Source organism: Cajanus cajan, chromosome 7, assembly GCF_000230855.2.
Source record: "Cajanus cajan strain Asha chromosome 7, NIPB_CcT2T_4, whole genome shotgun sequence".
Lineage (NCBI taxonomy): Eukaryota > Viridiplantae > Streptophyta > Magnoliopsida > Fabales > Fabaceae > Cajanus > Cajanus cajan.
Window position 1 is genome coordinate 7,302,550 of NC_138523.1, and position 61,160 is coordinate 7,363,709.

The 61,160-nt window shown below is 33.4% G+C and overlaps 3 protein-coding genes and 1 pseudogene across 7 annotated transcripts; 3 read left to right on the forward strand and 1 right to left on the reverse strand.

Annotated features, from left to right (window-relative positions):
- Positions 1–7,207: 7,207 nt before the first annotated feature.
- LOC109809561 (transcription factor bHLH106) lies at positions 7,208–9,610 on the reverse strand. 4 transcript variants are annotated; one of them, XM_029273283.2, is made up of 3 exons: positions 9,089–9,610; positions 8,286–8,704; positions 7,208–7,420 (listed from the first exon to the last, which is right to left on the reverse strand). In XM_029273283.2, the coding sequence occupies exons 1-3, from the start codon at positions 9,338–9,340 to the stop codon at positions 7,396–7,398; spliced, it is 696 nt and encodes a 231-aa protein (XP_029129116.1). In that variant the 5' UTR covers positions 9,341–9,610; the 3' UTR covers positions 7,208–7,395. The 4 variants fall into 4 exon arrangements, with proteins under 4 accessions (XP_029129116.1, XP_020228487.1, XP_029129118.1 ...); XM_020372898.3 differs by having other exon boundaries at positions 7,208–7,494; positions 9,089–9,609; XM_029273285.2 differs by having other exon boundaries at positions 7,208–7,509; positions 9,089–9,608.
- Positions 9,611–21,868: 12,258 nt separating this feature from the next.
- On the forward strand, positions 21,869–27,539 carry LOC145950125 (DExH-box ATP-dependent RNA helicase DExH10-like; annotated as a pseudogene). Its single transcript, XR_014428224.1, has 8 exons — positions 21,869–22,090; positions 22,205–22,363; positions 22,919–23,012; positions 23,148–23,381; positions 23,479–23,627; positions 23,711–23,806; positions 24,497–24,589; positions 25,228–27,539. The product of XR_014428224.1 is annotated as a DExH-box ATP-dependent RNA helicase DExH10-like (transcript).
- LOC145949786 (uncharacterized) lies at positions 26,707–27,159 on the forward strand. Its single transcript, XM_083060668.1, has one exon. It carries the CDS (start codon positions 26,707–26,709, stop codon positions 27,157–27,159), a length of 453 nt encoding a protein of 150 aa, XP_082916794.1.
- A 27,196-nt stretch (positions 27,540–54,735) lies between the features above and the next one.
- LOC114915683 (uncharacterized) lies at positions 54,736–59,014 on the forward strand. Its single transcript, XM_083060616.1, has 10 exons — positions 54,736–55,072; positions 56,387–56,462; positions 56,547–56,813; positions 56,903–57,640; positions 57,721–57,848; positions 57,933–58,100; positions 58,182–58,286; positions 58,376–58,451; positions 58,555–58,650; positions 58,727–59,014. The coding sequence occupies exons 2-10, from the start codon at positions 56,427–56,429 to the stop codon at positions 58,826–58,828; spliced, it is 1,716 nt and encodes a 571-aa protein (XP_082916742.1). The 5' UTR covers positions 54,736–55,072; positions 56,387–56,426; the 3' UTR covers positions 58,829–59,014.
- The last annotated feature ends 2,146 nt before the right edge of the window (positions 59,015–61,160 follow it).

A 61,160-nucleotide genomic window follows, 5' to 3' on the forward strand; every position in this document is an offset into this window, starting at 1 on the left:
AATTTATATTATATATTGACGAATAAAATAATATTCATATATAATTTATTTTATAGTTTTTATTTTATTTATTATTTTAATAAATTAATTTAAATTTAATTATATATTTTACAATTTTTTAATGAAGTGAATGAATGACAATGAATTAAAAATATTTTAAAATATATTTTAATTAAAAGTATATTTTTTGATGAATAACTAAATTAATATTTTTGTAAATAATTAAATTAAAATTATTTTTTAAAATCATTTTATGATTATCTTTAGAGATATTAAATTAATATAATAGAAGAGTGATAGTATAATACATGTATCTCTAATAGATAAAAATGTAATTTATTTGATATTTTAATATATAAAAAGTAGATCGTGTAATGCTTACATATTTTAGAAGAAGAAATTATAATTTATATAGTAACATTAACTTGAATAAACTAAATTATATATCTTAACATAAGAATAAAGGATGATATAATACTTTTATCTTTTATAGGAAGATAACATAATTTACTCTTCAAATATAATATGTTGGTGTAAATGTAATCACCCTAATTCTACCACTTATATATATAATTAATACGGAGAGATTAAATTAGTAATTCTTGATAAAGTTATGAATTTTCTACAAATGTTCTCTGCCTTGGTCATTGGTCATTGTAGTATTGTTTATTGGGTTTTCGTAGGATGTCGTTGATTAATCTAGTTCTTCACCATAAGGGTAGGTTTGCAAAGAATGATAGAGGGTTATCTGATTGTGTGGACACGGAAACCTGTGTATGGGAAAGTATGCACAGAGATTATATGAATGTATTTGTTGTCAATGATTATGCAAAGAAAGTGGACATTATCTCGAATTTCATAAAGTTTTGTTCTTGGTACTTGAAAGTGGGTTGGAACATGGTTTGCATTTTTCAGAAACTGATGACAATATCCTATCTATATATGGTTAGTGTTGCTCTTGAAAAACTAGACAAAGACATACACATCTACTTCGGCCATGTGGTGACTGAAGAGGTAAAGATGGTTGAATATGGAGAAAGCAAAGATAATGGGTTGTATACAATTGAAGAGGAAGTGTGTGAAGAGAAAAGGGGCAATGGTGGGGATGAGGCAAACAATACGGATAATAGTGATCAAGTTGGTGAGAATGAGGGGGTTAATATGAATAATACAAATCAAGTTGGTGGAGATAAAGGGGTTAATATGAATTTATACAAATCAAGTTGGTGGGGATGAGGGAACAAATTCAGTGGTTAGGATGAACACATTACAGAGGAAGTTGTTAGGGGTCACGTTGACAAGCTGAATGAATTTAACATTGAGTCACATGAAGATTATGTGAAAGCCACATATTACTAGGAAAATGGGTGTGGAGGAGCAAGCTTTTTCCGGAAATGATGTGGGCTAAAGTTCTTCATAGTAGGTATGAATGCATTGAGTCCTTTTCTAATTGCTTTAATGTGGATAGTAGGGTTTCTTGGTGGTGGAAGGATATAATGTGTGTGCTATAACAAGGAAATTTTTGGTTAGATGAAAAAATTGATCTTTGTATTGGTGATGGCACTATGACCCGGTTTTGGGAGGATAAGTGGTTAGGTGATTTGCGCTTGTTGGATGTCTTCCCTCATTTGTACTCTTTTGCCATTGATCCTTTGTTAGTGGGGGCACATAATAGAACTTGGGAGGGATCTAGGTGGGTGTGGCAGGTTAAGTGGAGAAGAGAACCTTTTGTTCATGAAGTTAGTAGTGTGAATACCTTGTTGGATATGCTTCAAGGTTTGTAGATTTTTCCTTCTAAGCAAGATTATTGGAGATGAATTTGTGATAAGGACGGAGTATTCTCGGTGAAAAGTGCGTATCTTTGGCTCCAATGCTTGTTGGGTGGAGAACCTACATATTTTTTAGATTTTCAAAAAATTATAAAAAGTCTTGGAAAAAGTAAGACTCTGATCAAGTGCTTGGTATTTTGTTGGCAAGTGTTTTTGAATGCATTTCCGTGCAATCATTGTTACAAGTACATGGTGTAGTGTTGGATAACAATCTATGTTCTTTTTGCTTTTTATTTGTTGAAGATCCTCTTCATCTTTTTCTAATGTGCCCTATAACTTTTAATACTTGGTTAGTTGTGGCCAATTGGTTGGAGGTGGCGGTGGTCCTTCCTAATTCTTTAACTTCTCTTTATTTATATTGAACAAATCTTGGTATTTATAAAAAACATTCTCAGTGTTTTCTAGTGATTTGAGTTTCTGTTGTCTGGTCACTATGGCTTCATTGAAATGTGATCACATTTCAGCAAGGTGTTACGGACTGCAAGGAAGTATTGGACAGCATTAAACTGCATTCATGGAAGTGGATAACTGTCCCTGAATGTTCTTTTAGTTACATTAACTGATCATAACCCGAATTTATGTTTTTCATAGTTTTGACTTTGATTTTTTATTTATAATTATATTTTTATATTCCTTGTAATGGGTTGGAGTACCTCTTATACTCCCTTTTAATTTAAATCTCTCTTGCTTATAAAAAAAAATTAGTAACAATCACTTAGAAAATTAGATATATACTTGTTAAAATATTATTGCTAGAAATTTGCTGGCCTTAGTTATAGATTTATTTAGATTTAATATTTGTATTATCCATTACCTAGTTTTTTTAAGCTGATTTTAGAAAATCTTGATTTATGTAGCTAGAAAATCTAAATTGAATATGTAGTTATTTTATTTTTATTTTGAAGAGTTTTACCCTTATTTCAATGAAACTAGTAAATAACTTTATGTTTAATAAAATATAAATATAAAATTTTAATTATCTAATTTAAATAAGATTTTATAAATAAAAATAATTATTTTATATTGAATAAAAAGATTTTATAAATAAAAGAAATTGAATTATTTTGTTCAAACATGAAGTTTAAAAAACAAAAAGTTAGTTATTTAATCAAAATAAGAAATGAAGACATCCAATTACTTTGTCCAAACAAGAGAATTTGAAAATGGAGAATTTTAATTACTTTATCCAAACAAAAAAGTCTAAGAATGAAGAAATTTTGATTCGAAGCAATTGAAATTCCTAAAATTTAAATTTTCTGAAAATCTAAAATCTCCTATTAAAACACAATTTCATTGATTTTTCCAACTACTCTATTCCAAATTTCCAAACACCTCGGTTCTCTCTTTCTTCTCGTGTCTCTCTCATTATTGCTGAGAATATACTATAATATAGGTAGAAACAAAATGTATTTAAAAGAGTGCATATAAATAAATAATTTAAATAAAGTAATTTACTTTTATAATTTTAAATATTTTGGAATAAAATAATATTTTATTTAGATAAAGAATTTATAAAGAATTTTAAATTTAAATATTTATAAAAAAATTTAAAATAATAAAATTCTTTATATTTTTTTATCTCACTTATATCTTTTATTTTTCTATCTTATCTCTTAATTATTAAATATTTAAAAATATTTTTTCAATTATTAAATATTATCTAATATTAATTTTTAAAATTATTAAATAATTAAAATTTCGTTAATATTTTTTTTATAAAATTTAATCTTAAAATCTTTATATGTATATATATATATAGAGAACATATCAAGTGAGAGAAAATTTATTATGAGAAATTAATTTTCTCTCACTTGATTAAACGGTTCGAGTACTTGAATAAGAGGGTTGTTATTTATAATTTTATATACAAAAAATGGTTCACAGTAAGAGCCTTTATTTATATGATAATAACTCTTATACTAAAAATAAACAACTTAAATAAAAAAATTACAAATAAAATTTTATGTATAACTACTATTATAATTATCTCTATTACGGATTTCATTATTGATTAGTGCTATTTTTACTCATTCTATTTCCCACTAAGTCATTGTCTTTCTTTGTCACTGGGTCCTGTAGAAATGTAACGATTTCTTTCGGTTTCTACGTTTCATTGTTTTCTGTAACGAATGAACCCCTGACCAGGTTTTAAGTGTAACGGATTTTTGCAAAAGGCATGTCCTGACAATATGCCTTAGGCTATAGTGCCTACCTCAAATTTTACCAAAATTAAATTATATAATAATTAGAACACCTTTATTATCAATATCTTGATCCAATTTTGCTAAAATATGGAAAGTTACTTTGCTCAGAGAATAAACCACGTCTTAAAATCAAGTTATTGATGGATAAAAAAAAACTACTTTTTAAAGTTAATTGATGATCTTTTATATATAAATAAGTAAATATTTTGGGGTTATTTCATGATATTTATTTGATGAGATATTTTTATAAAATTATTACACACAACTCTATAATAAAATATTGTCCGTTTTGAGCTTAAATCTTTATAATTTTACTTTTAGTCATTATTCAAAAGATCTCTTAATTATTAGAATATACTTGTGTTTTATAAATTTTTTTTCTTATTTTATTGATGTAAAACTTGTTTGTATCCTAATAATCTTATTAAAAAAGACATTTATTAAATTAAGAACATGATTTGAAATTAGTGTAATTCTTGACATCGGGAAAAATTAAAAGAAAATTGCAATTGCAGTTACATTGGTTGTAGTGAGACAGAAATATCCTTTACATTGCTGTCGAAATTACAATTGCAATCTACAATTTGAATCCATGACTATAGATATAATTATCTCCCACTATATATGAATTGGTCATTTTAAGGGTGAAATGGTTCCATGCCAAGAGAATCGAATCCGGTACTCAATTAAAAAATTCCTTTGTCAATTTATTAAGACTTGCTATTACTTTGTCATTTCTGGCAAAAATAAAATAGAAGATGAATGTAGATAATATATAGAAGTACTTGTCTGAAATTTTAGAGAAGGGATACTGACAGGCATGGGCATGCAAGAGTTTGGTTCCTTGGTGAAATTTAGTTGTTTTCTTCCCATCATCAGTACATTCCACCTTTTAATTTTGGTTCTTGTGATGAGCTATAGCTTCTCTCTCTCTCTCTCTCACTATGCACTACACCTTTTACCCTTTTCCTTCTCTAAAAGCTAGATTTGGGAACACATTCTTCTGGTTCTGGGGCAGAAACTCACTGCCCAATTGCAACCCCTTTGTTATTTCACTGTCCCAGACAAAGCAGCAGAAACACCCACTTCCCAACAAGTATTCCCTCTCTACTTTCTTTTGAATCAGTCTATGTGTATAGAGAGAGAGAGAAAGTTAATCACCTATACACTGTTAGTGTAAAGTTTTTTTACACTGTCAACTAATTATGTCTTTTAATTGTGTCATATCACTATAAACACATTTATTTTTAACAGTGACATAACATAATTAAAAGATATAATTACTTGTTGGTATAAAAAAAATTTACATTGACAGTGTATAGGTGATTAACTTATATATATATATATATGAGTTAATCACCTATATATTGTTAGTATAAAGTTTTTTTACACTAGCAACCAATTATATATCTTAATTGTATCATGTCATTATAAACACATTTACTTTTAACAGTGACATTACATAATTAAGAGATATAATTGGTTGCCAGTGTAAAAATATTTTACACTGACAATATATATAGGTGATTAACTACATATATATATAAGTGTGACAGTTCGAGAGTAGGGATGGCAACGGGGCGGGGCGGGTACGGGTTTTATGATACCCGTCCCCGTTCCCGCGAGTCAAATCCATCCCCATCCCCGTCCCCGTACCCGTCGGGTATGTGGTTTTCATCCCCATCCCCGTCCCTGTCGGGTATCGAGTATACCCGTACCCGTCAATTTTTTTATTTTTTATTTTTTGTAAAAAAAATAATATTTTTAAATTATTTTTTTTATTATATTATAATTATAATTAAGTTATTTTTCTATCTCATATTATAATAAATAATCACACATAAAAAATATTAATTTTTTTTAATATAATTAAATTAAAAGTGAGTATTAAATTAAAAATGGAAACGGGGACGGGTACGGGTACGGGTACGGGGCGGGTAAGTACATACCCGTACCCGATTTAATATACTAGGTTTTACCCATACCCGTACCCGTACCGGTCAAACCGGGTATTGCCCGTCAAAGTCGGGACGGGTTCGGGTATTACCCGCAGGTACGGATATATTTGTCATCCCTATTCGAGAGTCACCCAAAAGTCTTGCGAAAAATAAGGATAAAAATCTTAATTTTTTTTATCAAAATATAATTATTTAGAATAAAATATTTAATCTTCAAAGATTTGTTCAACAAAAAAAGACATATATAAAAGTGATATTTTTAGTGTCCAGAAAACTGTTCGTTTTATATATATGCATTTTAATAAGTGTATGGAAATAGATAAAATAAAATATTGATAACATGTTCGTCAAAATTGTTGGATAAAGTTTTACTTGACAAATTTTACGATTTATTGTATATTTACTTCTTTTTTTTATAAATATAACATTTATTAGTATGATGTATATAACTACAAAATGATCGATCATAATTTAAATCAGTCTTATTTTAAATAAAAGTAATTAAAAATAAAAAATATTTTACCCTGCAAAAAGGTTGATTCTCATGTGTGGGAACCCATTACCTTTTACTTTCCTTTTCAAAAGTGTAACACACATTAGTATATAAACACTTGAACTTTTTAAAATACTTCGAACATTAAGTATTTTCATAACAACCACCTTACAGCTAATGGAGCAAATAAGTTTAGTTTATAATTGGATGTGTATGCGAAGTAAAACATAACACCAAAAAACAACTAGGCATGGTAACGGAGTGGGGCGGAGCGAGTTTTACGTTCCTGCCTCTACTTCCTATACTTGTTATGGGTAAAATTTAGGTATTCATTTTCGTCTTTGACAGGGTTCGGGTTTCCTGTCCCATTTTCGCTTCTGCTCTTACTTTTTTTTTTTAAAAAAATAAATATGAACAAATTTTAAAAAAATAAAAGAAAAATAAAATAATACAAATTTTTTATATATAAATATTTTTAATTTTAATTTATATATATATAAATAATTTTTTAACTATTTTATTAAGTTGGGTGGAAGCGGGAGCAAAAATAGGTATTAACATTCTCGTCCCCAGTTGAATTTTAAGAGAAAACTCAAACTTGATAAATAAGAGTTTTTCCATTTAAATCGAGGCATGTTCGATCTAGTACCCCGGGAATCAAGTTAGATTGAATTGCGTAATAACAACAAAGTACAAAATACTCATAATTGAAAGAGAAGGGCATGAAAGAGAAACGAATATGCCATTTTGTATCGCTTGGAAACTCACATAAGCTTTACTTTTACAGAAAATAACAGACTCCAATTCCTTGACGGTCCACAAGTCACAACTTGCACATCACGTAACGTAAGTACTGCAATTGCATTTCTTTCTTCATTACCCATCAGTCACATCCTTAGTCTCTGTGTTCTCTACTCACATGTGACATGCAACACCCTAACTTCACATGCAAAAGATTCCAAAACATCACATTCATGAAACCCTAGCCTCTCTACACCAGCTTCACCACTCTACATCACACGTAGCTAGAGGCCTTTAATTAAAATCAAAAACTCACAAAAACATTCTAGACAAAATATGATTGCATCCTAGATTTTAATAGCGGTTCATAACCACATTTACATCTATCATATCATACATTTTGACTTCTCTACATATAAAACTTTCAAAGCTTAAATAGAGGCCATTTTGCTGCTATTTTTCCATTGAAATCAAAGTTTTAGTTATCTCAATGATACGCGTATAAAAGATTTGCATTGAAAATCAACATAGATAAAATTTGGAAACACTATCAAATTAAAGCAGCTAATTAACCAATTGTATCCGTTTAATTACTTACTTAGTTGTTTAATTCAATTTTTCTCTTTTAATTATTAAACACCCCAACTTAATTTCTTAACTTTAAAATTAATTTCGCCTATTTAACTTAATCTCGTTAACTTTGTATTTTTTTATAACTTTATTTATATGAAACTAACAACGTTAACTTAATTAGACCAAAAAGTCAACATTGTACAATTTAAAAATTTAAAGAATCAAATCAAAACATTTAATAACAAAAAAGGCAAATAAAAAAAATTAAGAACAACTACATTTAATTTTTACCCTCTAAACAATGTAACAACTCATAATATTTTTGCTGCAATTACAACTAAAACATATATCAGATAAAAGTTCATACGAGTTTTTAAGAGTTTTTTTCACGTAAAAAAAGTACTCTTTAATTTTAATTTAAAAACTCTCAAAAACTCTTTTAATTCATATCAAATTTAGGGTTTAGGGTTCGGATTAAGGTACAAACTTTCTGTCTAAGCCACGGCGTCGTTTGGACCTGTCGTTGGAATTGGAGCGTTCGAGCATAGACTTCAAGGAGTTGTGAAGGAAGTGAATAGATTCAACGCTGTGTTCTTTATCCGCGGCCACGAGAAGCACGTTGCGCGTTCTTCCTCCGAGCGTTGCCATTTCGGCTTTCAGCGTTTTGAGGTGCAGAGACCTCAGAATTTCGACGAGGTCGGGGATGAGGTCGGAGCGGTCCTCACAGCACAGGGAGGCCCTGAACACGATTTGTCCGTCACCGCCGCCTCCGTCACCGCTGGTGGACAGAACCGAGACCTCGTCGCTCTCCGAAGGGAACGCTTCCGATTCGGTTATTTGGGATATTTGCTGCTTCAGCTCTTTCACCCTTTCCACCACCTTCGCCAGAAGCGAAGCCTTGTCCGTCTGAAAATCAGTTCAAGTCGCCAATCAAAAAGTTAATTCTCTTTTTTCCAACTCAATTATTTGTCACTTGCGATTGCGACCTTGTCTTTCTTCGAATAAAGTTAGATTGATTTTAATGAATATGAGATACGGACATAGTAGTCAATGGTTATACGTACTCTACTCAATTGGTGTAACCAATTTGGCTTTCGCTTTGTGGGTCAAAAAGTATGCAACCTTTGTGAATAAAAAGCAATAAAGATTTTCCATGTTCATAGATAATACTATTTTAATTCTAATACATGAAAGAAGATTGATAGAGTATTTATGTGGATTGAAGTATAAAATGGAAGAAATTAATAAATTAATTGTGCACATGTATATATATATATATTTTATATATACCTTGGAATTACAAGGAAGAAGGGTGCGAAGCTTATCAAGGTGGGAGTTGATTCTTTCCCTTCTTCTCTTCTCAGCCTCTTTGTGGTTCCTCAAAGCAGCAAGGGCTTTATCTTCATGAGATGGTAGTGCATCAGATGCTGCTTCCAATTCCAAAGGGTAATAAGAGAAGGTGCGTTGCATGGTGGATGATGCAGAGTTGAAGAAGGAATCATTGGTGTTTTTGAGGAGTTGGAAGAGCTCAGAGTTCTCCATCTCAATCTGATGCAAGCTAGAGATAGGTTTCTATGCTAGGTGAGGGAAACTATAGAGGGTGTGTGAAAGTGTATATCTGATAGTTTCAGTTTTTTGAGTGTGGTCTTTGATACTTATGATTGTGCTTTTTGACTGACCCCAAGAGAGCCCTTTCACAAGTGTGGAATGAAATCAAAGCCTCGGACTTCCAAACCTGCCTTTCGGTGCTCCTTTTTGTATTTTCTTTTTAATTCCACTGTTTTTTTAACCATTGTTGTTCAATGTCGGAATATTAAATAATTGGATAAAACACACTAATAAAAGAGAGTTTGGGTATTCTGTAAAATGTCTTGAATTTAAATTTTGTTGTCACTGTATATTATAAGAAAATATTTTTTAGTGTGTCGTTGATTATAGGTAAATAATCAATTAACGTGTCTGCCTTCTGCGTCCCCTATCCTTTCATCGGTTAGCTTGCGTGTCTAAGGGGCCCACTTTTATCCAGACATGATCAAAATGTTGGGAATTATTAATATTTAGGGTTTTGATAACTTTAAGAGGTATATAATTGATATAATTACTAGGTTACCTTAGTGAATTCTAGTATACACATAATTTTAACTTTTAATTAGTTACTTATATGTTATTATACGTATAGATAAAAATGATATGTTCTAATAATTGAAAATGTTATAAATTTTGTTTAAATTAGATAAGGTACGATATATTTTTTTTTTTCCTTTGTGTAGATTTTAGATAAACATGATAAGATATTGTTCCTTTTTTTTAAAATTTTTCAAAGTATGGTTGAATTTTAGTTTGGTTTAATTATTCTACTCAATCTTGTTGATTTCTTGCTTCATCTTCAAAGCCTTCAATTGAAGTTTAGAAGATGTAGTCAAAGTTCGAATATAATTCCATTGTAACTTTTGAAGGAAGATCAGATAAAGTGTTCAAATTGTCAACAACTTCTTCTTTTTCAATCTTAAAATTTGGGTTACTTAAAGCAACATCCAAAATTTCCTTGTAAACTATATAATGAAAGGAAGTAATGTTTATTTCAAGATCTCAAATTTTCAATTTAGAGACTTCTTTGATCTTTTATCTCAGATACTAAAGGACCACTTTACCAATCCCTTAAGAAGTTGAAGATATCATCCTCTTAGTTTTCTTCATCACTATTCAGGGAAAAAAGAGTCATATTGAAATCAAGTAAAACGTCTTTCTGAGGTAGATCTTCTTTATGTGGAGGAGGCATTTCTGAAGGCTTTCCACTCGAAGGGATATTGATAATTTCTACCAAAGCATGTGGCCTTTCAAGCATCGGCTCAACTACTTGTTCTTGTAAAATCTCTTCTTCCTCTTCCTTTTTTTCTTCTAGATCCTTCAAGTCTATACTGGAATATAAAAATGAGGTTTAAAGGTGTTAAGATAATTAGTTTCTTTTGTATTTCAATAAGTTCCTATTTGTTAGGAAGTCTGTTGCTTTTTCTCATTCCTTAGAATAATCCCAGATTTATAGGAGTTGTTAGCAGTGGGATGTGACGTTGCATTATTCTCTAGCTTTCAGTTATTTGACTTTGTATTTAATTAGACCTTATGTCAATGAATAATTCATTCCATTTCCTTTTACTCAATCTCCAAAAACTTAATTCTAGTTTCCTAACATTTGGTACCAGAGCCCCTACTGGGGCCTGATTTGAAAAGCAGCAGCTTTCACTCTTGTTGCAACAAGATATTCAATGGCTTCTGATAGTGGTTTTGTGCAACCTGCGATTCCACGCTTCGATGGTCACTATGATCATTGGAGTATGTTGATGGAAAATTTTTTGCGATCCAAGGAGTATTGGAGTCTCGTTGAAATCGGTATCACTAAGCCGGCTGATGGAACAATTATGACAGAAGCTCAAAGAAAGACGTTGGAGGATCAAAAATTGAAGGATTTGAAAACAAAAAATTATTTATTTCAAGCAATAGATCGTACTATTCTTGAGACCATCCTAAAGAAGGATACTGCTAAAGACATCTGGGACTCGATGAAGACGAAGTACCAAGGCACTGCACGAGTGAAACGAGCACAACTTCAAGCTCTTCGCAAAGAGTTTGAAATTCTCCACATGAAGGAAGGGGAGTCAGTTAATGACTACTTTGCACGAACACTGTCAGTTGCAAATAAGATGCGTATTCATGGTGAAAAGTTGGAAGATGTAGCAGTTGTTGAAAAAATCCTTCGCTCAATGACACGTAAATTTGACTATGTGGTGTGCTCCATTGAAGAATCGAATGACATTGATAGTCTTTCGATTGATGTATTGCAAAGCTCATTATTAGTTCATGAGCAGAGAATGACCTGCTATGTTGTGGATGAGCAAGCCTTGAAGATCACCACTCATGAAGGAACTACTTCTACAGGAAGAGGACGTGGCAATTTTCGAGGTAGAGGCAGAGGCAGAGGACGTCATGCACAATTTGACAAGACAAGGGTGGAATGCTATCACTATCACAAGCTTGGCCACTACCAGTATGAATGCCCTGACAAAGAAAAGGAAACCAAGGTAAATCTTGTTGAGTTTGAAGGGGAAATGCTCTTGATGGCTTACATCGACAAGAAGGAAAATTCATCAGGTGATACGTGGTATTTAGATTCTGGTTGCAGCAATCATATGTGTGGAAATAAATCATTATTTTATAATATGGATGAAACATTTAGAGAAACTGTGAAGCTTGGAGACAACTCTTGCATCTCTGTCATGGGGAAAGGGGATATCAAATTCCATATGAAAAACAACACTGTGCATACAATTTCTAACGTGTTTTATATCCCAGATTTGAAAAGTAATCTCATTAGTATGGGTCAACTACAAGAGAGGGGTTATATCATCATTATTCAACAAAGTCGGTGCCAAATTCATCATCCAGAGAAGGGCCTAATCGTAGATGCAAAAATGACAGCAAATCGTATGTTTCCGATGCACATTCAGTATGATATCCAAAAGTGTTTCTCAACAAGAGTGCAGGATCCAACATGGTTGTGGCATCTTCGTTATGGTCATTTAAGCTTCAAAGGCTTAAAGACCCTACATGAGAAGAACATGGTGGAAGGATTGCCCAAGATTAATTGCCCCACAGAAATATGTGAAGATTGTATTGTTGGTAAACAACATCGTGGTTCTTTCCCACATGGAAAAGCATGGAGAGCTCAACAAATCTTACAGTTGGTTCATTCAGACATTTGCGGACCAATCAATCCAACATCAAATGGAAACAAAAGGTACTTCATTATCTTCATAGATGATCATAGTAGAAAAACATGGGTTTATTTCTTGCAAGAGAAATCTGAAGCTTTTCTTATCTTTAAAAGCTTTAAATCTCGAGTTGAAAAAGAATCTGGCAAGTACATTCAAATTCTTCGTACAGATCGTGGTGGTGAATTTAACTCACATAACTTTGCAAGTTTCTGTGAATTGCATGGAATACAGAGGCAACTTACTGCTGCATACACACCACAACAAAATGGTGTGGCAGAAAGAAAGAATCAGACGATTATGAACATGGTGCGAAGTATGTTGGTGAAAAAAAATATTCCAAAGACTTTTTGGCCAGAAGCTGTCAATTGGAGTGTTCACATACTTAACCGAAGTCCTACCCTTGCTGTAAAAAATATAACACCACAGGAAGCTTGGAGTGAAGTCAAGCCATCAGTTGACCACTTTAAAATATTTGGATGTATTGCATATGCACATGTTCCTGATGAAAAGAGAACAAAACTTGATGATAAAAGTGTGAAGTGTGTCTTTGTTGGAGTTAGTGAGGAATCCAAGGTGTACAGGTTATATAATCCCACTACAAAAAAAATAATCATCAGTCGTGATGTTCTATTTGATGAGGAAAGCATGTGGGAATGGAGCAGAGCTGAACAACAACAACAGATTTCAATTGACCTTGAGGAAGCTGGCCAGGAAGTTAATCAACCACTACAGTCTTCTCTTGAAAGTCAAGGGTCTCAACCTCCCGCTCAATCCCCAAGAGAAGTCTCACCAAGCTCTTCAACAAGTGCTTTAGTTCCAAATGAAGATCAACAATCTGTCTTAGAACCACAACGACAAAGGAAAAGACCATCTTGGATGATTGATTATGTGAGTGGAGATGAATTATCTGATGAGGACACTGCTGCTCATTTCGCCTTATTTACAGGTTCTGATCCTATACTATTTGCAGAAGCAGTAAAAGAAGAAAAGTGGAAAAAAGCCATGGATGTGGAGATTCAAGCTATAGAAAAAAATGGGACATGGGAGCTAACAGATCTTCCTAAAGGGCAAAAAACCATTGGTGTGAAGTGGGTTTATAAGACAAAGCTAAATGAAAAAGGAGAAATTGACAAGTTCAAAGCAAGGCTAGTTGTGAAAGGCTACAATCAAGAACATGGAGTTGATTATCAAGAGGTTTTTGCTCCTGTTGTGAGACAAGATACAATTCGACTGGTGATTTCTTTAGCAGCACAAAACTCATGGTCTATCTTCCAACTAGATGTGAAATCTGCTTTCCTTAATGGTGAGCTACTTGAGGAAGTCTACATTGAGCAACCTCCTGGTTATGTGATAAAAGGAAGTGAACATAAGGTTTATCGATTGAAGAAGGCCTTATACGGGCTAAAACAGGCACCTCGAGCCTGGTACAGTTGCATAGAAGAACACTTTGAAAAGGCAGGTTTCAACAAATGTCCACATGAGCACACGTTGTTCATAAAGTCTGGAGAAGAAGGTAAGATCCTAATAGTATGCTTATATGTTGATGATCTTATTTTCACGAGCAATGATGAGGCTATGTTTACTGATTTTAAGAACTCTATGATGACTGATTTTGACATGACTGACTTGGGAAAGATGAAATATTTTCTTGGTATAGAAGTAGTGCAAACAGCTGCTGGATTTTTTATTGGGCAAAAAAAATATGCTCATGAGATCTTGGAGAGGTTTAATATGGAAAATTGTAATCCGGTTGGGACTCCAATTGAACCAGGATTAAAGCTCTCAAAGGACCTTGATGGAGAAAGAGTTGACAGTACTTACTTCAAACGAATTGTTGGAAGTTTAATGTATTTGACAACTACTCGTCCTGATATTATGTATGCAGTATGTTTGATTAGCAGGTATATGGAAAGGCCAACGGAGTTACATCTCAAAGCTGCTAAAAGAGTGTTTCGCTACTTGAAGGGAACAACAGATCTTGGTGTTTTCTATAAGAAAATTAATGGATCTATTTTGACTGGTTTCACTGACAGCAATTATGCTGGTGATATGGATGATAGGCGGAGTACATCAGGCCACGTGTTTATGATAGGTTCAGGTGCCATATCATGGGCATCAAAGAAGCAACAAGTTGTTACTTTGTCCACAACTGAAGCAGAGTTCATAGCTGCAGCAACTTCTGCATGTCAAGCAATATGGTTGAGAAGAATCCTTGAAGAGCTACATTTTTATCAACAGGGGCCAACTGTAATTCATTGTGATAATAGTTCAACCATCAAACTCTCAAGAAATCCAATTTTACATGGAAGAAGCAAGCATATAGATGTGAGGTATCACTTTCTACGATCTTGTAATCGAGAAAATCATTGATTTGGTTTACTGTCGAAGTGAGGACCAAGTCGCAGATATTCTGACAAAGCCTTTAAAGTTGGAAGCATTTGAGAAGTTGCGTGGATTACTTGGAATCTGCTCAAGTTCAACTTTAAACTGATTGCATAAATGACATTCAGTTTAAGGGAGGGTGTTAAGATAATTAGTTTCTTTTGTATTTCAATAAGTTCCTATTTGTTAGGAAGTCTGTTGCTTTTTCTCATTCCTTAGAATAATCCCAGATTTATAGGAGTTGTTAGCAGTGGGATGTGACGTTGCATTATTCTCTAGCTTTCAGTTATTTGACTTTGTATTTAATTAGACCTTATGTCAATGAATAATTCATTCCATTTCCTTTTACTCAATCTCCAAAAACTTAATTATAGTTTCCTAACAAAAGGTTGTTGTATTAGCAAGTCAATTCTTTAAGTAAAGAAATGTGTTTCTTTGACTTATCCTACTCTGCATTGGTTGTCTTCTCAATCGTAGAACTTTCCTTAGGATTTATTTCTTGGTTTTTAGCCTAAGAAAATCGAAACAAAAAGATATAAGAAAATTTCAATAAAGACAATATAATTAAAGTAATGAAGAAATACTTGCTACATTTATCGAAGTATCTTTCAATATAACTACCTTAGAAGTGGCCTCGTGAAAAGAGGAAATATCAAGCACTTCTTTTACATGCAATCAATACAACCAAGATTTATGTTATAAAAAAAATTATCACAAACATGTGAGGGAATGGTTCTACTTGAAGGTTTTGATATCTCGAATTTAACTTTAAACCGAGTATGATAAGTCCTTCCAAATCAAACAAGAAGGCTAAAATTATACATATTAAACAATGTTGAGAATCTGAATCAGCATCTATTATTTGAGTTTATTTCATATTAATGGAGCATTATTAGAATTCCTACGGTTATAATTTTTTAATTATAGGAATTATAGGTACTGTTACACTTTTATGAGTATTTATATTTGTCATTTAATTTTATGTTTATGAGCAGAATTTGTATTAACTTTCAATTATGTATTTAAAAGGTTACAAGTATGAATAAAATATATAAGTTTAAGCCTTCTAATTCTTCTTGAATTCCAACAAGTGGTATCAAGAGCTTGCTTCTTACGGGCTGTGAGGAAAAGATTATTGAGCGCTAAACACATTGAGGTTGAGTGCAAACACAAAATTGAGTGATTTATTGTTTAAACAATTTTTGGTGCAAGGATGTCTACTTCCACCAATTCACCTGCAATTCTAATGTTTAATGGTAAAAATTATCATATTTGGGCCGTCAAGATGAAATTTGTTTTAAGATCTCAAGGCTTATGGAATGTTGTAATTTCTGAAGCTGATCCACCACCATTGAGAGAAAATCCAACCATTGCACAAATCAAAGCTTATGAGGAGGAGAAGCTAAAGAAAGATAAAGCCATCACTTGTCTACATGCAGGACTTGCAGATCATATTTTTACTAAAATCATGGATTTGGAAACACCTAAACAGGTGTGGGACAAGATTCAAGATGAATTTGAAGGCAGTAGCAGAGTCAAATCTGTTAAACTTCTCACATTGAAGAGAGAATTTGAATTGATGAAGATGAAGGATAATGAATCTGTCAAAGATTATTCTGGCAGATTAATGGATGTTGTGAACCAAATGCGACTTCTTGGTGAAACATCATTTATAGATCAAAAGGTTGTCGAGAAAATCATGGTTTCGGTGCTTGAAAGATTTGAAGCCAAGATTTCTGCAATTGAAGAGTCTTGTGATTTGCAAACTCTCACAATTACTGAATTGACCAGCAAACTTCACGCACAAGAGCAAAGAGTCTCCACACTACTAGAAAAATTAATATTTGTGACGAATTTTGTGACGAAAAAAATAGCATCGCTAATAGTGACGCATTTTGTGAGGGAATTTTAAGTTCTGTGACGGACAAGAATTTATTGACTTTTGTGACGGATTTTGTGACGGAATATATTCCGTCTCTAAAAATCCGTCACAAATTTCGTCACTGAATCAAAAAAAAAATATTTGTGACGGATTTTGTGACGGAAAAATTTTCGTCTCTAAAAATCCGTCACAAATTTCATCACTAAATAAAAAAAAATGTTTGTGACGGATTTTGTGACGGATTTTGTGACGGAATGAACTTCGTCTCTAAAAAATCCGTCACAAATTTCGTCACTAAAATGAAAAAATTTAGTGACGGATTTTTCCCTCTCAAAATTCCGTCACAAATAGGTTAAAATATTTTGTGAAAAAATTTGTGACAAATTGTTCCCTCTCAAAATATTAAATTTTATTTATGAAACTTTTATATTTAAGAATTATGCATAATTAAAGAAAATATGTTAATTTTTTTTAAAAAAATAATAAAATTAAAAATATTTTATTTCATTAAAGGACTGAAAAAATTATGAAATTCATTTAATTAAATAAAAATTGTCAATTTTGAACATAAGAAACTAAGACATTCATTAAAAATATTTTAAAAAAAACTTGTGAAAATAAAAAAAATATATTAATTTAGTTTTGGCTTAATTACATTTTTTATCCCTCAAGTATTGTAATTGTGCAATTTTGATCCCTAAGATTTTAATTGGATAATTGTAGTCCCTAAAGAATTGTAATTGTGCAATTTTAGTCCTTTAATTTTTAATTGAACAATTTTAGTCTCTCAAAAATCATAATTGTGCAATTTGAATCTCTCCCATTATAAATTTAATAATTTTAAAATTTCAATATATATATATATATATTAATTTAAAATTATACCATTATTTGCTTATTTAAGTTAACATATACTATAATTTTTATTAATGTAACAAATGATATATATTTATTATTACTAAATAAATAAAATTTATATATTATTAATAATTTATTATTGCTAATAAATTAATATCAATAATATTTTTAGTATATTTATAGATAAATTGATAATTTGATAAATATAACTTAGTATATATTAATATACTTTTACAAAAATATAAATATAGTAGATAAGATATGTATATTTATATTTTTGTAAAATTATATTAATATATAATAAGTTATATTTATCAAATTATTAGTTTATGTATAAATATACTAATAATATTATTGATATTAATTTATGAATAATATTATAAAAATATAATATATATATATATATATATATATATATATATTTTATGTATTTATTAATAATAAATATATATCATTTGTGTGACACCCTCTACCCCACATACCATAACACAAATAAAAAAAATTGAATAACATAATCTTTTTCATAATTGAAATGCCAAACATGTTTAATTCAAATCAAAACTCATGTATTTGTGGAATTTAATAGATATTCATACATCTCACGCAACAAGGAATACAACAGAACAATCAAAAAACAAAATATAAACTTGCATAGTTTATTTGTTTCTCTCAGGGTTCTCTTAAGAACCCACAAAGTACTCTAATTCATACAATAAACATCTTACTCATATAATTGTCTCTTACAATTGCATTCCCTTATGGTGTGTTTGGATGAGCAATTTTACAAATTCAAGGAATTTGAAATTCTTGGTATTTGAATTACTTTGATTTCAATTTCTATCATTGTTAAAATATTTTGTTTGGATAAGTCAATTCAATTTTTTTAAATTTTAAATTGTTAATTTGGATATGATAATTTGATTCTATCATGATAAAATTGCTTTTAAAAATATATTTATATGTTGAGATTTTTAAATAAAATTTTATAAAAAAAAATGTTAACCAATTTTTAAATATTTAGTAATTTTAAAAATTAATTTAGATAATATTTAATAATTTATAAAGTATTTTTGAATATTCAATAATTAAAAATATGAAGATATAAGATAAAATATATGAGTGAAATAAGGGGAAAAAAATATGAGGAATTTCAAAGTGTTACATTTTTGGGAGAATTTGAAATTCTACTATTTCAAAGAATTTCACAAATGCTCTGGTAATCGCTTACAACACTTGGTAATCGATTACAAGGATTTAGTTTCAAAATGGTTGGGACGTTGTAAAGTTTAAATTCAAATTTTGAAAATTTCTTCTTCTGGTAATCGATTACATGTAATGGGTAATCGATTACCAGAGCACGTTTTTAAGAGTGACTTTGCACATATGAGATTCATCCTTTGGTAATCGATTACAATTAATGGTAATCGATTACCAGTCTCTTAATAACAATAATTGCCTTATTAAAACTTAAAATATTGAAAACCCTTATTTTCAAAACCTTATTAATATAAATCATATTTGGGTTTTCTTTGAAATTCTTTATTTTAAATGGCCAAGAACTTTATGCAATATTTCTAAAGATTTCTTTTTACATATTAAGCTAGGTTGACAAGACTTATCTAAAATAAAAAATAAAAAATAAAAAAATAAAAAATCTTTCATGAGAGTGATTATTCATCAATATTAAATTTTATTAGAGGTTTGGATAGATAAATTTATAGTAATATCATATTATTTAACATTGATTTTATCTTTATCTATAAAAAAAATGATATCTTATTAAAATAATGCATATATAATAATAAATAGTTAAGTGAGTTGTTAGTGGGTTTAGGGGATGGGTTGGTAAGTGGGTCAGGTGGGCCACCCGGCCCACCACGGGTTCAACCCGGGTGGGCCGGGTCACATTTTTTGACCCATCATAAATTTTTTCATTTTTTTGGCCCGGCCCGGCCCTTTTTCAAGGTGGGCCAGGTTGACCCACGGGCTGAAGCCCACTTTGACAGCTGTAACAAGCAGACACATACTGGTAATCGATTACATGACCATGGTAGGCCACTAGGCCAAAAGGTATAGCTGATAGTCAGAGCGCAACTCTTTTTACTTAAGGTCGTAGAAGCCCAAGTTTGAGAACGGTCCATTTTGGGCTACTTAAAAATCAAAATATTACAAAAATTAATTTTCATAAATATTCATTATTAAAATAGTAATAATTATTAAAAACCTTTAAAATATTCTATAAAAGTCATTAAAATAACTATAAGAAGATAATGTCCTCAAATATAAAATAAATAATAATTAACTAATTTAGTTATTTATTGAAAAATATCTTTCTAATTTCATAATTTTTAATTTTAAAATTTAAATTTTTAGTTAAAAATTAAAAATTTCTTATTTTTTGTTAATAAAATAATATCCGTTAATTTCTTAATTTTTATGCTTAAAAGCAAACTTATAAAATAATCTAATTTAGATTTATGAAAGAAATAAGCACAACCTAAAAAATGGAGATATTTTATTTTGCATGAAAGTTATTAATATGACAGGTATTACTCGATCTTGTGTTTTCAATTCATTTTTTAAAATTATTACTTAAATTTGAAAATAAGAATTTTTCAATTCATCTTCCAGTCATGTCAACATTATCCACACAAATCATACTTCGGGCATTGGGATGGGAATATTCTGGTTTCCATGTATCCGGAATCGTTCCCTCAAACAGAGTACCTTGATCTTTTAATTTTGATAAATCCCGGAACAGAGATTGATTTATCACTATTGGAAAATAATTAAAATATTTAATTTAGCATCATAAAAAAAATAACCATTATAAAATATAATTTAATTAATTTCATTATTTATTATAATACTTTTAGTCACTATATTCGTAAAAACATTATATTTTAAAATTTTAGTTAATTTATTATCATTTGCTCACTTTATTAAAAAGTGATAAAATATAATTAATTTTGAATTAATTTAATAAAATAAAAACTTGAAAATATATATTTAAAATCTGTAACAATTTCATAAATATAAATATTTAATTAATTTTAATATATAGTAAATTTATTATCAAAAAAATTATTATGATTTTAGTTATAATTTTTATTATCTTTTAATTTAATATTGAATATGTTTTGATTATAAAACATAGTAAATAAAATCTAATATCTGTATGAATTTCTTTGATAAAAATATTTAATTAATTTTAATATATAATAAATTTATTATCAAAATATTAATTATAATTTGAGTTATAATTTTTTATAATCGTTTGGTTTAATAATGTCTAAAATTGGCATAAATTTGGCTTAGTTTTTTTCAATTTTGGGCTCCCGCTATTTTTTGGGTTTATGAATTTGGCTCATAAACCCGCTCAGAGAGGAACCAGGGGAAACCCTAAACATGTTAAAACAACACATCTCCTCCCGAAAGACAACTCTTAAGAGCTCTTGCCCTCGCCAGCCACGACGCCTCCCTCGCCAGCCACGACGCCTCCTTCTCTGTTAGGTATTTCATCGATTCTCTATTCTGTTTGTGGCTTTCTTCACTTGTCTCAGCCATTGTCATTTCCTCCGTTCGAGTTCCCTTTCGTCTTCTTCACTTGTCTCAGCCATTGTCGTTTCCTCAGTCTTCGCGGACGCCATTGGGTTAGGTTTTGTCGCGAACGCCACCGCCATTGTCGCGCAAGTCGTCACCTCCCGTGACGCTGTAACCCAGAACCAGAAACAGAACAGAGGCAACGAGGTTTCACCCTCCTACCTTAGACGCATCGCCAGAACCCTAGTCAAATCGAAGCGTTACCACCATGCTCTTGAGTTTCCATTTTCATTTTCATTTACTAAAAGAAAAACTTATTTCATTTTTTTTTCTCTTAGAAGTGTTTATGAAAATGTTTATTTGAACATGCTTATAGTATTGTTATTTGACAAGAAAGGAGAAAAGAAAAAAGATTTAGATTTACAATTTTGGCATTGGTTTTATTCTTTTGGCTAATTACTAAGGTATGTTGTTTACTGCAGAGACTACAATTGTTATTTGAGGAGCAACAATCTCAAACAACAGAATCCATAGATTGAGGTTGGTGAAAACTAATTCAATATATTTTGTAACCTACAAATTTTTATATTTCATTTTTTTTTATTGTTTACTGTGTCTTCAGCTCTTTTTCCTTATTGTATTTTACTGAGTTAGATGGACCTTTTAACATTTCAGATCAAAGTAAAAGAAGGTGGAACTGATTGGGGCTGGGGTGTTGTAGTCGATGTTGTTAAGAAACCTTCTGGTGGTGGTTATATTGTTGATACTTTACTTCATTGTTCACCTGGTTCAAATGAAAACAGTTCACGGCCAAAACCATGTCCACCCCGCCCTGGAGAGAAAGGTGAAATGCACGTGGTAAGTTGACATTTCAAGATTTTACATGATTTTATTCATGGCTTTTTGTTGTAACTCTAACTATATCAGAAAAAACTTACGTTGCTTTCTCTTGTCTGCTTCCTTCTGTATTAGGTCCCTGTTCAATTACCATTAATCTCTGCCCTTGGTAAACTGAGGGTATCTATACCTTCTGATCTCTGACCCTTGGAAGCCAGGCAAAGTATACTGCTTGCTGTACAGGAGCTGGGCAATCGTTTTCCCCAAGGGCTTCCAAAGCTTAACCCTTTAAAGGTAATTTTTTTCCTCACACATGCCACAAGTTGCTGGTATGTTATTGTCCTCTATCATATAAACATAGAGTTAGATAAATAAAAGTTGTCAACATTTGACCTCAAAAGTAGGCTTGACTGCACTATATCCTTTAGTGATTCACCTGCTAATAGATGCATGCTTTTTACTTAAACTACATAACAACAAAAGATTTAGTTAATTGATTGTTTTCTGACATTCTATCTTCTCATTATAAGGTTTGTTCCGGTATTTACATTGCATAACCAAAACTGTGAATTGCCTTTCTATGTCATATTTTATCCTTCATTTCATTTACCTTGTAACTTCTCTGTTTCATTCTCCTGCTTTTAAATGGATAAGGTTCTTAAATCACATGATTTCTATTAAAATAAAGTACAATATTTTTTTTTTGGTAAACTCTAGTCACAGATTTTACTAGGTACACTATTTTCTGATTATTTTAGAGAACAAATTGGAAGACAATAGAGCTTGACTGATCTTTAACAAAATCAGAACAATAATTATGTTTTGTATTCTCTAAAATAATATTTCCAGGACATGGATGTACGGGACGCAGAGATAGTTGAACTAGTCAATCAAATAGAAGAACTTGAGAAAAAATTGTTTGCCCATCCTATGCATAAGGTTTGTTAAAATGAACACTATTTCCCCTATTTTTATGTTATAAATGTGATGTTGGAACTTGATGGGAGTCTAGATAATGTCTGCATTGAATTGTATGTTTTCAATCTCCATGTGACTTTGCAAATTAACGACTTAGCAGTTGATAGATTGTTAATATGGTGATTTTATTCATGACAAATTTTGAATGCATTACTATTTAATTACTTGAACTCTTTTCAGCTACAAAAATTTTGTGAAGAACTAAAGAATCGCTCACGAGTCTTAAAGAAGCTTGGTCATATTGATGTTGATGGTGTAGTTCAGTTGAAGGGACGGGCAGCCTGCTTGATTGACACGGGCGACGAACTCCTTGTTACCGAATTAATGTTTAATGGTGAATCAATATTTGTTTCCTCATTGTGCTTTCTGTATAGTTTGCAGTTCACTATATTTTGTAACCTTTTTTTTCTTCATTTCCCCTCCTCCATTAGGTACTTTTAATGACCTTGACCATCATCAAGTTGCTGCCCTTGCGAGTTGTTTCATACCAGGAGATAAATCAACTGAGCAGATACAACTGAGAACAGAGCTTGCAAGGCCTCTGCAGCAGCTTCAAGATAGTGCCAGAAGGATAGCAGAGGTAGATGTTTTATCACTTAACCTGAATTTTTTTGGGAGTTTCTGTATTTAAATATAAATGGGATCATCACCCTTTTGTCACAGATACAACATGAATGCAAATTGGATATAAATGTAAATGAGTATGTGGAATCAACAGTGAGGCCATACTTGATGGATGTGATCTACTCATGGTCGAAGGTTAGTTACGCCGTATTTTTGGTTTGAAGCCTTGTCTACTTTTAAGTCATTTACTTGACATCAAAGCCTCTATATGACCAAGTGGTCTACAGTTTTTGATCCTTGCTGCCCCATTCCTCTAATAAAAAATAGTTTAGTTTCAACACCAAGTTGGTTCAAATAAAAATTGCCCCTTGACACTATTTTTTGTTTCATGACATTTCATATTTACCTTAACATTGAAAAATAACTAGAAATTGGTCTGTGCTGAATGCTAATTGTTGAAGTCATGATGATGTTTTAGTTTTTTTCGTGTAAGGACAAAAAATGTAGAGTTTTTTAATAGGGACCAGAACAAAGCAACAATGTTTTATTTTAGGTGTCCTGACCAATGTGTGGGTTTTTATAAATTTTAACTTATTCTCTAAGCATGACCTACGTTATGGGTTAGTGACAAGCTCCATGGTCTACTAGTCTTAATTCATTACCAAGTAACATATAGTTTCTTCAGCATGGACTTGTGCGTTCATTGTGGCCCAAAAATTCATTTTATGTTGCAACCCAAGACATGTATGTAGTCATCTTAGCTGCAGTGAAACTAATGATGGGTATGCATTCTCATAAGAGTGGGAGAAAAAAGAAAAGAAAAATATGCTCTTTTTAAGTATGTATATTAATTTCTCTCGCCTTTCCTTTTAAAATTTTCTCCAGGGAGCAAATTTTGCTGATGTTATACAAATGACTGACATCTTTGAGGGAAGTATCATTCGGAGTGCTAGAAGGCTTGACGAGTTTTTGAATCAGGTATACAAATGTCCACTCTTTATAAAATAACCACTTGGTTTCATTTTTGACTATGATCTAGCTTAAAACTTGCATCTTGCAAATGGGCCCTTCTATTCAAGAATTGGAAAAGAGCAAGTAAATCTGAAGCTGGGGGTTTGACAGCACGACTCAAAAAGTGTGCTAATCTGGACCCTTGCATTGTCAGTTGTTTTATAACTTAATTACGGATGGAATATCTTATATATACTTGAAGTTTGAAGTGTTTAATTGCCAAAAGAGAAAGTGTAATTTGCTAGAGTCAAAAGTAAGTGGTTTACCTGTATTTTTGATTTAGTTGGAAAATCTTTCCAATTACGTTTTAAACATTAGCAATTCTTTAAATTCCTTCACTGTAGATAACTCGTGTTGTCATAAATTATACTGCTACTTATTGGGACAAAAGAAAGTCATTGCGCTTTGTGCCTCAACTCAGTTATTTAAATGTTGCAAAATATTCAAATTTTGCCTTTAGGGGCTTATAAAATTAGCATTCCGTATGCTTGATCATTCTCCAAGTTATCTTGACACATTTTTGGTCGATTTCAATATTTGGAAATTAAAGGAATACAGTTATATGATGAATTTCATAGAGTTCTGATTGCCTTACTTCTTTGCAGTTGCGTGCTGCTGCTAATGCAGTTGGAGAGGCTGCCTTGGAGCAGAAATTTGCAGCAGCAAGTGAAAGCCTTCGACGAGGTATTATGTTTTTGAATTCTCTGTATCTGTGACTTGTTTTCCTCCGGGCCATTCGATTGGTTATATTCATGGTTATTTCGGGTGGCAGAAAGTTTTTACTTTCCGGGTGCGCTTACTTCCTTCTCTTACAAGATTTCTGGTGTATTGATTCCGGGTGCGCTTACTTCCTTCTCTTGATGTCTGTATTGTTCTTTTATCTTCATTTTAAATGATATCATGCATTTTCATAAAAAAGACTTGATATTTTTGTTTTGATTGAAATTGTTTCAATAATAGGCTCTGGTAATCGATTACAATAAATGGGTAATCGATTACAAGAGAACCTTTTAATAAGTAAATTTCGAACATATGATTTTCATTGTCTGGTAATCGATTACATGTATAGGTAATCGATTACCAGACTCTTAAAAACAAATGGTTCCCTCAAATTTAGTCATCAACAGTTAGTGAGGGATTCATCCCAGTTAGTGACGGATAAAATCCGTCGCAAATTGTGACGGATTTAATCCCTCACAATTTGCGAGGGATTTAATCCCTCGCAGTTTGTGAGGGATTAAATCCCTCACAAATTGTGACGGATTCTACTTAATTAAAGTCATCACAGTTTGTGACGGATTTAATCCCTCACAAATTGTGAGGGATTTAATCCCTCACAAATTGCGAGGGATTTAATCCCTCACAAATTGTGACAGATTTTTATTAATTTCTAAACATTTATTATTAGAAATTAGTGACGGAAATTATATTGTTTGTGATGCCTTAATTCCGTCACTAATTGTGACGGAAAAAATAATCCGTCACTAAATATTTTGTGACGCCAAATTTTGTGACGGAATCATTTCCGTCACAAATTCCGTCACTAATTGATTTGTGACGGATTTTATCAAAATTAGTGACGGATTTGTTCCCTCTCTAATTTTAATTTTTCTAGTAGTGCCATTAGAAGTGATGAAGTTGTTGAAGGTGCCTTTCGAGCAAACCACAATGGAAGGAATTTTGGAAAGTCACGAACTTTCAATAAGAACAAAGGAAAAGATGAAGGTTCTTCTAGAAAAGGAAATTTTTTGCCTTGTTTTCATTGTCAAAGAACCAACCATTCTAAAGAAGATTGTTGGTTTAAAGATAAACCACTTTTTCACTGTAATTTTTGCAATAAAAATGGTCATAATGAAAAGTATTGTAGATTAAAGAAGAATCAACCTGAACAACAACTAGAAAAACAGGCAAATGTGGTTGAAGAAAAAAATGATGATGAAGATGAGTATTTATTTATGGCATCTCAAGAATTCAATTCACATGAATTGAATACTTGGCTCATTGACAGTGGTTTCACTAGTCACATGACTAAATATTTATCATTTTTTACCTCCATTGACAAATCAATTAAGCCAAAAGTCAAGATGGGAAATGGTGAAATTGTACAAGCCAATGGAAAAGGTACAATTTCTATTGCAACCAAGAAAGGTATGATAATTGTTAAAGATGTTCTCTACATTCCAAAATTGGATCAAAATGTTCTTAGTGTTCCACAAATGCTAAGGAATGGTTATGGAGTCTCTTTTAAAGAGAATTATTGTTTTATCATGGATGAACATGGTTTAGAGATTGCAAAGATTGAGATGACCAAAAACGGTTTTTATTTGAAATTTGATTTGATTGAAGATCATGATTTTATTGCTAAAATTGATAAGAGTAATGTTTGGCATGAAAGATTTGGTCACACTTTTAAGCAAGATGTATTTGATATGACAAATTCCAATAAATGGTATTCAAAGACAGGAAGAGTTAGATTGAATAACAAAAGATCAATTGGCAGACATCTTCACAAAGGCACTTCCAAAAGGAAAGTTTGAGAACTTGAGAGGGAAACTTCGAGTTAATAGCTACTGATTCAAGGAGGAGTGTTGAGAATCTGAATCAGCATCTATTATTTGAGTTTATTTCATATTAATGGAGCATTATTAGAATTCCTACGGTTATGATTTTTTAATTATAAGAATTATAGGTGCTGTTACACTTTTATGAGTATTTATATTTGTCATTTAATTTTATGTTTATGAGCAGAATTTGTATCAACTTTCAATTATGTATTTAAAAGGTTACAAGTATGAATAAAATATATGAGTTTAAGCCTTCTAATTCTTCTTGAATTCCAACAAAACAAAAAGAAGGTACATGATTATTACTAGAGGTTTAATCAAAGAGGAATGAGCTTCAGGAGTTTTATTTCCTTACTCGATTCTTCACTCTTTGATTCTTGAATCTCAGAGTTTTGTTTTTCTTTTTCCTAAACATAAAAGAAAAGAATGAAGTTGATTTTAACAAAGTGTTGAAAAGAAGAACTATTCAGTAAAATTGAATAGTTACCTTAACCTCAAATTTCATTATATCTTGCATGAATTTTGGTTGGTCACCATTCTTCTTGCGTTTCTTCTCTAGGGAAGTCACATTTTGTTTTCCCTTTTGTTTTTCTTTTATCTTAGAAGTTGTCTCAAAAACCTGAAAATTTCAAAAATGGATTAGACTTCATTGATTCAAGTAAAGGTAAAATATGAGAAGTCTTATAGTCTTTTCACTTGAACATTCTATTCGAGCTTTTTTTTTATATAGTTTTTCTAGAGTTAATTTGGCCTTGTATCTACTTATGAAATTTGAAGAAAATTGAGAATCAAAAATTCAAAAGAGAACTGTAAATAAATGAAAATAAGGCATTTGAATACCTTAGATCTTAAATTAGTGGTTTTCTCATCTTTGGACTTTTTTTTTTTAAAGTTGATTTCTTAACTTTAGGATTATTATCCTTTTCTTCATCACTACTTTCCCAGGCTGGGACATTTGGATGTTTGGTACTCTTTCTCGGACAACAGTTGATTCAAAAGAAATTAAAAGGTTAAGTTAATAAATCATTTCGAGAAAGAAAATTTAAGTTGTGATAAATCTTTACCATGATATATAATGTTGTTGGGAAATCAATATTATCCCTTGAGAAATCATAAACAATACATCTCGTAGCAATTATTCGATCTCTTAGAGGAGTCATCTTTCTTTATTCGGAAAGAGAGTCAAGAGTCTTGAACTAAGAATGTCTATTTAAATCTTTAACTAACTCAAACAAAGTGTTTGGCAAAGGAGGAAAATTATTTAGACAACTTTTTGAAAATAGTTTTTCCTCGAGGATTTCTATTGTTCCGAATGTTTTTCTACGACATTCTATTTAGGGATACAGAGGCATTTAACATAGTTCAAAACATGTTGTTGGAGAAATAATAGGCTTTAAAATATTGCTTGAAATGATGGATGATCATTTTGTTTTTATTAGTACCACTAGCAAAAAATTAGTTTTAAGATCGGGATTTTAAGATCGGTTATTAGAGAACCGATCTTAAAAGTAATGTGGTGCTAATTTTGTAAATAAGATTACAATTTTAAGATCGGTCACATTTTAACCGATCTTAAAAGTGACACAGTGGTATTTTTGTAAATAAAGTTATAACTTTTAAGATCAATCACATTTTAACCGATCTTAAAAGTGTCACGATGACATTTTTTGTAAATAATGTTACAACTTTTAAGATCAATCATATTTTAGTCAATCTTAAAAGTGACACAGTGACATTTTTTGTAAATAAAGTTACAACTTTTAAGATCAGTAATATTTTAGCCGATCTTAAAAGTGACACAGTGACATTTTTGTAAATAAAGTTACAACTTTTAAGATTGGTCATATTTTAGCCGGTCTTAAAAGTGACACAGTGACATTTTTGTAAATAAAGTTAAAACTTTTAAGATCGGTCATATTTTAGCCGATCTTAAAATTTTAAGATCGGCTAAAATATGACCGATCTTAAAAGTTGTAACTTTATTTACAAAAATGTCACTGTGTCACTTTTAAGATCAGCTCTTTAATGACCGATCTTAAAAGTTCATTCTAAATTTTAAGGAGAACTCATAATAAAGGAAATATTTAATAGTACTTCTAAAAAAAACTAAGTCCAAATATAATAATGTATATTAAACAACATTTTTCATCGAATCAGTATTATAGATTTAATATCAATGTTGTTGATATAGAATTAAAAGTAAAAAATAAAAATAAAAAAGTGAATGACACAATAGAGGGAACCTCTCGTTCATATCTCGTAGAATAATCCATGGTTGAATAGCTTTTTCCATACTCTGCCCTAAATGTATATTTGCTGCTACCACATTGCCTCACAAGTCGTCGTTCTTGATCACAACTCTAGTGTTCGCAACTTCTCTGCTCTTCCACACTCTAGTGTTGTTCGCAACTTCACGCAAGGTACTCTAAACCCTTCACTTCTATTCATGTCTTAGCACAACAAAAATTAATTTTGCCATTTCACTAATTTTGACTTGGATTGGTTGAGGTTGAGGTCCTTCGAGAGAGTGGGTGTGGTGAAGGAGGATTTTGCGGGAAATGCTTAAGCGTGTCAGACTTTTGTGAAATTGGAAACGCATTGAGCCAGGTAATCAATGACACGCATGTGAAGAACCAAATTCTTTTTCTACCTCTGGATCATAATTTTTATTTTTCTGCTGATCCTGTACTTTTATGCATATAATATCATATGTATATAATTCTTTTTCTACACATATGAGATATTAGGACCTTCATAATTGCATTCAGTGCAGCAACTTTATTAATCATGGCAGCACCGATTAGCTTATCATTTGATTTTGAAAAAAATTCCACCATTCTTGCATATTTTCCCTGTGTAAGATTATCATTATATTCTGAAATTGTTCGCTTAATGTTCTTTCTCATACTCTATCAAAATTAATTTATTTTATTTCTGCTATAACATGAGTTTGTTGGGTGGCATTATTGCTCAATAATTTTTACACAGAATATGTTAGATATTAAATTCAGTTAGAATTTGTTTAGATTCAAATGTAGTTGCCGGATTAGATAAATCAAAGCAGTGAAAAAGTGACTGATAGACTATGGCCCAAGCCAAGGAATCCAAGAGGTGATACCTTAAAAGAACCCAGAGGAATCTCTTAAAGACCTTTTTCATATATTTTGTACATAGTTCCTTTGTATAGGTCTAATTTTTGTCTTTGTATTTGTGAGGCACTTTACTTGCTTTTTCTAGTGTTTGTATATTGATTTTGAGGTAGGTTACTTGGAGAGTTTAACTCCATTTAACCTCCCTAGTTGATACATTTATTTTTTTATTTTTTTTAGTCTTCTCTTATTCCTTATGACCTGAATCCATGATTGGATTATGATAATGAATAGCATGTGTTTTTGGTTTATAATATTGTGTTTGATGATAGACTATGGCCCAGGCCAAGGAATCCAAGAGGTGATACCTTAAAAGAACCAAGAGGAATGGGATGATCTTAAAGACCTTTTTCATATATTTTGTACATAGTTCCTTTGTATAGGTCTAATTTTTGCCTTTGTATTTGTGAGGCACTTTACTTGTTTTTTCTAGTGTTTGTATATTGATTTTGAGGTAGGTTACTTGGAGAGTTTAACTCCATTTAACATCCCTAGTTGATACATTTATTTTTTTATTTTTTTGAGTCTTCTCTTATTCCTTATGACCTAAATCCATGATTGGATTATGATAATGAATAACATGTGTTTTTGGTTTATAATCTTGTGTTTGATGATAGACTATGGCCCAGGCCAAGGAATCCAAGAGGTGATACCTTAAAAGAACCAAGAGAAATGGGATGATCTTAAAGACCTTTTTCATATATTTTGTACATAGTTCCTTTGTATAGGTCTAATTTTTGCCTTTGTATTTGTGAGGCACTTTACTTGCTTTTTCTAGTGTTTGTATTCTGATTTTGAGGTAGGTTACTTGGAGAGTTTAACTCCATTTAACCTCCCTAATTGATACATTCATTTTGTATTTTTTTCAGTAGGGAAAAAGGGGTGGCATTTAGCAATGCTTGAGGGTGTGTTTAGAAATTGGGCCTGAGTTGGGCCTAGGCAAAATTTTACATATTGGACTCATTTTTCTCCTAATTTTTCATAGATTTGATTTAGCTAGGTCTCATCATCATTTGATGAACCTAACTAAACCAAATCAATAATTTTTGAAACAATTCAAGGGAGAAAATGAAGCCATGGCCACCTAGCTCTTTTACTCCTCCTTGGCCGAAATTTCCATGCTACACTCTTGGGTTTTGAAGCTTCTCCTCCAAGTTTCTAAACCTTGGTAGGGTTGGATGACCTTACCATGGTTCTTAAGTGAACCATGGTCAAGGTTAGCTTCTCCTACAAGTTTTAGAAACCATGGATGGTTAGCTACACCTTACCATGGTTCCTAGTGAACCATGGTTAAGGTTAGCTTCTCCTAGAAGCTACCTCTCCCTATATATTTGTAAATCCTTCACTTGTACTCACTTCTGGACATTTATGAGAATTAGAAATCAGATTTCTCTCTCATTTTCAAGAGTCAATTTCGTGAGAAACCTCCTCCTAGGTTCTCTCTCAAAGTTCCTTCTCCTAGAAGCTTGGTTCCTCAAGCTTCTTCACCTCTCTAAGAGGTAACCGAACCTCTTCAAGGCTTCTACTCCATTGAAGAACACTTCGTGGAGCTTCAAGCATCATTGAAGGATTACCTCAAGAACATTCACGGTCCAAAGCATGGAACACTTGGAAGAACATCATTCTCCTCCAAGTATTTCCATCAGTGACTGTCATCTACTGAGTTTTGTAATGAATACATGGCCTAAGCTGAATCAATAGGCATTCTTAGGACTCGTCATGAAGGATGAATTTCTAGGAAGGGTACAATAGGCACAAAACTAAAGAGCATGTCACGAGAAGAAGTTCTTCAAGCTCATTTATATATTTTGAACAGCACTGACGAGGTTCTTCCTTATTTGAATGCCCACAAAGACTTGGTGAAGAGAAACAACCCTCGAATGCCTGAAAAATGGGTGTTGAACGAGCATAATAAGACTTTGATGAGTGGTTAAAAAAGAATGTTGGGAAAAATTTAAATGTTTCTGAAACTTTACAACGCTTAGCTCAAGGGCCTAACTTTGATGTATTTACTTTTTGTGGATATGACATTAATAATTACTCATTTTATACAAAGGAACAAGATGACAAAAGTACCATGCAAAATAGTGGAATTATGATAGCTGCTCAATCTATGCATTTCTCAACCAAAAATGATAAGAACCCTATCACAGCATCGATGTCCTATTTTGGGGTTATTGAAGACATATGGGAGGTTGATTACGGTCCATTTCGAGTACCTGTATTTAAGTGAAAGTGGGTTGATAGTAATAGTGGTGTCAAAATTGATGAATTTGGATTTACCTTAGTGGACCTTAATAAAGTTGGTCATAAGTGTAGACCCCTAAAATTGTCCGGGTCGGAAATAAAGCTTGAAGACTCTCGAAGACTGAAGGAAGATCAGCCAGAAGGACTCCTGGAAGGCCCTAGGAGGGTTCTCTGTAGGTCTAGAGGTCTTAGAATAGCTCAAAATAAGAAAGTGGAGGGAATGAAGCCCAATACGGCCGTACTAAACTTAATACGGCCGTATTGAAGCTTCAATATGGCCGCAGTGAACTCAATACGGCGTATTGAAGTTTCTGAAACTTCAATACGGCCGTACTGAAATCAATACGGCCGTATTGAAGCTTCAATACAGCCGCAGTGAACTCAATACGGCCGTATTGAAATTTCTGAGCTTCAATACGGCCGTATTGAACTCAATACGGCCGTATTGAACTCAATACGGCCGTATTGAAGTTCAAAAATTTCAATACGGCCGTATTGATTCTGTAGCCCGTATTGGGCCTGTTCCCTATAAATATGACGTCAATTGGACGTCATTCCACACTTTGGAACATAGTTTCAACCTTCTCCTTGAGTATTCTGGGGTTTTTGAGCAGTGTTCTGCCCTAGAAATCACTCGGAGAGTTGATCCGACGAAGTTCTTGAGCCCCGAGCCATTTTGCTTGAGGATCGAACCTAGTCGAAGGGAAATCCTCCGGATTTCCGTAGTCAAAATTTTATAGGAGGGAGCGAGCGGGCTTGTAGAGCGAGGGAACGCCAAAAAGCTTCCCAGTTTTACGAAATATATAAAAGCACGCTTCAAAGGTTTCTTCTTAAAGTCCTTCCTTTTACTGCTTTCTGTGTGCATATTTAAACTGTCATCATGTAGATAGTTAATTTATAATTGCTTAGAATAAATAGGGGTAATTTAGTAATTTTACACTGTTATTTTAGAAATAATCTGTCATAGGGAACCCGAAAGGGGCGCTGTGGGGTGCTAACACCTTCCCCACGCGTAACCGACTCCCTTACCCAACTCTGGTTGTAATGACCAAAGTTGATTTATAAAATCAATTGCCTTATCCCTTTTTCCAATGTTTTGAGTAAAACATTGGTGGCGACTCCACGAACCCTTCCTTTTTATGAAAACCACTAATCCATGGAGGGTCCCGCTTGGGATTAACATGGATTGGTGAGACATTTAATAAATAAATTGGATAAGATCGACAAGGTCTCAGTTTGAGAACAAGTCGTTCTAATAATCCAATACATTTTCAAAGCTAAAATAAAAAGCGAGCTCGACCGTCTTCGCGACCGCCGAGGCCCGTTTGGGCCGGTGGCGACAGATGGCGACTCCACTGGGGAAGCCTCGAGAGTCAGTCCCATTTAGTGACAGATTATTTTTAACAAATAATAGTTAAAATTACTTTATTACCCCTCACTTGTATGATAACATGTTTATCTATTTGGCTTTAATAACTGTTGTATTTTTAAATTTACGCAATTGTTTGAAATAAAAACTGCACACAAACCTTTGCACACAACAGTTCCCTCTATACCCGGGGGCATGAGTGATTAACCATAAGGAGTGGATGTTAGTACGGCTGGTTGTCGAATGGGTCTATAGGTGCCCGTAGACCGTTGTCGGAAAACATCACTCAAGGTGATAACCATGAACTTGAGTCCGACGGTGCGTTGGAGCTTTCCATCGACCTACGATGAGAGGAATTGGGTCCCTATAATGGGGGCACCTTGGGGGCCTTAGACTGGTGAGAACAGTTAGAACCTACCTTGAATATGCACCTTTCTGCAGGATACCCCTACCTCGTGATTCGCTCGTGACTGTTCGTGGATGAGTGAATTGTTTGTGCATTCGTTATGTGACATTGTTTGTGCATTAATAAAGAAAAAACCTCGTGATAAGGTCTAAGAATAATCCCCATGCATGAAAATACCATGACATGAGAGGAAAGACTATGTGTGGAAATATAATAAAAGTGAGGAGCATGTACATCATTACCAATAAGACATCATGCATCCTCATAGACCATGCATTTTAGGTTCACCAATACCTCTTGACATGAGTAAAAGTGACCCATAATTATCAAGATTCTCCGTTGAGGAGAGATCATAAGTCAAGGAAGGTGGTAACACTCTGTTTTAAAAAGGCAGCGCCTTAAAAATGGAGGGTTATCAAGCTCATGTCAAGAGTGTATTCATTCCATAAATTAATTAGATTAAATATTCATTTTTAGAAAGTGGCTGGTCATCTCTCTGTCCTCACACGCGCACAGAAAATCAAGAAAATGGAAGCGCTGGAGGACCAAAACAAGAAGCTTATAGCCGAGCTCTCACAGCTCAAAGAACAAATGGCGCAAATGATGGAACTCATGCGTCATCACAATATACATGGATCACACCACGGTGACCATGAGTCCCATCATCATGAGGAGGAGGAGCATGAGGAAGAACCTCCACACGCTATACCTATAGGGGCTGGAATTGTAATCAAAGAGCCCGAGGTTTCAAAAGAACAATTCCACGCCCTAGAGGATCGGCTAAGGGCTATGGAGGGGCATGATTTTGATGTCAAAGATGCCGCCGATATGTGCTTGGTGAGGGACATTCAATTCCCTCCTAAATTTAAAGTGCCAGATTTCCCGAAATATGTGGGATCGACTTGCCCCAAGAGTCATCTCACCATGTACTGCCGAAAGATGGCTGCATATGCCACCAATGAAAAGCTCTTAATTCATTGCTTTCAAGAGAGCTTGGCTGAAACTGCACTCAACTGGTATATGCAGCTAGATGGAAATCTAGTACACACATGGAGGCAGTTGGCCGACGCCTTTCTCAAGCGCTACAAATACAACATCGACCTAACACCCGATAGGTCAGATCTTCAAGCCTTGAGCAAGAATAATGATGAATCTTTCAAGGCGTACGCCCAACGTTGGAGGGAGTTGGCGGCACAGATAGAGCCCCCGCTGTCAGATAAGGAGACGGTGTCCATATTCATCAACTCGTTGACTGGTCCCTATTACGATAAAATGATAGGGAACACAACGACACTCTTCTCGGACATCATCACTATTGGGGAGAGAGTGGAACAAGGACTTAAAAGTGGGAAGTTGGCTAAGCCTTCCCAATCATTTGAAGCCAAGAAGACCTTCGGGAAGAAGAAAGAAGGAGGAGTCAACGCTGTAACCATTTCTCCATCTTCTTCCACTTCGAAGTCGGGAAAGTCGCAATACAAGCCTGTGAGGAAATTTGATAAACTTCCGACCACATATAGCGACCTCCTGCCGAAGCTAGTGGAGGCGCAACTTCTAGCTTATGTTCCACCGAGGAAATTTGATCCACCATACCCCGATTGGTACAAACCACAAGACAATTGTCTATACCATTCGGGGGCATCGGGGCATTCAACGGAGGACTGTAAAGTTCTCAAATATAAGGTCCAAGACCTTATTGATGCTGGGTGGGTCACCTTCGATTCGACAGCGCCCGACGTGAGCAAGAATCCTCTACCAAAGCAGGAGTAGAGAATGGCAAGCCACGATAGGGCCCCTTCATATTTTTCTTTTCTTTTAGGGACTCATGATCAGTACCCGAGATCATGAGAACCTTTTCATGTAAATAAGGGTTTTACAGTTTTTTTTAAAAATATCAATAAAGAGGCATTTTTCACATTACTCTCTTTTTTGTTCTTTTCTCTCTTTCCTCATTAACATTAATAAATCTAAACCTAAACAGAACCAATAAAATAATTATGTCTGTAATTGTTCGCTCTGACCGGGATCCGAAAGTTGAGGATAAACGGGTTGAGTTGGACAGTGATGAGGAGACCATCTCTCCGGATCTGTAAAGACTGCTAGATCAAGAAACTCGTCTACTCCAACCGTGTCAAGAGAAATTAGAGACCGTGAATTTGGGGCAAAGCCGAGAGATAGAAGAGGTCAACATTGGGACCCATATCAGTGATGAAATAAAGACTAATGTTTCCACTATGATTATAATAAAATCATTCTTTCTCATTGCTTCTTTTCTTGCTTATAATAAAATTCTAAACCACATTTTTTAACCCTGTTTGAATAAACATGAATGAGGTTAAAATCATCTTAATAATAATAAACCCACATCATTTTTATGTGGAAGTGTGTGTGACAACTTGGAGCACCTTCCCTTGGCCTCGACAAGTGCCATCATGGATAAAAAGAAATCCTAAAAACAAAAAAGCTCGGCAGGAAACCCAAAAAAGGGGGCTGCACAAAAATAAGAGCAAAAGACCCGCTAGGAATCCCATGAAAGGGTGACCTAGGCAAAAGTTAGGGTTGCAAAAATAAACAAAAACAAAAGTCCGCTAAAACGCCACAAAAGGGTGTTTTAGGCAAAAATAAGGACAATCAAAAAACAAAAGAAATCCATGATGGTACCATGAACCGAATTCAAGAAAGGTTCAAGGGAAACTATCCAAGTTGTCGAATCACAACACGACTTTTTTAACTTCATAAGTGTTTAATCAAACAAGCCTAAACACATAAGCCTACCTTGGCCAAACATTCTTACAAAATCCATTTTTCAAAAATAAAATAATCCCCTCTAAAACACAAACTTTTGAAAATATATCCTTTCCTTCTTTTCTCTCTTGTCCCAAAAGATTTTGGAATAATCTAGTGGAAGCATGGAGAAATAAATCATCACTGAAAATGGATCTAATTTGAATAATAAAATGGTGGAAGAACTGTGCCAAGAGTTCAAGATCCAACGCCGCAACTCTTCCCCATATCGGCCAAAGATGAATGGGGCAGTCGAGGCAACCAATAAGAACATCAAGAAAATAGGGCAAATGATGGTTGCCTTATTTAAAGACTGGCACGAGATGTTACCCTTCGCTCTTCATGGTTATAGGACTTCAGTACGCACATCTACAGGAGCTACTCCATTCTCCCTCGTCTATGGGATGGAGGCAGTTCTACCCGTCGAAGTCAAGATACCTTCCCTAAGGGTAATTATGGAAGCAAAACTTTCCAAGGCAGAATGGGTTCAAAGCCGATACGACCAGTTGAACCTTATCAAAAAGAAACGGCTGAACGCCATATGCCATGGTCAAGCCTATCAGAGGAAGATCAAAAAGGCTTTTGACAAAAAAAGTCCACCCTCAAGTCTACCATGAGGGAGAGTTGGTAATAAAGAAATTGCTATCAGCTCAAAAGGACAAAATCGGAAAGTGGGCCCCAAATCACGAAGGACCGTGCGTGGTAAAGCGAGCTTTCTCAAAAGGAGCATTAATCTTCACAGACATGGATGGAGAAGAACTTTGATACCTAGTCAACACTGACGTGGTAAAGAAGTACTATGCTTGAAGACGTTGCTTGCATAGGCCCGCTAGGATGAAAACCCAAAAAAAGGGCGTCCTAGGCAAAAGTTAGGGCAAAATAAAAAGCCCGCCAGTACAAGGGTACTAGGCAAAACAAAGGCAAAATCATCCCCGCTAGGATACGTCCTAGGCAAAAGTTAGGGGCAAAAGAATAAGATGTAAAAGCAAAGCAAGCAACGATCTCTTGAATCGAAAACCGAAAGGCGGTTCAAGTGATTATCTTCTAGAAGCAAGCGTCTTGCAGCATCTACACTCCTGGCTCAGGCCGAAGCAATTAAGGGAACGTAAAGAGCAACAATTACAGATATAATTGTTAAGCCCAATGTATATAGCCTACCCTGGCCAGCCATTCTTCATAAATTTCCCTTTGCAAATCTTTCTGTAAAAACATTTTTGAATATCAAATAAAATATCCATTTGTTTCTTTTCTCTCTTGACCATGTGATTATGCCTCTAAATTGATGTTTCAAAAATTGTACGAAACTCTCTTAATAATCGGTCAAATAAAGAAAAATTGGAGGGGTTCCTAAAATCCGTAATCTCCTGCATAAAAGGCTCACAAAAATATTCTCTCACGTCGATGACAGAAATTCCTCCAAGAAGAGGAGGATAGGGAGAGCCATCCATTTTTCTAAAAAGCGTTAATAAAATAATCAAACTTGCATTTGTGCATCACACACACATTAGTTGCACATTCAAAGACCTTATCATGAGGCAATTGCATAAAATAGAAAAAAATAGAAAATTGCTTGTGTATGACAGCAGTCAACAGAAAAGGCAAAAAATACAGAAAAAGTCAAAAGTCGACAAAAAAGACAAAAACTCCGCATCATACAGAATAACTGAGCCTGGAGAGGCTTGCCGAAACAATACTCATACAGAATAATTGAGCCTGGAGAGGCTTGCCGAAATAATACTCTTTCAGAATAACTAAGCCTGGAGAGGCTTGCAGAAATAATACTCCCCCAACTGTACAGAATAAATGAGCCTGGAGAGGCTCGCAGAAATAATACTCCCCAGAGAAACCTCAACTCAAGCTCACGGAACAAATCCCCAGCGAGAGCTATCAAAGCAAGATCGACAAAATTCCCAATGGAAGTACGATCTCCCAAGCAGAATATCCAAGTCAAAGGACTTAAACTTCCTCAGTGAAGATAGCTCTCCAACTCAAGTGTTGAGTGAGGCTAAGCCTGCAGAGGCTTCCTAAATAATACTCTGGGATACATAAGATCCCTCATTCCCCAATCGCCTACTCAGAGGCATCCCTGCAAAAAGAGAAAAATCAAAAAATATCAATAAGTATTCCCCAAGCGGAATCTGGCACTCAGCCGAACACTGAACTTCAAATCCCCAGTCGCCTACACAAGAGGCACTCCTTCAAAAAGGAAAACCCAAAAAAAGAAAAAATCAATAACAATTCCCCAAGCGGAATTTGGCTTTTTAGCCAATCATTGAACGTCAAGCTGATACGCCTAACAGAAGAGGCTAATCAAAATCAACGACAGAATCCCCAGCGGATAACAGCCTACACAGAGGCGACAAAAATCAGAAAACCCAAAAGAGATACCCGAATAAAGATAACCGGGATACTCCACCAACGTCAAAGGACGTCAGCCAAACATAAGGCATCGCTCAATTCAAGAAGAGCATCTGTGTCTACACCCCAAGGAAACAGAAATTCCTCAATGGGTACCAACAATGCAATGCAAGTTGGGGCACAGGAACCTATGAATGACTGCACATCCCCTAGACGGATCCCTGCGTTATCCAGCCCTCAGCGGCACAAAATCAGAAAAAATATCGAAGCAGCATCGTGGACTGTGGAGACAAAATCATCTCAAAGCCTGGAGAGGCAATACTCAGCTACCCAGTTGTCGAGAGCACCGAGGTATGCACAAGCCTGGAGAGGCAATACTCAGCTACCCAGTTGTCGAGAGCACCGAGGTATGCACAAGCCTGGAGAGGCAATACTCAGCTACCCAGTTGTCGAGAGCACCGAGGTATGCACAAGCCTGGAGAGGCAATACTCAGCTACCCAGTTGTCGAGAGCACCGAGGTATGCACAAGCCTGGAGAGGCAATACTCAGCTGCCCAGTTGTCGAGAGCACCGACGTATGCACAAGCCTGAGAGGCAATACCCAGCTACCCAGTTGTCGAGAGCACCGAGGTATGCACAAGCCTGGAGAGGCAATACTCAGCTACCCAGTTGTCGAGAGCACCGAGGTATGCACAAGCCTGGAGAGGCAATACTCAGCTACCCAGTTGTCGAGAGCACCGAGGTATGCACAAGCCTGGAGAGGCAATACTCAGCTGCCCAGTTGTCGAGAGCACCGAGGTATGCACAAGCCTGAGAGGCAATACCCAGCTACCCAGTTGTCGAGAGCACCGAGGTATGCACAAGCCTGAGAGGCAATACTCAGATACCCAGTTGTCGAGAGCACCGAGGTATACACAAGCCTGAGAGGCAATACTCTGCTACCCAGTTGTCGAGAGCACCGAGGTATGCACAAGCCTGGAGAGGCAATACTCAGCTGCCCAGTTGTCGAGAGCACCGAGGTATGCACAAGCCTGAGAGGCAATACTCAGCTACCCAGGTGTCGAGAGCACCGAGGTATGCACAAGCCTGGAGAGGCAATACTCAGCTGCCCAGTTGTCGAGAGCACCGAGGTATGCACAGGCCTGGAGAGGCAGTACTCAGCTACCCAGTTGTTGAGAGCACCGAGGTATGCATGAGCCTGGAGAGGCGACGACTAATACTCAACCTGGAGAGGCTACTCAACAATTTTCCACCGGAAGACACTACAAGTCAGAAGGTTAGCGTATTACCCGGACAATTGGGTCAACTCCTTTACTTGTCAATCGATACACCAAAAAGACCGTTTGACTAAGTAAAGGGGGGCAGCTGTAGACCCCTAAAATTGTCCGGGTCGGAAATAAAGCTTGAAGACTCTCGAAGACTGAAGGAAGATCAGCCAGAAGGACTCCTGGAAGGCCCTAGGAGGGTTCTCTGTAGGTCTAGAGGTCTTAGAATAGCTCAAAATAAGAAAGTGGAGGGAATGAAGCCCAATACGGCCGTACTAAACTTAATACGGCCGTATTGAAGCTTCAATATGGCCGCAGTGAACTCAATACGGCGTATTGAAGTTTCTGAAACTTCAATACGGCCGTACTGAAATCAATACGGCCGTATTGAAGCTTCAATACAGCCGCAGTGAACTCAATACGGCCGTATTGAAATTTCTGAGCTTCAATACGGCCGTATTGAACTCAATACGGCCGTATTGAAGTTCAAAAATTTCAATACGGCCGTATTGATTCTGTAGCCCGTATTGGGCCTGTTCCCTATAAATATGACGTCAATTGGACGTCATTCCACACTTTGGAACATAGTTTCAACCTTCTCCTTGAGTATTCTGGGGTTTTTGAGCAGTGTTCTGCCCTAGAAATCACTCGGAGAGTTGATCCGACGAAGTTCTTGAGCCCCGAGCCATTTTGCTTGAGGATCGAACCTAGTCGAAGGGAAATCCTCCGGATTTCCGTAGTCAAAATTTTATAGGAGGGAGCGAGCGGGCTTGTAGAGCGAGGGAACGCCAAAAAGCTTCCCAGTTTTACGAAATATATAAAAGCACGCTTCAAAGGTTTCTTCTTAAAGTCCTTCCTTTTACTGCTTTCTGTGTGCATATTTAAACTGTCATCATGTAGATAGTTAATTTATAATTGCTTAGAATAAATAGGGGTAATTTAGTAATTTTACACTGTTATTTTAGAAATAATCTGTCATAGGGAACCCGAAAGGGGCGCTGTGGGGTGCTAACACCTTCCCCACGCGTAACCGACTCCCTTACCCAACTCTGGTTGTAATGACCAAAGTTGATTTATAAAATCAATTGCCTTATCCCTTTTTCCAATGTTTTGAGTAAAACATTGGTAGCGACTCCACGAACCCTTCCTTTTTATGAAAACCACTAATCCATGGAGGGTCCCGCTTGGGATTAACATGGATTGGTGAGACATTTAATAAATAAATTGGATAAGATCGACAAGGTCTCAGTTTGAGAACAAGTCGTTCTAATAATCCAATACATTTTCAAAGCTAAAATAAAAAGCGAGCTCGACCGTCTTCGCGACCGCCGAGGCCCGTTTGGGCCGGTGGCGACAATAAGGAAGAGATTTTCATCATGGCTATCCAAGTAAAACAAGTATTCTATGTCACTGATCCATCTAATAATAAGTGGTCTGTTGTTCTACAAGGTAAGAATAACAATGTATGTGACGAATTTGGAGATTTGACCCATATTATGGATACTCCTTCCTTCTCAATACATGTGGCACCAACTTTCAATGAAGATGATGATGTGGATGATGTGCGTGCCACTCGTGATGATCATCAGGAAGGAATATGGGAGAACATTCCAACTTGATAATATTTCTAAAGTACGTTATTATAATTTATTTGAGTATTATTTGTCATCAATTCAATTTATACTAATGAATTATAATTTGTTTTTGTGTTAATAGGTAAATATGGATGAACAACAAGACTTTCTTTTAGGCTCTGCACAGTCTACATCCTCTACACAATCTACAGCCAAGAAGAATGTCAGAGGTCCCACTAAAATGAAATATGTTGCAACCAAACGTCTCAAGGGAGAAAGGATACGTGTTGATATAGATGAGATCACTAGGCAACGTATATGGGATTCAGCTACCCAGTTTATGAGTACCATGGGGGTTCATGCTAGAACTAAGATTTCTATTTTAATCCCTAGTTGGGATGATGTAGAGGAGGTTATCAAAAATCATATTTGGGCTGATATTACGGTAAAGTTTTATTTACACTCAACATTTTCATTATTAAACATGATTAGAATATCAACATGTATTAACTCATTATTATCGTAAATGTAGGAAACTTGGGACATTCCCAACACAGAGAGGATGAGAAGGAAGATCCTCTTTATTGTGGCTGGGAGGTGGAGGGCATATAAGACCACCCTCACAAGCAAGTATATTTTTGGGGGAAAGAAAGGAGAATTTCTCGGTAATGAAAACCCCACAATAGATCAAGAGACGTCGGATGCATTTATAGATTCTAGAATGAATGAGGAGTTTATGGTAAGTTAGAATTATATGCATTGTCATTTGTGTAGTTGTGAATATTTTTTTTTGCCCTTAATCTTATTATATGTTACTTTTGTAGAAGAAAAGAAAGAAGGCACAAGAGACTCAAGCAAAGAATAAAACATCTGTTATTATGTCTCGTGGGGGTTATCAATTACTTAAGAAGAAGATCATGAAGGAGAAAGCTATGAAGCATCAGGCTAGCCAAGATGACATTGTTGTTAGTGATCCTCCGTCTCCACCCATGCGCCATGAATTATGGAAGTTCGCCCGCATAAGAAAAACGGGCGAGTTTACAACTGAGGCAGCAAAGGAGATTGTTAGCAAGATAGTAAGTATAATTTTATTGTTCATATGATAGCAAGATAGTAAGTATGATAGTAAGATTGATAAAGGTTTATTAAATTATTTATGTGTCTTATGTTATAGGAGATATTAGAACAAGCCAAAGAAGGATCTTTTGTTTCCCATGGATGAAAAGATATACTTACTGTTGCCATTGGGAAGTCTGAGCACACAGGTCGGGTTCGAGCAGCTAGTAAAGGTCATAACTTGAAAACTTACTTTGGACGACAATCAACTTCACACTCATCTACCTCAGTGGATCAATTGGTGGAATTGAAGGTGTCTCAGGTTGTGGAAACTTTGAAAGAGGACATGCAAAGGCAAATGAAAGAGGAGATGCAAAGGCAGCTACAAGAGTATATGCAATCATTTAGCCAACAGTTTCAATAGACTATTCTTGTAACAAAACCAGTTGTTGAACATGTCAGTACAAAGGGATCATGTGTAGCTATTGATCCCTCTGCTACTGGCATTAACCCTAATACATCTAATCAATGTGAGTTATTAGTTGATGGATCACTAGATCCTGTGGGCATAGGGAGGATTCACATCTTGGGGTCCATTGTGCACCATCAAACCATGGAAGATGATATGGTTAGGGTTTCAATGTTGCATGTTATACACCCAAAGGCTACAGTTCCTGTGCCCACAGAAGAGGTTCAAACTATAGGACAGGCCCTAAATACCTTCCTTCAGTGGCCTCGTAAGTTGGTGAAGGTTTTATCTATGGAGGTATGTTATTTAATTATTTAATTTTAATTTATTGTTATTTTATTATAACGTAGTATAATATTTTGTACTTTGTTGAATAGGATGTTGTTGCCCCACTAAAGGGCAAGCTTACCCCTTCTAGAAATCTACCTCCGATAAAGAGACTGTGGAAATTAGTTGCAAATATGGAAGATGATGATCAACCCAAACAGATCCCTTGGGATCCTAAAGTGTTTGGCATACCTAGTAAAGTACCCTTGTATATAAGTCAGAGTGACATATCAGAGATTACACACGAGCACTGTATGTTGAACATATCAATTTTACAGTTGTGGATATTGTAAGTATTTGAATTAGTTTTAATTTTGTTTTGTTTCTTTTATCTAAGTTTGTTTCTAACCTTGTAGATTTATCCATAAGATGAGTGTGGATAAAGGGAATGATAGCATTTATAGATTTTTGGAACCCAAAGCAATCCAAAAAAGTGGGAACAAGGCAGATGAAATACAAGCTTACATCCAGAATTCGATGTTTGACCCAAATAAAAATATTTACTTGGCCCCTTACTTTTATGAGTAAGCCAACTTGTATATAATTGATTATAAAAAATTTTAAAAAAGTATTCTCTATTACTAATTATTTCTCAATACAGTGCCCATTGGCAACTTATAGTTATCTGTCCTATGGAGAATAGATATTTATGCTTTTGTTCAATGTATAAATCTCCTCCTGCAGACTTCAAACAGTTATTAGATAAGTAAGTTGTTCAAAAAAATTACTTTGATTTATTGATTATCATTATATTTTATTTTAAACTATAATAATAATATCATTTTATTATAGGATCATGGAACGATATCATATACTTAGGGGTTCAAAGTCGAAAAAGAAAATGCAATGGTTATTTGTTAAAGTAAGTAATTTTATTCTAATAATGATATTTTTCTAAGGTATTTTGTTTTGAATTACCATTATTATTAAAATTAATTATTATATTATTTTTGCAGTCTCATAAACAAATAGGAAATTATGAGTGTGAATACTATGCAATGAAGGCAATGCATACTATTGTTAATTCACAAATAGTATCTGGGTGGACTGAAGTAAGTTTTACAGTTTTGAAAGTTTTTATTTTAAATTTTCATTTTGTCATGTTTTATGAATACTTCTAATTGTTCTAATTTTTATTTATAGATATTTATAGATCGATCACCATTGTCATTAGAAAACCTAAACATCATTAGAGAGCAATTAATGGGTTACATTTTTCATTGAAACACTAACTAGTTAGGACTTATTCTTTATGAAATACTTATTATGTATACATTATTGTATTGAATATGTTTCCAAAAAGTTCTCTTGTATTTTGTATGTAATCTGGATCATTGAAAATATATCATTTGCTTGGTATTAATTTGCAGGTTTTGTTCAGAAACTTTCTCAAAACAAACTAATCATTTTAAAAAAATTCACAACTTTTAAGATCGGTTATGGTAATAGTCGATCTTAAAAGCTGGACTTTTAAGATCGGCTATCACAATGAACGATCTTAAAAGTTAGACTTTTAATATCGGCTATTACCATGACCGATCTTGAAAGTCCAGCTTTTAAGATCGGCTACTAGCATGACCGATCTTAAAAGTCCAGCTTTTAAGATCAGTTACTGGCATGACCGATAGCTTTTAAGATTGACTATTATCGTGATTGATCTTAAAAGTGGACTTTTAAGATCGGCTATTGACGACTGATCTTAAAACGTCCAACTTTTAAGATCATCTCTTTTAAGATTGGTCAAAGAACCGATCTTAAAAGTTAAAAATGACCGATCTTAAAAGTGTTTTTTCCACTAGTGTACCTAGTATAGAAGGACCATACAAAGAAGAAGAAGAGATCAACTTTTTCTCAAAACTCTTGCACCAACAAGCTTTAGGAGAGTAATCATGAGTCCATTACTTTACGTAATAGTTAGAAACATTAAAATAAGTTTTGAATAGGAAAAAAATTGAAAGACAAGGTAATTCTTTGTAAAACAAGCTCCAAAAAGATTTTCATATCCCGATTTTCATTGGTAAGTAGAGTAGAATCAAATATTCTTTCATTTTGATAAAGTGAAGTTGGCCTTACTTGAAAAATCATGATGAAGTGCAAAAGGTTATGGTTGATAAATAAAAAAATTAGAATATCTTTGGTCTTCATTCCAAAGATAATTGCATCCCGAGTAAGAAAACCTTCCCAAATTTTGATCATATTGGAAGAAATATTTTCAAGAGGGTTTTTTTTTTAAGAAACATAGCCCAGCTATACTTTGTCTTGTGAAAAGAGCTAAATTTTCAATAAAGAACTTGAAATCGAAAATTACTTTCACATACTTCATGTAATTTTTTATGGATCTTTTTATTGGACTTAAGAAGGTAAGTCTAATTACTCCCTCCAATTACATTTCCTTTGACTCTAATGGGTTAGATATAGTTTCCTCTGGTAAATGGCATTCAACCATAATTGAAGAAGCCATAGTGGACCAACTAGATTTTGAGGTGTCTCGTTTCTTGATAAAATCTACGATACTTCATCGAAATTTTTAGATAATGAAGTTATAAGTAATTTAGAAATATTTGCTTCCCCAAATGTAAAACTTAAGCTAAGTTATAATAATATTTACGTATTCGGAGAGATGGAGTGCAAAAACCACATGCAAAAAGCCAATACATCATAAAAGCAATGTGCTCACCTATTCCTATAGGTATATCATCCTCTCCGTGGTGAGCAACAATGAAGGGAGAATATGTCTTTTTATCCCAAATGATTTTGATTTCCTTTATTGAAATCTCATCTTTGAAAAACCCTGGAGCATACCTATTCCCAATAGGTTTTAAACAAGTAATAGAAACTTTATCAAACACAGTTAGACCTATGAATCCACATGATAACTTGAAAGCATGAATTTCCCTATTCCGAAAATAAACAATAGCATGTAAGATACGAGGATTAAAAGCTCCCATCTCAAATTTGATTAACTGTATAAAGTCATAAATGCCTATTTCTCTCCAAACATTACCCTTAGTTTTCTCTACTTTCTCTTGCAATTTAATGTGCTTATCTATAATAGGTAAAAATACTCTAAATATTTTTGAGCATCTTTTAACATATCTATATCAATTTTTCTAGCATCTACTAAGGGATACTTAAAAGAAGACTTAAACAAAAATGTATATGTATGTTTTTTTTTTCTTCCAATTTTCTATGAAGACCTAGAATAATATGTTGAATTTCATTTTCCATGGAGAAAGGTATTAATACCTACGAGTAGACAAGTTTGGAACCTTTCTTCTTCTAAGCCTGGAATGGGTGCAAACTATACTAGTGCAAAAATTGGATTTAAAATCGGAGTTTTAAGATCGGTTATAAGGTAACCGATCGTAAAAGTGACGCGGTGGCAATTTTGTAAATAACATGAACACTTTTAAGATCGGTTAAAATTTAACCGATCTTAAAAGTACTTTTAAGATCGGTTATAAAAGAACCGATCTTAAAAGTGGTACTTTTAAGATCGGTTACAAAAGAACCGATCTTAAAAGAACTTTTAAGATCGGTTATGAGAGAACCGATCTTAAAAGTGACACTTTTAAGATCGGTTATAAAAGAACCCATCTTAAAAGTGTCATTTTTAAGATCGGTTCTCTCATAACCGATTTTGTATGTAGTATAAAAAATCGGTTCTTAATTAACCGATTTTAAAAGTATCGTCAGAAATCTTTTATATTCCCCTCCATTCTCATTTTCTTTAATCTTTCTCATTTTCTAAAGTCTCCAGGTAAATTGCATTTTCATTTTTGTCTGCTTATGTTCTTTTTGTGTCTCTTATCGTTTTCTCATTCTTTTCTCGTCTCAATTTTCGTTGCAGGTCCGTTTTGGGAAAATTTTGAAGCTGGAACGGCCCATTCTGCAAAGAGAACGGACAGTTCTCCAAGGAGTACGGGCCGTTCTCCTTGCAGAACGAACCGTACTCCAAGGAGAACGGGCTGTTCTTCAAGTGAATATTTTGGCCTTTTAATCAGACTGGAACGGCCCGTTCCAGTTTTAGAACGGCCCGTTCCAGTTTTAGAACGGCCCGTTCCAGTTTTAGAACGGCCCGTTCCAGTTTTGGAACGGGCCGTTCCAGTTTAATTTTTTTTCACCGCCAGACTTTTAAGATCGGTTATAGAACAACCGATCTTAAAAGTTGACTTTTAAAATCGGTTGTTTAACCGATTTTAAAAGTCTAACTTTTAAAATCGACTCTTTCAAAATCGGTTACAGAACCAATTTTAAAAGTAAAAAATAACCGATTTTAAAAGTCTTTTTTCCACTAGTCATCAACCATGGGGAGCTTTCCTTTCTCCATCAATGAGAAATTTGTACTATAAAGGTTTGCTGTTGAGTAGAAGTAGGAATAAAGGTGGTAGCGGAAGAAGTGAAAAAATACCATACTTTCTTAATAGAAGAATTGAATAAGAGTCTTGCAAAATAAGAAAAATGGAGGAGAAGAGGGTGTTTATGAATCTCAATAGCAAGAGTTTGAAAATATGAAAGAACAATGACTGGGAGTTAAATTTATATATAGGAGGTAAAAATGACCTTTGGTGAGTTAGGCTTTTTTAATAATTACAAAATTTTTGAATTAATAACATAATATCTTTATAAGGATCAAGGAATTCATCATTTTATTCCATAGCAAATCCTAGCAATATCTTTATTGTCACCTAATCATGCCATTGATGAGTGTAAAGGTTGCTTCAAGGATAGGGAAGTTATTAAAGCATTTAATTTTGAACTTGAAAGATTTCACTAACTTGAAAACTTTTACAAACAAGTATTCTCTATGTCACTCCTAGCTATAACAAATATTCTCTATGTCACTACTGGTCGAGACACAATAACATGTTGTAGTATTCTTTAGCTAGTTTTTTTTAGGCTTATAAGAGAAAATATTGAGTGTTTATGAGTTAACTCTTATATAGAGATATATATGTTTAGGGGGTTGAATTGTTTCTTTAAAAAAATTATATTTTAGAATCTGTCTCAGAAGACAAGTATTCTAAGTGTTGGTACTAAGTATATTTTTCTTAAAATAGTGTCTGAGTTTACTTGTTTATGATTCATATTATAAAACAATATAATATTGTACATAGTAAGTTAATATACAAGTAAGGAGATAAGGAAAGAGAGAATAGATACAAGATTTATATTGGTCCACTCCAACTAGGCTACATCTAGTCCCCATACAACCTTGTGGGATTTTTCACTAAAAACATAACCAACTTTTATTCAAAACTCAATCACTTGTTAATACACACAACTACTACACAACCACATACTGTTAATACCAAACACGTAGTCACTTGCTGAGATTTCTTCACTTAACCACTTGTTAAGAAAATAATCTCACAACCAGTTATTATGAGACCACACAACATGATGGCAGAGGCATGGACAAGGGCCTTACGTACCACTAGGACTATGACTAAGAGGATACAACTAGATTGAGCCTATCATGAGGTTAGTAAGCCTAAGTTTAACTTAAGCTATAAACTACTAAATGTTTAAGTCCAGTACCTCTCATACTTGTACATACTTTCTTTGGGCCTTATATTATAGGCTTAGTAGTATAATTGTTTTGGGTCTTGTATTTTGGGTCAAGTAACATAGGAAACTATTGTATTCTAATTTATTATTTTATTTTAATATAAAGATAATTATCCCACTTTTTTTTAATCCCAAACAAGACTTCGATGCTTGTCAAAATCCAATTAATGATTAAACTTGAGAATAATGGACATTAACCAAAACAAATTTAAGAGTATGAGCGCAACATCAAAATTTAATCCAATTTGAATCCGCCTTTAAAAATAGAAGTTCAAAAAAATAATTTTAAAAAAAGTGAAATTGTATTTTTACTTTCTCTATGATCAATTTGTAATTTTGATATTTCTATTTTAAAATAAAGACATTTAATCCCTCTAATTTTAAAAAAACATAATTTTGATTTTCCGTCGAATTGACATTTACTAATGGTTAAGTTTTAACATTTATATATACTTAAGTGATATGATATTTAATAACGTGACATTTATAAATTAAAAAATCAGAAAAATACAAATAAGATTTTTATTAATAAAATAAATATCAAGCACTCATAAAGTAGGTACAAATAAAGATCATTTGTGTGTTATTTTTAACTTGTATCCTTATATATCATGTCATTAAATATCACATTACTTAAGTAGTGATAGATTACTAGACAACCTCAAAATTTAACAATCAAAAATATCAAATTAATGAAAAGATCAAAATTTTGTATTTTAGAAAATAGTGTTAGGGTACAATTAAAGTTCCACATCAATGAATGTGGGCATGTGTGTGTGTGTGTGAACCCTAGGTATCCAATAGTGGTATCAGAGCTGATGGTCAACTAGGTGACCGACTCAAAGTCTTAAACAAGTATTTGACATTGAGAGATAGTGGATCCAAGTGTGGGGTCCTTTGTATCGAAAATCTTCCTAATAGTAGAGGGTCAGACAGTGTGTTTTGTTAATGTGTGCTAACAGCGATACAAGTATCTAGAGCTGACAAGTGTGACTAAAGTTTTAACGGCCACCATTGCATACTCATAGATGAAAAAAAAAAAAGACTTTCGTTGAAAGGATGTTAAACCATGGTCATTTGCTTGATAGGAAGTTTATTGGGTACAAATAAAGTCCCACATCATTAGATCATGAGGAGAAAGGAAGGTTTATGAAGCCTACATAGTCTCTATTGATATGGAGTCTTTTCGGAGATGACTAAAAATAAAATTATAAGAGTTTAAGTTTAAAGTAGACAATATCATATTAATGTGGAGACATGTGTATATGAACCTTAGGTGTCCAACCAGGGACGTATCTATGTATGATAGAGTGGGGGCACTTGCCCCCACTACCAATTTACACATACATAAATTTTTTTATAAAAAAATAATATATTTTAAAAAATAAAAAGTATATTATGATAATATATATATATATATATAAATTATTGTATGTATAAAATATAAATTCAGAGGAGTTATTCATTTATTTGATATTTGTCAAACTTTTGAATGAGATTAATTCTCATATGTGATAAATAATATTCTTTAATAATAAATTAATTTTTAAAAAAAGTTTAATTATAATATATATATATATATATATATTAATGCTCACATATATAATGTAATATATTAAAAAATTAATTTTTGATAAAAAAAATTTACAACATGCATGTTTACTTTTTGTGCTTTCTATTTATTATATATGTTGACCAAAAAAGTTAAAATAGGAAAGATCAGAAATTTTATGTTCTATTTAAAATTTTTATTATTAAATATGTTTTAAAATAAATTATCACCTAAAAATTTATATCACATATGAAAAACATGTTTACATCATAAATAAATTAAACTTGATTCTTATAAAATTTAACATAATTATTTTATGTTTTTATTAAATTATTATAAAGTAGGTCTTTAAGATTGTAGTTCTAACTAAACATTTAAAAAATGTTACGACAGATAAATATGTCATATTTAAGACATGTATTTTTAAATAAAGTTATGTTCAAACTTATTAAATTATATTATAACATAGTCTGACCTAATTTATTTTCATCCTTAACCATTATTATAAATATAAAAACTTATAAAAAATAATTATAATATATTTATATTTTTAAAAGTTATATGTAAAATTTTTAATACTATAAATATATAAATAAACATTTTTCTCACTATCTAAAATTTCTGGATCCGTCACTGTGTCCAACATATAAAAGATTTAATATCTCTATTTTAATATAAATAACCTTAAAAATAAAAATAAAAAAAATGATTTATGATGAATTCAACGTTATAGTAATTGTACAGCTGGATGTGTGTATAAAACACGTGAAGTACGTGCATGGTCTCACTTCAAATTGTATTTTCGCTTTTATTTTATTTCTTTTCAAAGCCCTGACAGCATTATATTTTGCTTCACCACACGTTAGTCGTACAAAACGGCAGCATTTACATCAATGCATATTGAGGAAATTGTGGATCTAGCTACAATCACGTTGAAAGATGCTTTAGAAAACGGAATCATCCACATTAATAATTAATGTAGCTACATGATATAATTTACAAGGTTTTACTGTATAAATATTTACAAGCTTGATTTTACTATAATTTTGGATGAGAATTTATTATAGATTTGATCCTAATCTTGAAATTTATGAAATTTAATTTTAGTTACAAATAAATTGAAATGCAATCATTTAATTATATTTAAAAACATTTATCACAAAAGTAAGCTTAGAGTTATAATAAATAATTCATTTCAATTTTAAGCTAATGTAAAAGTTATTTTTTTATAATCATTTTTTGGGTCTTGATCAAATATTTCTCACAAAGACATGTTTATATTTTACATGCTCAATCAAATCTTGGATGTATTTATTAGAGACATATAAAAGAATATTCGTAAATAGTTATTTGTAGATGATACATTTTTTTATTAAGAAATTAAGGAAAAGGATAATTCTAAACTTGAGCTATTTAGAGAAAGTTTTGGAATTAAAGACTTTTTGCTTAAGCAAAAGTTAGAAATAAGCATTATAATTTTAGCAGAAACAAAGAGGAAAATGCTTTGAAGTTACAAATGGGAGATGTCATGCCACGACGCATAATTATAAGTTTGAGTATATGAGATCACTAGTACAAAATGATGGAAAAATTAGTGAATATTAAATACATAAGATACAAGTTATGTAGTTAAAAACGAGAAAGACATTGAGGGTAATTTGTGGCTTCAATATATGAATCAAACTCAAAGTAACGAGTTGTCGGGCTATTATATGACGTTACACTTTATGATAGTGACTACTGGAAAATTAGTATATTACGTTACTTCTTTAATGTCGGACACACTAAAATCCGACGTAAAAAAGACCCGGTGATATTTTTGTAATTTTTGCTAACTTTTTTACGTCAAACCTGGTAGGGTCCGATGTAAAATGTCAAATCTACGTCGGATGTATATTGTGTCCGATGTAGATTTGACATTTTACGTCGGACCCTACCATGTCCGACGTAAAAAAAGGACGCGAAATTGAAAAAGAGAGTGCGAGGCACACCGCGCGCATTCACTCTTCATCACTTTTCGTTTTTTTCTCTGTAAACCCTCTCCCTCTCCTTTGTTACTGAATCGTTTTTTTGTTTTTTGCAGAGTGGTCTGAACTCTTTGTTACTCATCCACACACTGTTGCAGCTCATCAGGTATGAATCAAGATTTCGTTAACACCTTTTTGCTTCGCATAGCTATTGTGGTTATCTGTTCTATTCGGTTTTTTGGTTGTTCTATTTGTATAGGTCGTTGGCCTTTTCTTTTGGGTTGTTCTACGAAGCAGAACAGGCCATTTTGCTTGCATTTGTTATGTTTTTTTATTTTATTTTTATTTTTTTACTACTTTTTTACGTCGGACCTTGGTAATGTCCGACGTAAATTTACGTCAGTTTTACAGGGTCGACGTAGATTTATATCTCCCGCATTAACGTTGGTATTTTTTTTGACGTAAAAAGCTCAAAATAATCAACGTGAAATACCTCTTTTGTACTAGTGAGTGATGGGTAGGAAAATATAAGAAAAAAGTGAAAGTATAAAAAATAGAATATTATGAAATGCGTGGTCACAAAAGCAAATATATTTAACACCCTTGATAATTTTTTATATATTATATTATACTATGTGTGTGAGCAAATGTTTTTTATAAACTAAATTAAATAGATAATATTATAAGAAATATATGGATATGAGTATTATTAAGGAATTTTTTTAAAATAATTAAATGAATGAAGAATGAGTATGTGTTATACCTTCTACTTTTCATGTATTTATTAAATATATACATGTTGTGAAAATACATAAAAAGGAAGTACAATTCATAAAACCTAATGGAAGAAGCTTCGTAATCTTCATCATCTTCTCAAGATCTTTCATCCAAGGAATCACAAAGCTTGAAGAACTAAAAAATGGAGGAGATGAGAGATGATGAGGCACCACTCTCAAGGAGATAAGAGATGAAGGAAGAAGTTCCTTGATGAGAGTTTATATGGAGTCATACTCTAAGGAGAGGAACTCAAGATCTCAAAAGAGAAAAATCAATTTTCATGCATAAATTCTTCAAAGTGATGTACCAATAGAGGGGAAAAAAACTTGTATAGAGTTGGTTAGCTTGTGGTGCACCATAACCAAACCATGGTTAAGAAGATTATGGATGTCCAAACTTTAGTCCCCACATTCCCACAATTAAGTCTAGATATATTAGACATGAGAAAGATGTGACTAGGCTTGAAAACACTACTACAAAAGGAGTAATCTAAGTCGCTCAATCTAAGTCGGTTTATTAAAAATCGATGTAAAATAAGATGCGGTGGCATTTTTGTAAATAAAAGGAATGTAATCTACGACGGTTTAGACAATACCCGTTGTAGAATAGCCTACACAAATATATCTACGACGGTTTATAATAAAACCGACTTAGATGTTAAAGTAATCTACATCAGTTTTTATGTTAAACTGACTTAGATGGAGACCCAAAAATAATCTCGCGCACGTTCTCTCTCAATTCATGCGAGCCCTTCAGTTTCCTAGCCACATTCTCTCTGGCCTCCACCTCCTCCGCCCTGCACTCCTGCGCCCGCCACTTGACCTCCCTTCTTTCAACATTCTCTCCTTTTCTCTTTCTCTTTCTCTCGCAGGACGTTGCCCCTTCGGCTCACTTCCTCCGCCCCAATCGGTACCTCACCGCTCTCAAGCTCGATTCTGCCATCGTCTCTGTGCAGCCGTCGGAGAAAACGGAGAACCTTAGCCACTGCAAAGAGAACCTTGCGTTTCGTCTTGCGGAGGTGTTCCCATGACTTTGCTCTGTTTTATTCTTTGTTTGAGACTCTTCTGGCCTTTTCTTCTTCTTTGTTCTTTGTTCTCTGTTTTCCCTAAACCCTAAACATTAATAGTATGTTTGGGTTGGAGTTGAACTACCAGAAACTAGGGCTTATTTTATACTATTTTGGGACTTGATGATGATGAGAATCTCTCAGCTAATCAATTAAATGCTTCATAGTTTTTGCATCATTTGTCTATCTCTATTAAAGTATGAGAATTTGGGGTGTTACATGTAGGTAACTGTGTTCTGCTCCTGGCGGTTATATTCACTGTCCTTGTGTTGACTAATCATATCAACAGCATATTGTCTTCTTCTCTGCTGACTTTATTGCTATCCATTTCTCTTTTCTGCTTCTAAGAAGTCAAGTTCTTTTGTTTCTTTTTTTTTTCTTTCATTTTTTCTTCTTCATGCTTCTATAAATATTGTTTATATTGTGCAAGGATGCCTTGATCTTCCTGTGTTTTCTCTGCTTTGCTTGGTGTGGTTTTGTGTTATATGTTAATTTGAATCTTGGAGTATAGATGTGATTTATTGACCTTGTTGCCTCCTGTTTTTGTCTATTTTTTCCCTTTTTTCTTTGATAATTCTTTGGGAAGGAACTCATGTTTATAAATATAATTATAACTGGCACATGCATGTCAGCTATTGCAACTCCTTCGTACTGAGTTTAATTTATACTGATAAAGAAAAACTGACGCATGTGTGTTTCCCTGCACTTGTCAAACTATTTTTCAATCCTTTCTTGGCGTGTGAATGTGAATATTTGTTAGAGCTTGTCGATTATAAATGTATCTCTGTATATCTGACTGAGCTAATGCTCATCTCGTTTTAAGGTTTTCTTACTTTCTAGTTTCTTCAATTTGCCAGCCAAACAAGAATGTAGTTTTGTTCTTTAATTGCAAGTTACAAGTTTGCTTTTGATTATTTCTTTTGTAAAAGGATTCTTTAGAGCTGGTTTAAATCTGTTTTACCATGTTGGTTCGTTTAAATCACTCAGTAAAAGTGAGATTATCATGTTTCAATCATGGAGTTATTAACAAAATATGTATTGCTTGTGTGGGTTTATTAGTCAATCACATAATCGTAATTATTATCATGCACAACAACCCAATGACTGGTTTAAACATTTTATGATTGACTAGTTATCAGGATAACAAATTAATTTACCAATGCATATCGGTGCCCTTATATTTATAATTAATGGATTGTTACATCATGAAGCTGTTACTTTTATAAGTATTTGATTTGATTTGGGATTGCAATTGTAACCAACCAGGCTTTCCAAGGCCTTTTGATTTGATGGATTGAGTCGTAGTATGTTCAAACAAATCAGGAATGACCCTAAATGGCAGGTAAACTGTGTTTATTATTTTTAAAATTTATAATACAACACGAGTATTTTCTCATTATTTTTTGGTGTTATTCAATTATTGCAGGCTATAAGAGAAAAAGCACAAGCTATCCAGCAACATAATGATGCCCCTCACCCATTATCTCGTGGGGGTTATGATCTCTTAGTGACAAATTATTCTAAAAATGAACTAAAGAGACTAAAGGATGAAGCAATACAGTCTGGTGCTAGTCAGGATGTAGTTATTGATCCTCCACCTCCTCCTCCACGTCATAAGTTATGGGTCATGGGTCGCACAAAAAGTTCAGGCGAAATGAGTTCTGAGTCAGCTAACCAAATTGCTAAAAAAATTGTAAGTCTTTTTATAAAATAAAACTATTTAACTATTTTCTCAAATTTTTTATTCTACGATATATTGTAAACTAAATTTGTTTATTGTAGAATGATTTGGATGAGCAAGCATCACAGGGTTCCTTTGTTCCCGATGGGCGTCAAGATATATTGAATACTGCCCTTGGACGACCAGAGCATCCTGGTCGTGTTCGTGCAGCTGGTGTTGGTACTACTATTAGTCAGTACTTTGGACGACGCCAGTCACATGGATTATCCATAGCTAAATTAACTCCCAAGGATTTGGAACTCCTCACACAGCAAGTTGTTGCACAACTCAAGAAAAATGATGTCAGTAATACACAGACACAGGATGTTCCTCCAGTTCAAGTAGATATGGTCCCTGGTAGTAGTAAAGGTAGTTGTCCAACTCCTTCAAGTGCTACTGCTGCGGCTGGTAATGCATTAGGGGATAAGCCTCATGTTGATATCTCTCATCCATGTGACTTATGCATTGATGATATACCACCTCGTGTAGTGGCCATTGGTAGAGTTTATGAGGGTAGTTCAACCATACACAATGTACCTTTAACAGCTGATTTGGTCAAGGTGGTTGTTGAGTTTGTTCGAGATTTTGATGCTCATGTTCCTATGCCTACTTCAGAGGTTCAACTGGTTAGACAGGCCCTACAGACTTTTATTTCATGGCCAAGACGTCTTGTGAGACTTATTTCATCATCTAAGAAGACACAGGATATTCCAACAGTTCATAGGTCCAAACCCAGTAATGATCCTATATGTGATTTGCGTGAGGCATCATTGACTTTAACTTATGGCAACCCATTTAAGGTGACTTTGTCCGACTTATATAAAGACTATTTAATTTTTTTTGTTTTAGGTTGGTTACTTATCCAACTTGACCATTTCAGGTGATATGTCCTGCAAGTCTATTTGGTGTTGGTGTTAATGATTTTGTGTTCTATATTACATTTGATGATATACGTGAATTAATAGAACGAAAAAGGCTTAACATCTCCATCATACAATTTTGGATGTTGTAAGTACACAATTCTTATTAGTATCAATATTTATTTAATTAATTATGATTCATTCTAAATTACTTTTCTTTTATAAATTTTAGTTATCTAAATCAAAAAATTGAAGAGCACGGCTATGATGACTTGTATGGATTTTTGGAGCCCCAATCAATACAAAAATCGGGGAATAAGAAAGAAGAGACTATAAATTATATAAATGATAGGATAAAGAACTCCCAGAAGCAAATTTACTTGGCTCCTTACATTGATCAGTAAGTACATGTTTCTTATTGCATTTAATTTATGTAATTTATATATATATATATTGTTTAACTAATTTTGGCTCAATGTAGAAATCATTGGCAGCTGTTGGTTCTTTGTCCTATGAGTAATGTTGCTGTATGGTTTTGTTCTTTGCATCATAAGCCCACTATACATGTCAAACATTTAGTTAAAAGGTAAACTTTAATTTGTAATACGTTTTTTACTTTTATGTTCTTTATTATAAAATTTTAATTATGTAACTTACGTTCATTTTTTTCTTTAGTGTTATGGCTATGTATAATTTCATGAGTGGTATATCTACTGCACTGTCAAAGAACTTAGAATGGATTTACCCCATGGTAAGTAAGTGGTTCGTAATTAAAGTCAATGTGCCTAAGAAATTCTTTTATTACCTTAATTAAACAAAACTATTTATACTACGTTATTTGGTATTCGTTTTAGAGTTATAAACAACAAGGACATTATGAATGTGGATACTATGTCATGAATTGGATGTCAGAAATAATTGAAGGGGGAGTAACAAATAGTTGGAGTGAGGTACATTTACAAAATTTTTAAATTTCTTTTAATACTTTTTATGATGTAACTAATATATGATGTATATATGTTGCAGCTTTTTGAAGATGCTACACCATTGGGGGAAACCATATTGGAAGACATTCGGATTCATTGGGGAAATTTATTTTTAGAAAAATTTAGAAATAGATCATGTTGAAAGGTCTAGTATTACATGTAAAATTTAGAAATAGGTGAATGTGATTTCAGTATTAGGCTGCCCAATGCATGTCTAATGTAGTGTGACCTAATTTTTTTGCTATTCTCTTCTCCTTGTAAGAGATATATATTATATAATGATGTAATTGAGCCATTTCTATAATGATAATGATCCCAAATTAGTCTCTGTTGGTTTCTCTTGCATTGGATAATTGAATCAATTTTTGCAGGTTATATATAATTGAATCAGTTTTATTTTAGAAATTAATCAGGTTAAAAAAAATACAATCTACAGCGGTTCTAAGCAACAACTGACTTAGATGTATATATGCACATCTAAGTCGGTTTTGAATAAAAAACGTCTTAGATGTGTATATATACATCTAAGTCAGTTTTTATAAAAACCGACTTAGATGTATGTGCACATCTAAGACAGTTTTGTAAAAACTGACTTAAATGTATAAGTACATCTAAGTCGGTTTTAAAAACCGACTTAGATGTATAAGTACATCTAAGTCGGTTTTTACGTAACCGACTTAGATATGATCATTCATCTACGACGGCCTTATCTAAGTCGGTTTTAAAACCGATGTAAATATGGCAAAATAATCGACTTAGAATACAATCCTTCTAGTAGTGAAAATGTGACTAGGGGTATAGGGAGTAAGAAAAGGGGATGAACTCAGGTTCTCTAGTTATTAATTATTAATAGATTGGTTATCAATGATCCTAAAGTTCAATAGGAGCTTAGGTCTTCCTCTTTCACTATGATTCCACCACCCTTTACCTCTTTAAGATGATTTGTCCTCAAATTTTGAAGCCTCTTCCTCAACAACTATAAAAAGAAGTAGATTACAAACATTAAAGGTGTTGTTTATTCCATAATAATCAGGGAGGTCTTGCTTATTATTGTTTATCCTCCCTTGGACTTGAAAAGGATCATCTCCTTTAAGATTGAATATAGACTTCATCTTACAAGGAGATATATCATTCCTAAGGTGAATCCAAACCATGTCAAGCAATTAGAACCAACTACAAAACCTAAAAGATAACACTATCTACACCAAAACTACATTTTTTCTAGGTTTTCAAAAATGATTATTTTTTTTGCTAAGAGCTAAGAAAACTTTCCTTAAATGTTTTATGTGATCACTTAGACTCCTATTATAAACTAAAATCATCAAAATAAACTACAACAAATTTTCCTATCCAATTGCCAATTACATGATTCATTAGACACATGAAAGTACTTGATGCATTAATAAGCCCAAAGGCATTACTAATCACTCATATAATCCAAATTTGGTCTTAAAAGCAGCTTTTCATTGATTCCCTTCTTTAATTTTTATTTGAATATAACCACTCTTAAGATAAGTTTTAGAAAATATTTGTGTTCCATGAAGTTCATTTAAAATATAATCTAGCCTATGGATTGGGTGTCTATATTTCATAGTAATGTTGTTGATGGTTCTACAATCTACACACATTCTCCACTTGCTATCATTCTTAGGCGCACTAACAAAACAAGAACAACACAAAGATTGAGACTTTTTGAATCCAGTCCTTCTTCAACAAATCTTGAACTTGAGATTTTATTTATTTTGATTCTTTGGACTTGGTCCTATAAGTTGGACTATTAGGTAGGCTAACTCTAGGAACAAGATGAATTTGATGCTCTATTCCTCTAAGAAGTGGCAACCCATTGGGTACCTCTTTGGGGAATATATCAGCAAATTCTTTTAAAAGATTTTGAACCCTTTTTGGTAGAATCACAATTCACAACCTCAATTTTTGTAGTAGTTCAATTAAGTGTCCCTTTGCACAAAAGAAAATATAGAAGTTGTTCAAGATAGAGAGTTCTCTTGATTTCACTTTTGTTAATAAAGTAAATCTTTTTAGGTTAAATACCTCTTTTGGTCCCTTACAATATTTTTTTTGTTTCAATTTAGTCCCACTTTATTTTTAGGTCTCAATTTGGTCCCCAATAATTTAAATTGTTCCAATTTGGGACTTCCGTCTAAATGATTTAAACGGAGTTAACTGGTGGCCACGTGGATGCCAGGTGGATGCCACGTAGATGCAACGTAGGTGGATCCAAAAATACTTGAATACACCTGGAACCAGAACGGCCCGTTCTGGTTACACTATTGGTGTGTAAAATTTGCACTTGGAACGGGCCGTTCCAGGTCCAAAATTAACACACCACCAGTGTAACCAGAACGGGCCGTTCTGCTTTCAGAACGGGCCGTTCTGATCCAGAATTTCGTGCACAAAAAAACCAAAATACAAAGCATTTCAAACACTAGATTTGGTAATATTGTTAATGAGGATTA

Bases quoted from the DNA above. Each gene is read 5' to 3' on its own strand.
- LOC109809561 (XM_029273283.2), bottom strand. From the start codon at position 9,340: ATGGAGAACTCTGAGCTCTTCCAACTCCTCAAAAACACCAATGATTCC. The intron at 8,705-9,088 runs GTATATATAAAA...ACTGATTTTCAG, and splicing joins TTCTTCCTTGTAATTCCAAG to ACGGACAAGGCTTCGCTTCT. The intron at 7,421-8,285 runs GTTTGTACCTTA...ATGTGAAGTTAG, and splicing joins CGCCGTGGCTTAGACAGAAA to GGTGTTGCATGTCACATGTG.
- LOC145949786 (XM_083060668.1), top strand. From the start codon at position 26,707: ATGGGAAATGGTGAAATTGTACAAGCCAATGGAAAAGGTACAATTTCT.
- LOC114915683 (XM_083060616.1), top strand. From the start codon at position 56,427: ATGTTCAAACAAATCAGGAATGACCCTAAATGGCAG. The intron at 58,101-58,181 runs GTAAGTACATGT...GGCTCAATGTAG, and splicing joins TTGGCTCCTTACATTGATCA to AAATCATTGGCAGCTGTTGG. The intron at 58,452-58,554 runs GTAAGTAAGTGG...TATTCGTTTTAG, and splicing joins TAGAATGGATTTACCCCATG to AGTTATAAACAACAAGGACA.